Source organism: Tursiops truncatus, chromosome 19, assembly GCF_011762595.2.
Source record: "Tursiops truncatus isolate mTurTru1 chromosome 19, mTurTru1.mat.Y, whole genome shotgun sequence".
Classification (NCBI taxonomy): Eukaryota; Metazoa; Chordata; class Mammalia; order Artiodactyla; family Delphinidae; genus Tursiops; species Tursiops truncatus.
The window spans coordinates 54,437,796-54,509,274 of NC_047052.1; the positions used below are offsets into that span (position 1 = coordinate 54,437,796).

The 71,479-nt window shown below is 44.3% G+C and overlaps 1 protein-coding gene and 1 long non-coding RNA gene across 5 annotated transcripts in view; both read right to left on the bottom strand.

The window, feature by feature from the left end:
• Positions 1 to 21,778: 21,778 nt before the first annotated feature.
• Positions 21,779 to 40,038, bottom strand: VSTM1 (V-set and transmembrane domain containing 1). Of its 3 annotated transcripts, XM_019927382.3 has the most exons (8): positions 39,847 to 40,035; positions 33,344 to 33,379; positions 28,743 to 28,781; positions 23,427 to 23,519; positions 23,300 to 23,327; positions 23,103 to 23,140; positions 22,966 to 22,997; positions 21,779 to 22,023 (listed from the first exon to the last, which is right to left on the bottom strand). In XM_019927382.3, the coding sequence occupies exons 1-8, from the start codon at positions 39,878 to 39,880 to the stop codon at positions 21,904 to 21,906; spliced, it is 420 nt and encodes a 139-aa protein (XP_019782941.2). In that variant the 5' UTR covers positions 39,881 to 40,035; the 3' UTR covers positions 21,779 to 21,903. The 3 variants fall into 3 exon arrangements, with proteins under 3 accessions (XP_019782941.2, XP_033701773.1, XP_033701774.1); XM_033845882.2 differs by lacking the exon at positions 28,743 to 28,781 and having other exon boundaries at positions 39,847 to 40,038; XM_033845883.2 differs by lacking the exons at positions 28,743 to 28,781; positions 33,344 to 33,379 and having other exon boundaries at positions 39,847 to 40,037.
• A 29,278-nt stretch (positions 40,039 to 69,316) lies between these two features.
• LOC141277169 (uncharacterized) overlaps positions 69,317 to 71,479 on the bottom strand; it is a 3,283-nt gene continuing 1,120 nt past the window's right edge. For both annotated transcript variants that reach the window (XR_012328072.1, XR_012328071.1), the window contains exon 2: positions 69,317 to 71,479. This exon is cut by the window's right edge. This is a non-coding gene — a long non-coding RNA (uncharacterized lncRNA).

The following is a 71,479-nucleotide window of genomic DNA, read 5'->3' on the forward strand; positions in this document are numbered from 1 at the left end:
TATTCTGTCTGCTGCAGCGCCTAGGAATTTTCTGGTTAATCCATATGCATTAGAATTTTTTTTACCACGATAATCATTTTAAGGGTACATTTCAGTGGCTTTAAATCCATTCACGTTGTCATCAGTCTCCAGAACTTTTCTCATCTTCCCAAACTGAAACTCTGTATCTACTAAACAATAACTCCCATTCCCCTCTGCCTCAAGCCCCTGGCAACTATTTTCTGTATAAATTTGACTACTCTGGGTACTTCGTATAAGTGGAATCATTATAAAGTACTTGTCTCTCTGTGACTGGCCTCTTTCACTTAGCATAATGTCTTCAAGTTTCATCCATGTTGTAGCGTGCATCAGAATTTCCTTCCTTTTTAAGACTGAATAATAGTTCATTGTATGGTGTTATGGACAGAATGGAATCTCCCCAAAATTCATATGTTGAAGCCCTAACCTCCAATGTGACTATATTTGGAGATAGGGCCTTTAAGGAGGTAAATAAGATTTAATGAGGTCCTAAGGATGGACCCTAATTCCATAGGACTGGTGTCCTTATAAGAAGAGAAACCAGAGACTGATCTCTTTCCCTCTCTCTCTCCCTCCCTCCCTCCCTTTGTCTCTTTCTCTCTCTCTTTCTCCCTCCACCACCACCCCCCCCCCCCCCACAGAGAAAAGGCCACGTGAGGACACAGTGAGAAAGCACTCATCTGCAAACCAGAAAGCGAGCTCTCACGAGAAACCAACCTACCAGCACCTTGATCTTGGATTTCTAGCTTCCAGAATTATGGGAAATACATTTCTGTTGTTTAAGCTACCTTTTGGTTATCGTGAGTAACGCTGCTATGAACACAGGTATACAGATATCTGATGCAAATATACATATCCGAGTCCCTGCTTCCAATTCTTCTGGGTATATACCCAGAAGTGGAATTGCTGAATCGTACGGTAATTCTATTTTATGACTTAGAATCTGATAGTGAATTTTTATTGTGTCAGTGGAGGACTCATGCCAAGAGAAGCTCAGTAGGGGATGGCTTTTAAGAGTACGATGTAGAAATAAACCACATCTCATTTCCTGTAGGGTCAGCAAAAGACAAACCAAACCGTGGGGCAGAAGACAGAAGCTGGGGAGAGGGAGTGACCTCCCCAGCTTTGCTCCCTTTCTCAAACTGCCGAACTGAGCAAGGGTCTTTGGAACAGGACAAAGGGACCCCATGTGTCCAAACCCTTCTCTGCTTTGGGGAGTCTTACGGGGTTGGGCAAGCGGCTTGAGGCTGGAAATGAGAGTACATCACCCCTTGGTATCTGTGGGGGATTGGTTCCAGGATCCCCACAGATACCAAAATCCCACGGATGCTCAAGTCGTCTATATAAAATGGTGTAGTACGGCCGGCCCTTCCCGCTGGCACATTCTGCATTTGCAGTTGGCTGAATCCGCAGACGCAGAACCCATGGATACGGAGGTCCGAGTGTATTTCATGCAGGATGAGGTTGAGTTTCTGTAAGGAGATGTTAATTACAGTTCTAAGTGTTATCGTATTAGACGCTAGGCTTAGGGCAAGAGCGGCTGGTGAGTCTTGCCGCCCCGTCTGCATCCCGCTTGGGCTGAAGACAATCACTGGCTTCCTCCTAGTGACAAAAAATGGCAGCAGGGCTTCCCTGGCGGCACAGTGGTTGAGCGTCCGCCTGCCGATGTAGGGGACACGGGTTCGTGCCCCGGTCCGGGAAGATCCCCCATGCCGCGGAGTGACTGGGCCCGTGAGCCATGGCCACTGAGCCTGTGCATCCGGAGCCTGTGCTCTGCAATGGGAGAGGCCACAGCAGTGAGAGGCCCGCGTACCGCAAAAAAAAAAAAAAAAAAAAAAAAGGCAGCAATGACCTACAGCAGGGGCCACAGGACAAAAGGCTTTCACCACTTCATCCCTTCAAATTGGGACCCTTGACTCTTCCCAATGCTGCTTCTCTGCTCTGGGTATCTATTGATTTATACCAAACCATCCGAAACTTAGTGACATAAAACAACCTTCGCTGCATCATGCTCACAGATGCTACGGGTCAGGCGTTTGGACAGAGCATAGAGATGATGGCTGTGTCTGCTGCACCGTATCTGCAGCTCCAGCTGGGAAGACTTGACCAGCTGAGGGTGGCATGAGGGGTGGGGTACTGGGATGAACCAGAATCACCTGGAAGCTTCTTTACTTACATATCTGGTGCCAGGCTGGGGTGACTCCGAGGTTGGGCTCGGCTAGGGGACAGGTGGCTGGAGTGTGTACACATGGCCTCTCTGTGTGTCTTAGGCTTCCTCATGGCATGGTGACATCAGGGTAGTTGGACTCCTTGCATGGCGGCTCAGTAAACAAGGCAGAAGTTGGATCACGTCTTATGACCTAGATATGGAAGTTGCCTGGGGTCAGATCTGCCAGAGTATTGACCAGAGCAACCACAGACTCACTAATATTGGAGGGGACAGGGTCACAGACCCCACCTCTTGAAGGAAGGAGTGTCAAATAACGTACAGCTGTGTCATAAAACTGTCACATTCTCCCCATGGGGTTGACTATAAAGCTCTGTCCCTAAAGAGTTGATTGGTGGGGTGAAGCCATGATTATTGGGGGAGGGGCGTTAGGTGGACCAAGAATTTAAATAAGTATAAGAAATATACCACAAACAGGGACTTCCCGAGTGGTCCAGTGGGTAAGACTTCCCACTCCCAGTGCAGGGGGCCCCGGTTCGATCCCTGGTCGGAGAACTAGATGCCGCAACTAAGAGTTTGCATGCTGCAACTAAAAGATCCCACATGCCACAACTAAGACCAGTCGCAGCCTAAATAAATAAATAGTTTTAAAAGATGTTTTTTAAAAAAGAAATATACGGCAAAGAGATAAGGAAACATGTTAGCAATGTGAAAAAAAGAACGATAATCTATAAAGCAAGGGTTTTGTGGAAATACTAGGCATGAAAACATATGACGGTAAATAGAGTTTAATATTAGCCTATAACAGGATAAACAGTAGAATGGATGCAGCTGAAGACCAAATTACTGAGAAGATCTGATTGAGGAATTTTTCCAAAGAGCCAGTGTGATGATACTAATAGAAGGGGGGGAAATGATGAAAGCCATTGTAACATACAGGAGACAGCCACTCCTCACAAGCTGCTTTGCTAAGAGAATTCTGATCTTGTTCAGGTATCGAGTAACCATCCTTAAGTCTTGGTGATATTTGGCCTTTTCTGGTCCCAGATGTGAATCTTGATTAGTCTAAGGCTTAGCAAGCCAGTGGTTCTCAAAGTGTGGTCTCCAGGGCGGCGACAACGGCATTGCCTGGGAAGTGGTCAGAAACACAAATAATTGGGTCCTAAACGGACCTACTGAATCAGAAACTCCGAGGGTGAGCTTCAGCAATCTATGATCTAACAATTGCTCCAGGTGATTCTGTTGCATGTGAAACTATACACGCTCTTAGCTCATCATGGTAATCCCATACCCTCTGCTAATGGTTAATTGAGGAACAGGCTGGGTGTGATTGTGCTTTATGAGATATGAGCAGACATCTCATGAAGACGTCGTCATGTTAGAAAGGGTTGCAATGTACTGCTCATAGGCTTCTTTGTCTCATCCTTTAAATTTTTAAAAAACTTTTATTTATTTACTTATTTATGGCCACACCGCGCAGCTTGTGGGATCTTAGTTCCCTGACCAGGGATGGAACCCGGGCCCTCCGCAGTGGAAGCGCTGAGTCTAAGCACTGGACTGCCAGGGAATTCCCTAAAATTTTAAAAAAATTTTAGAATAATTTTAGATTGACAGAAAATTGCAAAGATAGTGCAGAGATTCCTATTTACTTTATTACCTATTACCAGTTTCCCCTATTAATATCTTACTCTTTTTTTTCAATATCTTACTCTTAGTATGATACATTTGTCACAAATAACGAACCAGTATAGATACGTTATTGTTAAGTAATGCCCATAATTTATTCAGATTTCCTTAGTTTTTACTTAATGTCCTTTGTTCCTTTCCAGGATATATTACATTTATACAATGTGTCTCCTCTCGACTGCAACAATTTCTCAGACCCTCCTTGTTTTGAATGACCTTGACCATGTTGAGGATTACCGGTCAGGTCCCTCAGTTGAGTAGTCACTTTAGAGTGTGTGGGCTGAAAAAACAATGCGGGACGTGGGAACTGTGAGTCAAGTTTTATTTGGGGCAAAATGAGGACTGTAGCCCTGGAGATAGCATTTCAGAGAGCTCTGAGAAACTGCTCCGAAGAGGCGGGGGGAAGGTCAGTACATATGGATTTTGGTGAAGGGTGCGTGGGTCCATGCCATCAAGCACACATTATTGCAGAAGGTTTCTGCTAGTCACAAGGAGCAGACGTCACCATGAAGGATTTCAGTGCTTTTCTAGATATGAGGAGTTGCAAGAATTGGGCTCCTAAAATCTTCTCCTGAAAATCTCTAACTCTCTGAAGACCTGTTCTGCCAGTTTTCCCCAGAGCACAGAGCGCCTCATTCCTGGTCTCCTCCCTGAGCTCCTTTCAGGGCACGTGGAAGGTCAGCAGGGGCAGCAGCTCATGATCGAATCCTTGTAGAGGTAGCTGGCAGGTGCCAATTTGAGGTTGGCAGGTGCATCCTTTAAAAAAATGTCATCCGTCTTGTTTCAGAGCATGGGTGCCATGGGGGTTCAGCTGAAGCTTTTTAATCATCATTCTCTGGAGGCAATCTCATTCAACTGGAGGCAAGCCCTCTGGCGTTTCCTCGTGTTACCGCGTCCAAGCTTGTGCTGCTCCACGCATGACAGGCCAATAAATCGGGAGGTGTTGGAACAAGGAATAACAACTTTATTTGGTAAGACGGGAGTTCAAGAAAATGGTGGGCTAGAGTCCCAGAGAACTATCTTACCGGAGCCTGGCTGCTAGCTTTTCGCAGAACAGAGAGAGGGGCAGGTGAGGGGATAAAGTAAAAAGGCCGGAGGGTTTTGCAGATATCTCCTGGTTTGGCCAGACTGGGGAGGGGATGCGTTAATATCTTCTTTCCAGCAGCCATTCACAGGTGGGCTGGGTCAGGATATTTCCCTGGGAGCTGAACAAAGGTATTTTAGTTTAACATTCAGACAGAGGCAGCAGGGTTCCCTGCGACAGGCCATTATGTATGCTTTTAGCATAGGCAACATCCTCTTAGTGAATAACTTGTAACAAAAGCCACAGAAAGTAAAGGTTAAAGTCAAAGAAACAGATTTAATATGGAGTCAGATTTGTTCTTGCTTATGACACTCGTGGTGCAGAGGAAATGGCTCTGCAGACGCCCACGGCTCTCTCCCAGATTCCACAGCTCTAGCCTCCAACTTTCTGTTCCCTTTCCAAAAGGAATCTTCTTTAACTGTGGTTCAAGCGACGGATACAGAAAAGACTCAGCTGTTTCTGTGCCTTGCCCGGAGGCAATGAACCGACAGCTGCAAAACAACCAAAATAAAGTGACCTTCTGAGGAATGAATGGCATTCAGGCCATTTACATGCATCACCCATCAACACTTACTGCAGTACATTTTATTGTATTTTTTTTTATTTTTTTAGTACATTTTATTATACAGTTACTATTTTCATGTAAGAAATAGCACATCCACGTACTTAAAAGAAGAAATTACTCAAGTTCCCATCCCTTGTTAACGTTTTGGTGAATGTCACCTTTCTTTTTTTTTTTTTTTTCCTTTTTTGCGGTACGCGGGCCTCTCACTGCTGTAGCCTCTCCCGCTGCGGAGCACAGGCTCCGGACGCGCAGGCTCAGCGGCCATGGCTCACGGGCCCAGCCACTCCGCGGCATGTGGGATCTTCCCGGACCGGGGCACGAACCCGTGTCCCCTGCACCGGCAGGCGGACTCCCAACCACTGCGACACCAGGGAAGCCCTCACCTTTCTTTTCTTTTTCTTTTTTCTTTTTTTTTTGCGGTACGTGGGCCTCTCACTGTTGTGGCCTCTCCCGTTGCAGAGCACAGGCTCCGGACGCGCAGGCTCAGCGGCTCCGCGGCATGTGGGATCCTCACGGACCGGGGCACGAACCCGTGTCCCCTGCATCAGCAGGCGGACTCTCAACCACTGCGCCACCAGGGAAGCCCCACCTTTCATTTTTGTGTGCATCTATTCATGAATTCTTGTGGGGTTTTTTTTGTTTGTTTACTTGTTTGTGTTTGCTTTTTGGTGAAAATGGACTCCTACCATCCATTTGTCTTCAGAACTTGCCCTTGTGCGACATTTGCAAGGTGTCTGCACACATATATAACAGAACATTAAAGGAGGATCATTGTAAACTCAGTTTCTGCCCAGACCCACAGACTATAGGTGCCAATGAGGCCAGACTCGAAAGTGGGACCATCCACGCGTGACTTAAGCCAGAAACCCAACTTCTCCACCCCGGGTCCGTTTTCCACCTGGTGCTGAAGAGCTGTTTTGTTTTGTCTTCATATGTTTGTTTACAAGAGCACTTGGTGCGCTGTGGGTTCCAGTCTCTCTTCAACATGGGAATGTGGTGAGGATGTTTTCACACTTCAAGCTTCAAGGGGGAAAAGCTTCAACTGAGCCACTCAGAGCACTAGTATGGGGGGAGGGGCACGACCCAGAGAAGAATGGGCTCTCGCTCACGTTTGGAACATCTCAAGGGCTCAGGACTGTGCTAACAGCTCTGAAGATGTTCTGGGACAGCCTGGAGAAGAGGGAGGGGGAGAGGGGAAGAGAGGGAGAGGGAGAGACAGAATATGAATCAGGGGTCTTATATCCTTTCCAGGAGCGCCACCTGGAGGTGGGAGATGAACCCTGCGGGGAGAAGCTGGAAATGTAACCGTGGGCTTGAGCGTTTCCTCACAGGACCTGTTGGAGGGGAAGCATCTGCCGACAACACTTGAGAAAACTGCAGCCTTGAGAGAGGGAGGAGGAGGAATAGAAGCGCCAGGTAGGAACGTAAATAAAACACTGACTATGGGCTTCCCTGGTGGCGCAGTGGTTGAGAGTCCGCCTGCCGATGCAGGGGACACGGGTCGTGCTCCGGTCCGGGAAGATCCCACATGCCGCGGAGCGGCTGGGCCCGTGAGCCATGGCCGCTGAGCCTGCGTTTCCGGAGCCTGTGCTCCGCAACGGGAGAGGCCACAACAGTAAGAGCCCCGCGTATAGCAACAAAACAAAACAAAAAAACTGACTATGACCCCTGCAGCTGCAGGCAACTTGCCAAAAGGATTGCAATTACCGAACTGACACAATTTTTTTCCTTGCGTGTGACTTAAAAAGAAAAAAAAAATTGGGACTGAAAGTCTCTATTATCTGAGATGACTATAAAAACCATGAGATTTACCTTAGATGTCCCCAAGGGCACAGGTAAAAAGCTAGACCTATGAGGTGGGTATGATAGGGGAAGGGGGATGAGAAAAAAGTTGTTCTCTGAATCTGTGTGGGACTTCCCTGGTGGCACAGTGGTTAAGAATCCGTCTGCCAAGGCAGGGGACACGGGTTCAAGCCCTGGTCTGCAACAAGGGAAGCCAGGGCAATGAGAAGCCCACGCACCGCAACGAAGAGTAGCCCCCTCTCGCCTCAACTAGAGAAAGCGCACGCGCAGCAACGAAGACCCCAACGCAGCCAAAAATAAATAAATAGAATCAATGTAATTATCACACCTACATCTTTACAATGCATATGCTTACAACTAGGGTGACCAATTCTGATTTGCCTGGGACTTTCTCAGTTTTAGCCCTGAAATTTTCATGTCCTGGGAAACTCCTCATTCCCATATCCTGAGAACCGTCCCACCCCAACCTCAGTCCCAGGAAAACTAGGATAGTTGGTTCTGCTGCTTACACCCCTGGTTAGATATGTCTCTTTATGATGAGGACACAGAGCCCGGGAGATTTCTTTTTTTTAAATTCTGACTCAGCTTTTTAAAAAAATTGAAGTATAGTTGATTTACAGTACTGTGTTAGTTTCAGGTGTACAGCAAAGTGATTCAGTTATTTTATTCAGATTATATTCCATTATAGTTTATTACAAGTATTGAATATAATTCCCTGTGCTAAACAGTAATCGTTGTTGCTGATCTATTTTATGTAAAGTAGTTTTTATCCATGAATCCCATATTCCTAATTATTCCCTCACTCCCTTGCTCTCCACTTTGGTAACCATAAGTTTGTTTTCTATGTCTGGGATTCTGTTCCTGTTTTATATATAGATTCATTTGTATTCTTTTTAAGATTCTACATATAAGTAATATCATATAGTATATGCCTTTCTCCGTTTGATTTACTTTACTAAGTATAATATTCTCTGTGTCCATCCATGTTGCTACAAATGGCAATATTTCATTCTTTTTTGTGACTAATACTCCACTATATAAATATATAAATATGTATATATCTTCTTAAGCCAGTCATCTGTTGATGGGCAATTGGGTTGTTTCCAAATCTTGGCTATTATAAATAGTGCTGCTGTGAGCATTGGGGTACATGTATCTTTTTGAATGAGAGTTTTCCTTTTTTCCAGATATTTACCCAGGTTGGGATTGCTGGATCATATGGTACGTCTATTTTTAGTTTCTTAAGGAACTTCCATATTGTTTTCCATAGTGGCTGCACCAATTTATGCATTTCCACCAAGAGTGTACTTGGGTTCCCTTTTCTCCACATCCACTCCAGTATTTATTATTTGTAGACTTTTTTTTTTTTTTTTTTTTTTTTGCGGTACGTGGGCCTTTCACTGTTGTGGCCTCTCCCATTGCGGAGCACAGGCTCCGGACACGCAGGCTCAGCGGCCATGGCTCACGGGCCTAGCCGCTCCGCGGCATGTGGGATCTTCCCGGACCGGGGCATGAACCCCTGTCCCCTGCATTGGCAGGCGGATTCTCAACCACTGCGCCACCAGGAAAGCCCCTATTTGTAGACTTTTTGATGATAGCCATTCTGACTGGTGTGAGGTAATATCTTGTTGTGGTTTATATTTGTATTTCTCTAATAATTAGCCATGTTGAGCATCTTTCCGCATGCCTGTTGCCCATCTGTATATCTTCTTTGGAAAAATATCTGTATAGGTCTTCTGCCCATTTTTTGATCAGGTTGTTTTTTTGTTTTTTGTTTTTTTGTTTTAATTGAGTTGCATGAGCTATTTGTTTATTTTGAATATTAACCCCTTGTTGGTCTCATTGTTTGCAAATATTTTCTCCCAATCTGCAGGTTGTCTTTTTGCTTTGTTGGTGATTTCCTTTGATGTGCAAAAGCTTTTAAGTTTCATTAGGTCCCATTTGTTAATTTTTGCTTTTATTTCTTTTGCCTTGGGAGACTGATCTAAGAAAATATTGCTGTAATTTATGTCAGAAAATGTTTTGCCTATGTTCTCTTCTAAGAGTTTTATGGTATATTTATGGAATATTTATATTCTTATATTTATGTCTTTAAGCCATTTTGAGTTTATTTTTGTGTATGGTATGCGGGAGTGTTCTAACTTCATTGCTTTTCCATGCAGCTGTCCAGGTTTTCCAACACAACTTGTTGAAGAGACTGTCTTTTCTCCATTGTATATTCTTGCCTCCTTGTTAAAGATTAATTGACTGTAGGTATGTGGGGTTCTTTCTGGGCTCTCTATTTTGTTCCATTGATCTATGTGTTTGTTTTTGTGCCAGTACCATGCTATTTTGATTACTGTAGCTTTGTAGTATAGTCTGAAGTCTGGAAGGGTTATGCCTCCAGCACTGTTCTTTTTCCTCAGGATTGCTTTGGCAATTCTGGACCTTTTGTGGTTCCATATAAATTTTAGAATTATTTGTTCTAGTTCTGTGAAAAATGCCATTAGTATTTTGATAGAGATCACATTAAATCTGTAGATTGCTTTGGGGAGTATGGCCATTTTAGCAATATTAATCCTTCCAATCCAAGAGCATGGACTATCTTTTCATTGCTTTGAATCGTCTTCATTTTCCTTTATCAATATTTTATAGTTTTCAGCATTATATGTCTTCCACCTCCTTGGTTAAGTGTATTTTTAGGTATTTTAACTTTTTTGACATGATTTTAAATGGGATTTTTTTTTATTTTCTCTTTCTGGTATCTCATTATTAGTGTAAAGAAATACAACAGATTTCTATAAGTTAACTTTGTATCCTGCTACCTTGCTAAATTCATTTATCAGTTCTAATAGTTTTTGTGTGAAGTCTTTAGGGTGTTCTATATAGAGTACCATCTGCATATAATGACAATTTTACCTCTTCCCTTCCAATTTGGATACCTTTTGTTTCTTGATCAGAGCATGTAGTCCATTGACATTTAAAGTAATTATTGATAGGTATACAGGTATGTACTTATTGCCATTGTAATCCTTGTTTTCCAGTTGTTCTTGTAGTTCTTTGATCCTTCTTTTTTGTTTCTTTTTTTAAAGTGAGTGAGTTTTTGGGTTTTTTTTTAATTAATTAATTAATTTATTTTTGGCTGTGTTGGGTCTTTGTTTCTGTGCAAGGGCTTTCTCTAGTTGTGGTGAGCAGGGGCCACTCTTCATCGCGGTACGTGGGCCTCTCACTGTTGCCGCCTCTCTTGTTGCGGAGCATAGGCTCCAGACGCGCAGGCTCAGTAGTTGTGGCTCATGGGCCCAGTTGCTCCGCAGCCTGTGGGATCCTCCCAGACCAGGGCTCGAACCCGTGTCCCCTGCATTAGCAGGCAGACTATCAACCACTGCGCCACCAGGGAAGCCCCCCTTTCTTCTTTTTGTTTTTTCTTTCATGGTTTGATGGTTTTCTTTTGTAGTATGCTTGAGTTTCTTTCTTTTTGATTTTTGTAGATCTGTTCTATACTTTTAATATTTTTGTTTGGGGGGCCGTACCACGAAGCTTGTGGGATCTTAGTTCCCCAACCAGGAATTGAACCCGGGCCTCATCAGTGAAAGCCCCGAGTCCTAACCACTGGGCCACCAGGAAATTCCCAAGTGTATTTTTCTGATTTGCGGTTCCCATGGAGTTCAAGTATGCTGACCCATAACTATATCTACTGGTTTTAAAGTGATAGTCATTCAAGTTCAAATACATTCTAAAAGACCTACATTTTTATACTCCCCTCCCTGACATTGTGTGATTTTTGATGTCCTATTTTCCATCTTCATGTTTATCCTTTTGCTGTTCATTGTAGTTATAATCGCTTTCGCAGAATTTTTGGATTTTTAAAAATATATATACTGGCTTATTTAAGTGATCTTCAATCTTTTTATATATTTGCCTTTCTTTTTGTGATTTTCCCTTTCCTGTATGTTCTTGCTTCTTTTCTATTTAGAGAAGATCCTCCAATATTTCTTTCAGGGTAGGTTTAGTATTGCTGAATCCTTTTAGTTTTTCTTGTCTGAGAAGTTTTTTTTTTTTTTATCTCTCCATCTATTCTAAGTGATTATGCTGCTGGGTAGAGTATTCTAGGTTGCAGGTTTTTCCCTTTCAGGACTTTGAATATATCATGCCACTCCCTTCTGGCCTGCGAAGTTTCTGCAGAGAATTCAGCTGATAGCCTCCTGGGGGTTCCCTTGTAACGGACTCTTTGTTTTTCTCTTGCTGTCTTTAGAATCCTCTCTTTATCTCTAACTTTGGCATCTTAATTATGATATGTCTTGGTATGGGTCCATTTGGGTTCATCTTCTTTGGGACCCTCTGTGCTTCCTGCACTTGGATATCTGTTTCCTTCTTTAGGTTTGGGAACTTTTCAGCCATAATTTCTTCGAATACATTTTCGATCCCTTTCTCTCTCACTACTCCTTCTGAAACCCCTATTATGTGTGCGTGGGCACGTTTTATATTATCCCATAGACCTCATATGTTGCTTTCTTTTTTTTTTTTTCATTTGTCTTTCTGTCTGCTTTTCTGATTGGGTGACTTCCATTATTCTATCTTCCATATTACTTATTCATTCTGTCATTTAGTCCGCCATTCATTGCTTCCAGATTGGTTTTCATCTGGGCAATTGAATTGTCTATTTTTAATTGGTTCATCTTTATAGTTTCTATTGGGTTGGCCAAAAAGTTCATTCATTTTGGCCAACCCAATAGTTCCTTGTTACAATGACCTACATTTCTATCGATAATCTTGCTTAATTCAGTTAGCATTTTTATTATCTTTTTTTGAACTCAGGGTCTAGTAGACTGGTATTTCATTATTTGTTCTTTCAGATTTCTCTTGTTGTTATAATTGGGAATAGTTCCTATGCCTTTTCATTTTACTTAACTTTCTCTGTCTCTATGAATTTAGGAGAAACAGTTATCTACCGTGGCTTTGAAGGGATGTTTTTATTGGGAATGTCCCTGTGTGGACTGCGTGCATCCAATATTTTGCTGCGCGGGCTGGCTTTGGTATGGGCACCAGCCACACCTTTCCTCAGGACGTGCTGGCCATTATCCCCTTGATAGGGGGTGTTGTTGGTGTTATAGTATCTAGAGTTTGTGCTGGATGTGAGGCGGGGCCTCCTCTTTGCTCTGTGGTTGTCACAGCCCTGTCGGGGGCCGGGTCTGCTCCCCAGTTGTTGGAGTAGCAGCTCTGAGGGTCGGTTTCAGTCAGGCTCTGTTGCCCTTGAGTGGGTGCCCTGCCCCAGGGGAGGTGATTGGTGAAGCAAGTGAGTCATGTGTGGTCACAGAGGACCTATGCACCACCTGTGTAGATGTTCATGTCTCTGCTCAGAGGCAGCCCAAGGTTGCACCCCTTTCTCTCTTGTGTTCATCCCAGATCTAGTGCAAAGCTCTGGTGTAGGGGCTTCCCTGGCGGTCCAGTGGTTAAGACTCTGCGCTTCCGCTGCAGGGGCCGTGGGTTTGATCCCTGGTCGGGGAGCTAAGATCGTGCATGCCACGTGGTGAGGTCAAATAAATGAATACATAAATAAGGCTGTGATGTAGGGTAGGCTGGGGCTGCTCGTCAGGGCACTGTGGCTACAGGAACGGAAGTGGCTGCGCTGCTGCCTGGGATCTGGGCTGCCTCTGGGGCAGACTTCTCCCAGGACCTGCCCACCCCTGGTCTAGTGCTAAGCTGCACTGTGGAGCAGACGGAGCTGCTGGGAGACAGACGGCTGTGTACTGCTCAGCACACCCGACAGACCATGGCTCTCCCACCTGGATCAACCCCAGGGCCTCTGGGCTGTCTCTGCGCAGCTATGTGAATCCTCTCCCGGGGCCTTTCTGCCTGAGCTTCAGTGCTTAGCTGCTGCGTGCTCCTGTGGTGATAACCTGCACACGCTGACGACGTCCGCTCAGCTGCACCTGCCACCCTGTGTGCGCGCTGACAGTGGCCTTTGCAGCTCTGTCTGGCTCACATCCCAGGTGCCCTTGTCTGTCTCTGCAGAGTTAGACCGAGTCTCTGCCCAGATCTCACGCGTGGCTGTGGCGTGGAGGGAGCAGGGCCAGAGTGTCGGCCCCTTTGGATTGGGAAGTGCAGCTAGGCGACAGCTACCAGAGCAGGGCTCTCTCTGCCCTGGCTGTCAGCGAGCCAGCACACAGGCACTCCTCGTGAGTAGAGTCCAGGCTTCTCCAGCCCTTCTATCTGTTTCTGTAGATTTCCTGGTAGGCCAGGGGGCTTGTCTCCTCCCTGCAGGACCCCAGGACTGGTATGCCCAGGTTGAGGCTCAACCTCTCACTTCCCAGGGTGAGGGTCCTCCTGTGGTGGACCTTCTCCTCCTTATAGATCCCTCCCAGGGGCACAGATGCTAACCGAAGGCCTTCTTGTCCATCCTACCCGGTTACCTGGAGATCTTTCTAGCAGCTTTGGTTGTATAGGAGATCTTCTGCCAGTTTCCAGTTAGTTTTCCATGAGAATTGTTCCACATGTAGATGTATTTTTTTTTCTTTTTTTGGCTGCCCCCCGCATGGCTTGCAGGATCTCAGTTCCCTGACCAGGGACAGAACCTGGGCCCCCTACAGTAGAAGCGCAGAGTCCTAACCACTGGACCGCCGGGGGAGTCCCTTTAAATGTATATTTGATGTGTTTGTGGCAGGGAGGTGAGCTTCACGTCCTCTTACTCTGCCATCTTCAACCACCTCCCGAGCCCTGGAGATTTTAAAGAAATCTTCCCAAGTTCACATAACCCCAAGCTTGTATCCAACCCTGTCTGAAAACAAAGGACTGTGCTGTTTCCACAGTTCTTAGCTTCTTCTCCGGCATGTCCCACGTGGAAGACATAAGTTAAGAAAACAAAACTAGACTACACTTGCAACCGCATTTGTGATTTTAGAAAATAAAAGCTCAGGAATCACTCCATTAAAATTAAAGACTTACTATAGTAATTTAAGGAGGATAAATACCGGAGCGGATGTCCATAAAAGATAGCTCTTAGGGTCATTGATTTTAATAATATTCGTCAAGATGCTTTGATCAGAACAAAATCCCTTCTCAGACTAGCTTAGACGCAAAGGAATTTCTGGGTCGTTTGGGGGTTTTTTGTTTTGGCTTTGGCTCAGAAGGTTCCCAGAATGACTGAACAAGAAAGCTGTAAGAAGGGAAGAAATGCTGAGTTTTGGAAGCAATCAGAAACCAAAAATCAGAGCTGAAGACACGATCTCCCCGTCTCCTTTTTCCGATGCTCTGAGTCATCTTCGTGTTTCTCAGTAAAGACGAGTTTCCTCCACATGGTGAGACAGATGGTCCCTGAGAGCTCCCAAGTTTTAAAGAGAATGACTTCTAGGGCAAGAGGAACACAGAGACACTCCCCCGCCTCCCCATCCTGACAAGATGCTGTGACTTAAGCACCTTGTCAACCAGGCTGGGTGGCTCGGTGGGGAGGGGAGCAAAGTGAATTCTCCTTCAGATGCACCATCGCTAGAGAATATGATCTCGGATGGCCTTGGCCTGCAGAGGCTTGAAGCAGGATTTCAGTTCCCGGCCAGAGATTGAGGTCAGACCGCAGCAGTGAGGGCGCTGAATCCTAACCACTAGACCAGTGGCCAGTGACAAGGCCCCTGGCCCTTTGGCTTTGTAGAAATGAATTCCCACAAAGACAGAAAGTAGTGAAGCAAGTAAAGTGTTTATTAGGAGGAAAAAGAGTATGTGTGGATAGGCACACACAGGTGGGCTCAGAGAGAGAGTCTCGCCCTCGTGGTAGTTTTTTTTTTTTTTTTTTTTTTTTTGCGGTACGCGGGCTTCTCACTGCTGTGGCCCCTCCCGTTGCGGAGCACAGGCTCCGGACGCGCAGGCTCAGCGGCCATGGCTCTCGGGCCCAGCTGCTCCGCGGCATGTGGGATCTTCCCAGACCCGGGCACGATCCCGTGTCCCCTGCATCGGCAGGCGGACTCTCAACCACTGCGCCACCAGGGGAGCCCCCTCGTGGTAGTTTGAATCACTTATATGGGGCATTTCTTCCGGGTTTCCTCTGGCCAGTCATCTTGCTTTGCCTGGTTCTGAGTCCAGTACTTGGTTTATCTCAGGGTCCTCCCCTGCGTGCGCGTGCATCTCTCAGCCGAGGTGGATTCTTGCGAAGAGGCCTATGGGTAGGCTGACATCACCCCCTTTTTGACCTCGAAGGAGCCTTTCTGTGCATGTGTATTCGGGAAGGTCTCCTTGACCTTGAGAATGAGAAATATGTGGTGTGTTACCTGGGCAGGGCTCAGCTTCTCCTCCCTCCTGTTACTGTCTTTATCTTGGAGTATCTGTCCACAGGGGACAAACTCCAGCTGTTCCTCCTGGGGCCCATCTATCTCCTGCCTCAGCTTCTGGTTGAAGCTGGGATGAAGACAGGGCCAGCTTCAAGGGCAGGCAACCCGGGCAAAGGGGACCTCACATTCAGAAGGAGACCCACGCTTGGGTTCTAACGCTCTGAGGTCTGCGGTCACCATCGTGAAGTTCTTTTTTTTTTTTTTTTTTTTTTTTTTGCGGTACGCGGGCCTCTCACTGTTGTGGCCTCTCCCGTTGCGGAGCACAGGCTCCGGACGCGCAGGCTCAGCGGCCATGGCTCACGGGCCCAGCCGCTCTGCGGCACGTGGGATCTTCCCAGACCGGGGCACGAACCCGTGTCCCCTGCATCGGCAGGCGGACTCTCAACCACTGCGCCACCAGGGAAGCCCCATCGTAAAGTTCTTAATCGTGCATCTTTGCGTTTTGTTGGTGAATTCCGATGGGACAATGGAGCATATGCTGAGAGCTTGGAGGCGAGGTTCCTGCTTCTCCTGCTGCTTCTTCCTGCTGCCTCCCTACTTTCCTGTATTAATCTGTTCAGGCTGCTTTAACAAAATACCACAGACTGGGTGGCTGAAACAACCAAAATCTGTTCTCTCACAGCTCTGGAGGACAGAAGTCCAAAGCCAAGCTGTGCTCGGGGTTGGTTCCTTGTGTTCCATACCGCTCTCCTGGTGTCTGGTGGGTCTCTGGGGAAGCTTTGGTGTTTCTTGGCTTGTAGACATATCATCCCGACCCCTGCTTTCATCTTCACGTGATGCTCTCCCTGGGTCCAAATTTCCCCTTTTGACAAGGATACAGTCGTATTGGTTGCGGGCTCACCCTATTCCAGTATGACCTCATCCTTTTAATTAATCTGCAATGACCCCTCTGCAAATAAGGCAACATTCTGAGGTACTGGAGGTTTGGGACTTAAAGATGTGGATTTCGGGGTAGACAAAATTCAGCCCCTAAGAGTGTGTGCTGGTGTGTGACTGTGTATGTGTAGAGGCTCTGCGTAGCTTGCTCTGTGGATGTCTGTATAGAACTGTGTGTGTGTGTGTGTGTGTGTGTGTGTGTGTGTCTTATGGACCAAATGTTTGTGCCCCCCCTCCCCCGTGAAATTCATTGTGTTGAATCTCTAAACTCCAGTCCCGTTGAATTTGGAAATGGGGCGTCTAAGGAAGTAATTAAAGGCTGAATGAGGTCATAAGGGTGGGGCCTTCATCAATAGGATTAGTATCAAGGGGAGGAAAGGTCACATGAGGACACAGTGAGAAGGTGTCCGTCTGCAAGCCAGGAAGAGGGCTCTCAACAGAAACTGAATTGACCGACACCTTGATCTTGGTCTTCCAGCCTCCAGAACTGAGAAAACAAATGTCTGCTGTTTAAATCATCCAATCTATGGTATTTTATTGTGGCAGCTGGAGGAGACTGGTATAGTCTGTGTGTGCATGTGTGTGCATGTGTGTGTGTGTGTGTGAGAGCGAGAGAGAGCGAGAGAGAGCGAGAGAGAGAGAGAGAGAGAGAGGCAGAGAGAGAGAGTCTGTACAGCAGAGCCCCCCACCCCTACGTATTGTTTGCCTTCCAAGTAAATCCAGAGTATGTCTTCTCTTTTCTTGCCTCCAAGCATCCTGACCCCTCACTCTCCTCCACCTTCTGTCTTCTCCTTGAGTCTCCCCCAACACATACACACATACACGTGTGCACGCACACGTAAACATACATACATATATGGACACATAAACCCACACACGGCATGAGCGCAAAGAGACAGACACACCCTAGGGAGCAACAAAGGAGGTGGGGGAATCAGGGACCTGAGAGTCAGGAGACCTCTCTACTCTTGGCCCCCTTGCCCCCGTGCTACACCCACTTTTCTTCACTGTATTTTACAGTCAGCAATGGCAAAGGCGCAAACGACAAAGCTTCCTAGGAAACCGGCCCCGTCCAAGTTGCAGAACAGCTGGGACTCTTTTCCAAAGAGATGCTGGCTGGGCCCCCTCCCTTGGACAAACCCACGGCCACTGTAGGACATATGGCCCCAGAGACTTAGCACATCAAAGATGGAAAGGACTGCAGAAACCATCCTATCCTGCTGGTCTCTCACTTTTAAAGATCTGAAAACTGAGAAAGGGGTTTAAAAAATGTCTTTCCTTGCACGTTAGAACACGCCTTTCCTGGCTTAATTCAGTTCTTCTTCTGGTGATTCACTCAGATTTCAGAAAGCATGGGTCTAGGACAGGGGTTGGCAAACTATGGCCCACAACTTGTGTTTATAAATAAAGGTTTATTAGAACACAGCTGTCCCTGTTTGTGTATCATCTGTGGCTGCCTTCATGCTGCAACAGCAGAGAAGCATAGTCTCAACAGAGGTCCTGTGGCCCACAGATGCTGAAAATATTGCCCTCTGGTCCTTTTCAGAAAGTTTGCTGACCTCTGGCCTGGATTTTAGATGAGATCTGCCACTTCTTTTGGTACTTCTTTGAAAAAAATAAATCCCTTTGATTCTGACCATCTGAGGTCCCTTCTGCTTTGTCTCTGGATGTTCTATCATGTACATACAGTTTCTGGAGGAAAAGACACTAACCAGACCCTCTGTTATTATTCCCGATAACGTGGGCATGCATTAACCAAAGATAAGACTTGGAGGTTTTCTTCTTTGCCTATTAGTTGTAGCACTTGTATGAGTAGAAACTTGGCTTATTCATTTATTTGGTTGTCCTGAGGTACAGGTTATAAATGAAAGGCAGGAGAAACACTTGATTTCTTTCCTCTGCGTTTTAAAATTTTGTGAGTTGTGTTTCTAGCATCTTCCAAAGGTAGCCAATAATATCTTTTTCTAAATTGATCCAGTAAGTAGGAGGCCCCCCTTACCTCTTTGGATGAAAGTCTGTGAGGCTGTGAGCCTAGACTTGTCACTATCAGTTCCAGACTCATAGGGACAGCTGGTCTGAATAATAATGACGACACAGAAATAGAAATAGGCGAGAGACATAAAGAAAAAAAGGCATTTGAGTATGTGGATGTATTGACTGTTGTCTGAGGCTATCTCTAGCTGTCTTTTTCCTTTGTCTGGTTACATGATTGAGTTTCTTCCTCCCTCCCTTCCTTCCTTCTTTCCTTCTTTCTTTATTGTTTTTTTGTTTTGTTTTCTCTGGCTGCGTTGGTCTTCCTTGCTGCGTGCGGGCTTTCTGTAGTTGTGGCAAGCGGGGGGCTACTCTTTGTTGCGGTGCGTGGGCTTCTCATTGCAGTGGCTTCTCTTGCTGTGGAGTACGGGCTCTAGGTGCGCGGGCTTCAGTAGCCGTGACACGCGGGCTCAGTAGTTGTGGTACACGGGCTAAGTGGTTCTGCGGCATGTGCGATCTTCCCGGACCAGGGATCGAACCCGTGACCGCTGCGTTGGCAGGCGGATTCTTAACCACTGTGCCATCAGGGAAGTCCCTCTTTATTCTTTTAAAGTCTTTTCAAGTTAGGTTTTTCCTTTTGTCATTTCCATCCAAGTGTCTGAACTATGCTGGCAATGGAAGGTGGTGCAGATGAAAATAGAAATGATCATATTTCATCAAATTGAAGGCATTTCATCAAATGAAAAACAACAAGCTTTTCAATAAGGGGTACTGGGACAATTGATTATCCAAATGGAAAAATTAGATCTTTACCTCACTCCTTGACAAAAATTAATTTCAGATGGATTAAATATGAAAACCAAATTAAAACTTTTTTTTTAAAAAACAAAATTTTTAAGATGTTAAGTTTCAGAGAACATAGAGGAGAGACTATTTCTCATGTTAAGTTTCCAGACACGAAGAAATCTCTCCAAATAGAAACAAAAAGATGAATTACTTAGAGTAGCCAATATTAAAAGATACAAAGAAGAATGAAAATACAAGTCATAGATTTACTGGAGGTGTTTGCAGCATATAGCTTACAAAGGAAAGGTGTGCCCACCATATAATTATGCCCTTTAAATCAGTACAGAAAATACCAACAATTCACAGAAAAGAAACCCCGACTGGTCAATATTCCTCATTCATAACCAGGAAAATGCAAATTAAAGCAGCAATGAGGTATCTTTATATAAGCAGCTTAAAACAGGCTATGGGTTCACATATTTCGTCAGCAAACATTCCAAAGTTTAATACACTTATGAATTGGTAAGGATGCAGGGAATTGGAAACATACATCCTTGGGGGAAGAATAAATAGGGGAAACTACCTTCGTTATCCATTTGCCTCTTCTGGTGGGTTAAAAGGTGTGGACATCATAGAAGACAGATTTTACTTCTAAATGTAAACCCTCGGGAGATCACACAGGTGAGCGAGAAGGCAGCTCCAAGGATGTTTATTGCAGCATTTTGCTGACAGCATAGCATTGGAAACAACCCAAACATCTAGCAGTCCGGGAAAGAACGAAGAGAAACCACGGTTTGTGCATACAACCAAGTCCTTTTAAAAATTTTCTTTTATTGAGATATAATTCACATACCATAAAATCTATGCTTCTGAAGTGTACGATTCAATGGTCTTTAGTTTATTCACAAGGTTGTGCAACCATCACCACTGTCTAATTCTACATCATCGTCATCACCCCAAAAAGATACCCCATGCCTGTTTGCACTCACTCCAAATTCCTCCCCTCCCCTAGCCCCCGGCAACCAGTAATCTGCGTTCCATCTCTAAGGATTTTTCCTTTCTGGATGTTTCATATACATGGAACCCTACATATGAAGCGTTTTGTCCCAGGCTCCTTTCACTTAGCATAATGTTCCCAGGGTTCATCCAGGTTGTGGCATGTAAAAGTGCTTCATTCTTTTTTGTGGCTGAATAATATTCCATGGTGTGGTTAACAACTGAATTCTGTACGGCAGGCAATGAGATAGAGACACAAAAGTCACCTGGATGAATTTCAAAAGCATAATGTCGATGGCAATAAAAAAGGTGACAGAACTGTAATAATGATTCCATATATGTGTATAATGTTGTAATAACACACAAAATATTACCATAGATTGACTATTGATAGATGCTTGAGGAGTAAAAGTATGAAAAAAATGCATCGGTATCATATATACTCCTTTGGGTAATGTCGACCTCTTAGGAAGAGAGGAAGGAAAATGGATTGGGAGAGCTAGAATGAAAACACAGCAAAGTGTTAATGTTTTGAAAATAAGGTCAGTGCATATTTCCACTTATATTATTGGGTGTTTTTCTTTATCATAGAATTGTTTCATAATTAAAAACTTTAATAAGGTTATCCAGGGAATTCCCTGGTGGTCCAGTGATTAGGACTCCCTGCTCTCACTGCCGAGGGTCTGGGTTCAATCCCAGGTCGGGGAACTGAGATCCTACAAGCTGCACGGCACGGCCAAAAAGTAAAAAAGTTATCCAGCATATGCTACTGAGTTAAGAATATTTATATATATGTTCCAAATATTTACAGTTCATTCATATATTTTAAGATGGCTTTGAAACCTGATTGAGTGACATAACTTTGGAAGCAAAGCTCATATATTTGTACTTGTATCCATCTATAAGTGGTCAGTACCACTGTCACATACACAAAAAAGCCCAGACTCAGAAAAATCCTTACAATGCTGTATTAACGTGAGTTAAGTTATGGGCACCAAGTGACAAAACCCACATAGATTTTGTAAGTCTAACTTTATTGCAGCCTTTGATTTTAATAATAAGAAAGAAAGAATATAAACAGGAATACGATGGCAGTAAGAAAACCCTTTCATTCATGTCAAAGAGGAAACTGGTCTTGACTTGAGGGCTGCCCAGCACGGCCTGAACGAATCATGTCCCCAATACTTTTAGCCTTTTAGCTGCTTACCTTGGTGCATGGTAATTTGGAATTAGGAATTAGGAATTTGTTAATTCACAACTGAGTGTCTCCCTTCATGGCTTGTAGTTTTGTGCTCCTTTTTGAAATCTCTGTGTCTGTGGGATGGCTCACCAGAGAGCAATCACGTAGTCTTCTCTGAGGAACCATTTTCTCTTTACATGGTACCGTCCTGAACTCCCTAAGTGAGTATTATGAGTACCACCAGCCCATAGATACCATACGTATTCTTAGCCCATGTTTTAAGTCGAACCATACAAAGGTTACGCTCCAGTTTTGTGAAAACCCACCCAGTAATTGTTGAGAGGAGGGGAAGTGAGAAGGGAAAATATTTTATTATTATGGATAATGAACCAAAGACACAGAGTCACCTGGGCTTTCATAAGTTCCGCCATCTTAATCCATTCTCTCCTTCCCAGGGAAGAAGCTCTTCCTTCAGTTCTATACCTTCAGTGTTGCGTAGTCACACGACCCTGGGGGCTCCATGGTGGGGACAGAAGCCGCCTCAGACAGTGCGTTGGCGTTTAGCTTTACATAGATCACTCCCTGGGATTCTTCAGGCTTTGAGGAAAAGAGACGTGCATGTAGAGCTGAGATGCCAAATAACAGTAGCCACGAGCCACGCGCGGTGACTTATATTCAAACGAATTTAAATTAAATTAAAAATTGAGGTCCTCCGTCTCACCAGATGCATTTCAGATGTGCAACTGCTCTTAGGTATTATAATGCTCATTAATGTTAAATCACAAATAAGCAGTCTTTTAAGTAGAAAAACTGGATGGATGTAAATTGGTTAATATTTGTTAAATGATGCTTTCCTGCCATCCATCTGACCCTTAAAATTTGCCAGAAACTCCAATAAACCCTTTATGTTTATGACATCACTAGACTCTCACAAGCCTTTTAGATTCCCCTTAGATATGGAAGGAAAGGAAGGGTCCAAATCATGGGGGTTTTGTGATTTGGCTCAGACCACACTGGTGATAAATAGTGGACATTGGGAGCTGGAATCCAGCTACTCCGGAATTCAAAGCGTGTGGGGTTTTTTGTTTGTTTGAGAGATAATTGACATAACATTGTGCAAGTTTAAGGTGTCCACATGTCGATGTGCTACATTGATATATTGCACTGTGGCTATCACATTGCTAACACCTCCATCCTGTCACATAATTATCACTTCTTTTTGTGGTGAGAACAATTATGATTTAGCCTCCTGGCAACTCCAAAGTGTATGATACAGTGTTGTTGACTGTGATCCCCGTGCTGTGCGTTAGATTCCCACGACTTATTCCTGAACAAGTTGCAAGTTCGTTCCCTTAAATGTCATATCCCCCCCCCAGCCCCTCGTAACCACCATTCTGATCTCTTGTTACGAGTTCCATTAAAGTACATGTTTTTTAACTCAATATTAATTGGCCTTATCTATATAACCAGCGTATGAGCTAGACAGACCCGCCTGTGGTGGAAGTGAGCTCTTGGGTTATTCCAAAGGGGAGAACTCACCGATTCAGATGTTCCTTCCAGTTTGGATACACCTGCATGTGAGTAAAAGAAAAAAAAAATCAGTTCTCAGATTGCAAGAGTCAGATCTTCGTCTTTCTAACCCAAGATTCCTTATGGTTTCTTCCCTGATCACTTACCTGCAGCTCCCTGCTCGGGAAGTTTGGAATGGCTGGTTCTGAGAGAGAGAAACATATTAAAGTATGGGATCTGAAGATTTGGGGGAGAAGATAGGGCTGCAAGTAGCGGGGCTGGGCATACGAGTCACCGATGGACCAGTGGGGTCTCTGAAGAATGGAGTGGGAGTTAGGGCATGAGATCTGTCAAGTATATCTACCTCTTGGCGGATTCTTCATGTGATGAATCTATTAAAAAAAAAACACAGGGAGGAATTTATCTCCTGAGAGAATCCTTCACTTTACTCCCTTCCTCAGAGTTTTAAACGTGTGCTTCTCTGCACTTACCGTGCCGAGTGCATCTGTAGATGAAGAAGACGACGATGAAGAGGAGAAGGACACAGAGGCAGCAGAAGGTGGCGACAAAGGTGACGTTGGTGTCTGGTGGGAGAAGGGTGGGTTAGAGAGCGAGACTGGCTCCAGAAGCACACTGATCGGCCTTAGCTGAACGGTCTCTAGGAGCCAGACAGCCTGGCTTCAAAACTCGGAGCGACCACCTCAGAGCAGGAATGTCCAATTATGCTTTAGGGAAATTCTTCATCTCCCCGAGCTTTTGTTTTCCCATTCAAAGTGAGGATAGCGGGACTTCCCTGGTGGCGCAGTGGTTAGGAATCCGCCTGCCAATGCAGGGGACACAGGTTCGAGCCCTGGTCTGGGAAGATCCCACATGCCGCGGAGCAACTAAGCCCGTGCGCCACAACTACTGAGCCTGCGCTCTAGAGCCCGCGAGCCACAACTACTGAGCCCGCGAGCCACAACTGCTGAGCCTGCGAGCCACGACTACTGAGCCCGCACGCCTAGACCTGATGCTCCACAACCGGAGATGCCACCGCAATGAGAAGCCTGCGCACCGCAACAAAGAGTAGCCCCTCGTGGGGGCAGCCAAAAATAAATAAATAAATAAATTTATACAAAGTGAGGATAGCAATCGTGGCTACTTTACTGGGTGGTAGGGAGATTGACTGGTCAGTACATACAGAGAGGGCTAGCCCAGTGCCTTGCAGATGGGAAATACCCAGTAAATGTTTCATCCCCAGGAATAATATTTATTTACTGTGAGCCACTTAGCATTCACGTGCATTCTTTCTCATCTTTTTTTTTTTTTTTTGCCACTCGGCTTGCAGGATCTTGGTTCCCCAACCAGCGTTTGAACCTGGGCCCTCGGCAGTGAAAGCCCAGAGTCCTAACCACTGGACCGCCAGGGGATTCCCTGTTTTTTATCATCTTGACAATAAGCACACAAGATAGGTTTACAGTCCCCATTTCGTTCATACATAAATCAAGTACCAGAAAGTAAATCGAGTTCCCCAAAGTCACACGGACAGGATGGGCTTTGGACTCTGGTATGTCTAACCCTTTTAGGCCAGTCTGCCACAAGGTCAGGATTGTTCTGTGCTGACCACTGGGTGTGGACATTCAAGACAAGCGATATTCTGAACCTGTTCCAGAGAATTCAAAATCTGGTGAGAACCACATTTTCCCAAACTAACTGTGTTGCTATAGAAGTGATGACAAGTCTAACAGCAGACAAACCAAAGTCCAAGAATCATTTTCTAAAGATATTGAAGCAACCTGTGTCCATCGATAGATGAATAGATAAAGAAGGGAATACTACTCACCGTAAAAAAGGATGGAAAATTGCCATTTGCAACAATGTGGATGGACCTAGAGGGTATTATGCTTAGTGAAATAAGTCAGACAGAGAAAGACAAATACCATATGCTTTTACTTATATGTGGAATCTGAAAAACAAGACAAATGAACAAACAAACCGAAAACAGACTCATAGATACAGAGAGCAAACTGGTGGTTGCCAGAGGAGAGGGGTTGGGGGGAAGGATGAAATAGGTGAAGGGGATTAATAGGTACAAACTCCCAGTCGCAAAATAAATACGTCATGGGGAATGTGATATACACATAAGGAATATAATCAACAGTCTTCTAGTCACTTTGTACGGTGACAGATGGTTACGAGACTTATTGTGGTGACCATTTTGTAATGTATAAAAAATATCGAGTCACTGTGTTGTACACCTGAAATTCATATTGTATGTCAACTCTATTTCAATTAAAAAATACCCCCCGAAAAAGGATGGTGAATAAATCTTAGAGCATTCTAAACAAAAAAGAAAGAGAAGAAGAATTTTCCGTGTGGTGTATATATACAACGGAATGTTATACAGCCAAGAGAAAGAAGGACATCCTGCCGTGTGCAATAATGTGGATGAACCTTGAGGGTATTATGCAAGTGAGATAAGCCAGACAAAGACAGATACTGCATAGTATCTGTCATAAGCTCATAGAAACAGAGAGTAGAATGGTGGTTGCTAGGGGCTTGGGGGCGGGGGAAATGGGGAGAGGTTGGTCAAAGAGTACAAACTGTCAGTTTCAGATGAATAGGGTCTGAGGATCTAACGGACCGCATGAACCCTCGTTTATGGCTCTGTATCATATAATGGAAATTTACTAAGAGAGTAGATCTTAAGCATTCTCAACCAAAAAAAAAACAAAAGTAAATCTATGAGATGAGTTGAGGGGCATGTGAATTGACTCTATGGGGAGAATCTTTCTGCAATGTACACATGTATCAAATCATCAGCGTGTTGTACACTTTCAATATCTTACTGCTTTATTGGTCAATTATACCTCCAGGAAACGGTGGGAAAGGAGGTGGGGGAAAAGGAGGTAAGAATACCTCACTTGGGACTTCCCTGGAGGTCCAGTGGTGAAGGCTCTGTGCTCCCACTGCAGGGGGCTCGGGTTTGACCCCTGGTTGGGGAAGATCCCACATGCCTTCTGGCATGCCCCCACCCTCCAAAAAAAAACACGAATACCTCACTTGAAGAGAGAGGTGGTGATGAAAAATACTGGCTCTAAAGCATTCAGTCTAGAATCTGACTCAATGTGTAAGATAATGAGATCGCAGTGATCATGATTATATTCTCACCCAATATTCTACCCACACCCATCTCCGTCTGTAACAGATGCTGTCAACGTTCCTCCACCCGTGTTCCCCCAGATTCCTTTGCCATTTTGATGCATGCTAGATCATGGCTTTTTCCCCTTTCCAGCGTGAGCACTTTGATGTCTTCGTTGGGGGGTTGCCTGGAAGGATGCCTTGGGATTTATGTGGCCCAGAGCACCCCTTTACCAACTGCTGCCATTTGTGGGAGCAGTGCATCCCCATGGACATGTAAAAATGGGACAGGAACAGCTGTTCCTGGATGGAGGCATAGAAACATCTGCCTTGCCTTATGCTTTCAATCCTCCCCTTGACTACCCTACAGTTTCTCTCACATAGCAGTTCCCTAGAAAGGAGAAGTAAATTATTGCAAAACTGTCCACCGCCCACTAAACTGGGTTTACCCTGAGATGTCCACATATCCTGGTTAGACTTTGCATCACTATTTACAAATTACAAAGATAAATTTGCAGAAGGTCTATGCTATTGGTCTAAGGCATCTGACAGAGCAAAGGGATACAGCTTGACACAGGGCATAAATGAAGTCACAGGCACCAGAAAGAAAGCCCGGATTTGTGGCAAAGTTAGGTGATGACATTGATCATTGGTCTCTGCACAGAACTGGAGTAGAGGGTCCCTTTGGAGGCATGTGTGTACAGGCTGGGGACAGCATATCTGTGTTTACAGATATTTTACTCTGTTTAGAATTGTGGTGGTGTAAATGTGAACTCTGGGACTTCCCTTGTGGCATAGTGGTTAAGAATCCACCTGCCAATTCAGGGGACATGGGTTCGAGCCCTGGTCTGGAAAGATCCCCCATGTCGTGGAGCAACTAAGCCCGTGTGCCACAACTACTGAGCCCCCACGCCTAGAGCCTGTGCTCCACAACAAGAGAAGCCCGCGCACCACAGTGAAGAGTAGCCCCTGCTTGCCTCAACTAGAGAAAGCCTGCATGCAGCAGCAAAGACCCAATGCAGCCAAAAATAAATAAATTAAAAAAAAAAGTGAACTCTGAAAGTACTTTTTTTTTTTTTTTTTTTTTTTTTTGCGGTACGCGGGCCTCTCACTGTTGTGGCCTCTCCCGTTGCAGAGCACAGGCTCCGGACGCGCAGGCTCAGCGGCCATGGCTCACGGGCCCAGCCGCTCCACGGCATGTGGGATCTTCCCGGACCGGGGCACGAACCCGTGTCCCCTGCATCGGCAGGCGGACTCTCAACCACTGTGCCACCAGGGAAGCCCCATATGATGGAATATTATTCAGCCAATGAAAAGGAATGAAGTACTGATACATGCTACAACATAGATGAACCTTGAAGATGTTATGCTAAGTGAAAGAAGCCAGGCTCACACATTTTGTGAATGCATGTACATGAAATGTCCAGAAAAGGCAAAACCATAGAGTCAGAAGCAGATTAATGGTTGGCAGGGCCTGTCAGGAGAGGGGGGATGAAGAGTGACTGCTTAATGGGACTTCATTTGGGGAATGATAGTGGTGATGACTGCACCACCTTGTGAATATACCAAATGCCACTGCCTTGTCCACTTTAAAAGGGTGAATTTATGGAATGGGAGTGATATATCATTAAAATAAAGAAAGAAAATAAATGATAGAAGAGCTAAAAATAGGAAAGCTTTGACTTTCCCTCTCACTTCTGATACTTCCAAGTTCTTTGACTCTACTGGATAGAGTAGCAGTCATTTTGGATGGTGCTGCAGTCATTTTCCCAAGCCTGTTAATACTGAATAAAAACATTTTCAAAGAGGAAATACAGTGGAGGATATCTTTTTTTTTCTCTTTTTTCTTGGCCGCGCCGGGGATGTGTGGGGTGGGGTGGCATGTGGGATCTTAGTTCCCCTACCAGGGATCCAACCCATGATCCCTGCAGTAGAAGCACAGAACCCTAACCACTGGACCACCAGGGAAGTCCCGAGGATATCTTTTAAAAAAAATTCTATTATACTAATGGCAACCTTGAACAATTTTGGCTCATTGGAGTAGATTACAGGAAGGTTATGAGTTGCTGAAAGAAAAAACCATTAAGCATCTATGTCAATTCCCCTGTGGTCCCCATGGTTAGGACTCCTTGCTCCCACTGCCAGGGGCCCAGGTTTGATCCCTGGTCAGGGAACTAAGATCCCACAAGCCGCAGGGCATGGCAAAAATAAATCCTTTTATGGATAAGCCCATTTCAGTCTAAACCTGAAGAAAGCCCTAGTTTTTACAAATCTCTGAGGGTAGAATCCTAGTCAATTCTTCACGGAAAAGCAATATCAGAAAAAAAATCTAATATTCACCATTTTTTGAGAACTTTAAAGTTTTAACAAGTCTTTGATCATATATATTCCCAAAGTACCTGGACTCCACAGGTTCCAGTCCCATTCCCCAAACCAGTCACACAAACTCACCCTCATTCTTCACGAAGCTCCACTGTAGTTTTTCATTATGTAAAATGGCAGATTATATACCTTGTGCTGTTTTTTTCACCAGTGTTTTCAGAACCTGGGAGTGCCTTAGAGAGCATCTTCCCAACATGGAGAGAGGGGGCATTAAGATTCTCCTTGTGCCTTTTAATCAGAAGGGGATCCTCTGCCTCATGAGGTGGATACAACTGGGAAAAACAGGTCCTCTCTAATTATATTACCTGTTTTTTCAGGGTCAGGTCCACTTTCATCATCTTTATCTAGAAAACAGGATGCAAGAAAAGGAATCACAATGTTTATATGGGAACCTTGGGGACGTAAATCCTCAAGTTCTGTCTATGGACTCCATGCCTTCTTTGGGGAGCAGGGAAGAGAATGTCTTTTCCATTCTCCAGGTGCTCACTAGGTTCCCAAACCAGGGCCAGAGCACTAGACTACTACTCTTAATACTGCTGAAGTTTGCTATTATTTTAAGAACAAAAATATTTATGAATGACACTACTTCCAATCCTAACCCCACCTTCCAATCCTATCCCAGGAAAGAGCACCAACAGTTTTCAAGTATTTTCTCCCATTTGGTAGGTTGCCTTTTCATTTCATTGATTGTTTCTTTTGCTGTGCAGAAGCTTTTTTAGTTTGATGTAGTCCCACTTATTTATTTTTGCTTTTGTTTCTTGTACGTTTGGTGTCATATCCAAAAAAATTGTTGCCAAGAACAGTGTCAAGGATCTTCTTCCCTTTGTGTTCTTCTAGGAGTTTTATTGTTTGTAGTCTTATGTTTAAGTCTTTTATCCATTTCAAGTTAAATTTTTGTAAGTGGTTGAAGGTAGAGGTCCCATTTCATTCTTGTGCAAGTGGTTGTCTAGTTTTTCCAACACAATTTATTGAAGAGGCTATCTTTTCCCCACTGAGCATTCTTGGCTTCCCTGTCAAATTTAGTTGATTGTATATACAAGGGTTTATTTCTGGGTTCCCAGTTCTGTTCCATTGATCTGTGTGTCTATTTTTATTCCAGGATCATACTGTTTTGATTACTATAGCTTTGCAGTATAGTTTGAAATCAAGAAGTGTGATGCCTATGGCTTTGTTCTTCTTTCTCAGGATTGTTTTGGCTATTTGGAGTCTTTTGTGGTTACCTACAAATTTTAGGATCGTTTGTTCTATTTCTGTGAAAAATGCCATTGGAATTTTGATAAAGATTTGCATCAAATCTATGTAAGGTTTTGGGTAATATGGACAGTTTAACAATATTAATTCTTCTGATCTGTGAACATGGGATAGCTTTCCATTTCCATTGTCTTCTTCAATTTCTTTCATCAGAGTCCTGTAGTTTTCAGTGTACAGATCTTTCACCTCCTTGGTTATAGTTATTCCTAAGTATTGATATTTTATTGGTTTTGATGCTATCATGAATAAGATTTTTCCTTTATTCTTTTCAAGATATTGTGTTGTTAGTATATAGAAACAGAACTTATTTTTGTGTGTTGATTTTATATCCTGCAACTTTACTGAATTTGTTGATTAGTTTAATAGTTTTGGGTTGAGTCTTTAGGGTTTTCTATATATAAGATCATATCATCTGCAGATGAAGACAATTTTTCTTCTTCCGTTCCAATTTGGGTGCTTTTTTTTTTTTTTTTGTCTTGTCTGATTGCTCTAGCTAGGACTTCCAGTATTATGTTGAATTGAAGTGGTGAGAGTGTGTATCCTTGTTCCTGATATTAGAGGAAAAGCTTTCAACCTTTCATCATTGAGTATGACCTTGGTTGTGGGCCTGTTGTATTGGCCTTTATTGTGTTGAAGTTTGTTCCTTCTACACCCAGTTTATTAAGAGTTTTTATCTTGATGTTGTACTTTGTCAAAGGTTTTTCCTGCATCTATTGAGATAATCGTATGATTTTTATCCTTCTTTCTATTAACGTATGTATCACATTTATTGATTTGTCTATGTTAAACCATCCTTGCGTTCCAGGGATAAATCTTGCTTAATCATGGTATATGAGGTTTTAATGCACTTTTTAAAAAATTAATTAATTAATTTTTTGCTGTGTTGGGTCTTCGTTTCTCTGCGAGGGCTTTCTCTAGTTGTGGCAAGCGGGGGCCACTCTTCATCGCGGTGCGCGGGCCTCTCACTATCGCGGCCTCTCTTGTTGCGGAGCACAGGCTCCAGACGCGCAGGCTCAGTACTTGTGGCTCACGGGCCTAGTTGCTCCGCGGCATGTGGGATCCTCCCAGACCAGGGCTCGAACCCGTGTCCCCTGCATTAACAGGCAGATTCTCAACCACTGCGCCACCAGGGAAGCCCTTAATGCACTTTAAAAATTGGTTTGCTAACATTTTTGCGTCTATATTCTTCAGGGATATTGGTCTGTAGTTTTCTCTTCTTTTAGTGTCCTTATCTGGTTTCGATATCAAGGTAATGCAGGCCTTGTAAAATGAGCATGGGAGTGTTCCTTCCTCTGCAATTTTTTGGAAGAGTTTGGGAATGATTGGTGTTATTTCCTCTTTAAATGTTTGGTAGAATTCACCAGTGAAACTATCTGGTCCTGGGCTTTTCTTCATTGGGAGGTTTTTGATTACTGATTCAATCTGTTTGTCCATTATTGGTCTGTTCCAGTTTTCTATTTCTTCATTATTCAGTCTTGGTTTGTAAACCTCACAAAGGTTCTCTCGTCCATAGGTAACTACCCATGTCCATGTTCTCCCAGACCATGATCAAGAGGGGCTGGAACCAGGTCACAGTCTCCTGCAGGTTCCACAGCTGGTACTGAGAGGTGTGTCTGCCTATTACCCAATGCACACGTGGGTGAGATTCCTCCTGGTATATGGTGCTGGGTCCCACAACTCCCACAGAGGCACTTTTGTTCATGGATGGATGCTATATTTTTGTTGTTGAAATGGAGATACAAAAACAAGGGATGCCTTATGCTGCCATGATGCTCAGTTTGGTCTTTTCCTACTTTCTCAACTTGTAAGCATTCTCAGAGCCCCAGTTTCATCAGAGTAAAGAATACTACATTCCATTCTGTTGTGAGGAATCAGACGGAAGAGTGTCATACTGTGACCTGGAGTCATCTCAGGGCCTATGTTGACTGAGAGGGAAGGTTTTAGGACTGATCCTGAAGAAGACAAGGCAATGGGGGTGAAGGGAAGGACCAGGGTTTCCCCTTTTCCACTGCACCTGGGGGCATTCTCACCCATCTCTCTGTATTAACCATGTCTTTTATTTTCTACATTTGATGCTGTGACATCTTGGGACCTTGCTGACCCTAGAGGGATTCTCCTCCCATGGTTATCCAATTTCTAGGGATAGGAAAAAACTTTCCCTCAAGCACACCTCTCAAATGCAAACCAGTCTATCCAGAGCCCACACTTCCAGCCACATCCCTTATTGTTCTCTTATACTCAGGGACACTTCCTCTGCCCTAATCACCCCAGGCCCAGGTCCCAGACAACCAGGGACAGCCTCTATACCCCAGATCCAATCCTCAGACTGTTATTTCCCACAGAAACCACAGTAAAGGCTCTTGCCAACACTCCTCCCCTTGTCTCTATGTCCTGACTGGGTGCTTCCCCATGTGGTCCTGCACGGCGTGGCATGACATGTCCCCTTTTCTTAGGAACTGTTAACAAACTATCTTTTCAATGACCATCGTATCCTTATCTTTGGCCTTACTGTACCTCAAAGTTTCTATTAATACCTTGTTAAAAAGCAAACCACAGGGCTTCCCTGGTGGCGCAGTGGTTGATAGTCCGCCTGCCGATGCAGGGGACACGGGTTTGTGCCCCGGTCCGGGAAGACCCCACATGCCGCGGAGCGGCTGGGCCCGTGAGCCATGGCCGCTGAGCCTGCGCGTCCGGAGCCTGTGCTCCACAACAGGAGAGGCCACAACAGTGAGAGGCCCACGTACCGCAAAAAAAAAAAAAAGCAAACCACAGGCCCAAAATGGAATCATTTATGTAGACCATGATGGGGCTCACTACCTAACCTAACTGAAGCTTCAAACCCGCATCCCTCCCACCCCGCCCCCCAAAATGTTGTCTTAGGTGGTCAGTCGGGAATTTTCTGGTCACACCAATGAGGTCATCACAGGGGCCTCCTCCATCCCCAGAGGACCATGAGGTAATCTGCCACATAGATCCCTTCCGTACTCCATAGGTAGGTTAACCTAAAAACGAAATGATCTTTTTTATTTATGACTTCTTTGTCTGGTTTTAAAAAACCTCTCCTTTTCTGTAGCCCTGTGGAACTCCTCTCTACTTGCTAGAAGGGATGCTTCCTCCTTCATGAATTATTTGAGAAAGCCAATTAGATCTTTAAAATGTACTCAGTTGAATTTTGTTTTTTTAACAAACTCTATTCTAAAACACTCGCCCACGTTCACATCCTTGAGACCCATTCAGAATCCCGGATAAGAGCCTTATTCTCACACTGAGTTCCCATTTCTCTACAGCCACTGTCTTGTAGGTACAAAAGTACTGTCCAGCATCCTTAGGCTTCAGGTCAGTGAGGAGGAATTTAGTATCCTGTCCTGTTGAGTTGCATTCTTGCTTGTACCCAGAGTCCTGCAACTTCCCCAGCACGAATGTCACATTCTGGACGTCAGACTGGCACTTGAGGGTCACATTGCTGCTGTGTTCAACCTCTGAGCTGGGCAAGGCATGGAGGAGGGATTTGGAAAATTTCTCTGGAAAGAATTTGGAGTTAGTTTGACTCTTCATCTTGGTGACCACCAAAACCCTCCTAGAATTCAGAGGATGAAAGGGAAAAGGTCATGAAACTTGGGGCACAGGAACAGAGTCTAAGTGGGAGACAACTTACCATGAGTTTTCTCATCTTCATTGCCCAGACAAAGCCCTGGAAGAGAAACTCTCATGAGAGATGAATTATATGTTTGTCTTTTTTTTTTTAATTGAAGTAGAGTTTCGATTTACAATGTTGTGTTAGTTTCAGGTGTACAGCAAAGTGATTCAGTTATATAATATTCTTTTTCAGATTCTTTTCCCTTGTAGGTCATTACAAAATATTGAGTATAGTTCTCTGTGCTATATGATAGGTCCTTGTTGGTTATCTATTTTGTACATAGTAGTGTGTATATGTTAATCCCAAACTCCTAATTTATCCCTCCCCGCCCTTTCCCCTTTGGTAACCATAAGTTTTTTTTCTATGTCTGTAATTCTATTTCTTTTCTTTCTTTTTTTTTTTTTTTTGCGGTACGCGGGTCTCTCACTGCTGTGGCCTCTCCCGTTGCGGAGCACAGGCTCCAGATGCGCAGGCTCAGCGGCCATGGCTCACGGGCCCAGCTGCTCCGCGGCATGTGGGATCCTCCCAGACCAGGGCACGAACCCGTGTCCCCTGCATCGGCAGGCGGACTCTCAACCACTGCGCCACCAGGGAAGCCCCTATTTCTGTTTTGTAGATAATTTCTTTCATATCTTTTTTTAGATTCCATATATAAGTGATATCATATGATATTTGTCTTTCTCTGACTTACTTCACTAAGTATGATAATCTCTCTATGCTTGTCTTTGAGTAAAAATCAGGCAGAGACTGTGTGACTCATCTGTTAAAGATCTGCCTTATTCCTTGCAGGTGCTTCCCTGGGTTTATTTTTTCACCTTTTACTTTTGTCCCATTGTTTGTCATTCGGAAGTTATGTTTACAACGGTGATCGTTGTGTAACGTATAAAAATACCGAGTCACTATGTTGTACACCTGAAACTAATACAACATTGTAAGTCAATTATACCTCAATTAAAAATAAATAAGTACATAAAAGTTATTTCCCAGGCACCATCTCAAAAAATAAAATAATGTTATGTTTATGTAAAAAATGCCAGCAACTTTTTCTGATATATTGCATTCCTTTCGTAATTAGTCCTTCTTCTTCCATCCGGAAATCACTGAACATTTACCTACATTTTCTGTGACTGCAATTTTTATGCTTTCCACTGAAAGAATGCAACAGTTGTTTACTGTGGAGTGTCCATGTGGGTTTCCACCCACATTCAAACAGGGAGGATTTGCTCTCCACGACGGGGTCGTTCTTTTCACCAAGAATTGAAGATGTTTTCTGGTCCCAGATGCTCCCCGCACTTGCAGCTTTGATCCTTACGTACTTTAGCCCCTACCTCTTCTGTGCTCTATTCTTTATATTTCATTCTGGGATGGGGACGTTAACCCACGGACGGAAATAAGGGACCCCAGTCCCATATTGTGGGGGAAATGGATGCCAGTCTCAGGCCTCTGTTAATGGGTGAAGCTAGAATTTCTGTAGACATGAGAGTGACTCAGGACATCTGGCCCTTGTTTCCACTCAGGGATGGACTCAAAACACAAGCCCCCAAGCTTCACCAGGAAGCAGGGAGGTGGGGGAGTGACAGTGGACCGAGGCTGCATTAGCAGTGAGAATGGTACACTGACTGGTAGGAAATCAGTTTCTGGGTGGTCAAGGGGGTCCCAGGTCTCATGGTCTCTTTTTAGGCCCTCCGCGTATTCTGCTTTTAGTCTCACGTCACCTCAGCTGTGTTATCAGCCAGTCTTCTGCTCAAAGGGTGATTCCTATTCTTCCTTTTTTATTTTTAATAAGCACATAATTGCCTTAGGTTCACTTTACATCAAGAAACCCTACTAAGGAGTAGGTAAACATTGGGAGAGGGGTTCTCTGTTTTTGACAAATAAAACTGTAATGTATTCAGAGTGTACAACGTGATGATTTGATGTATGTATACATTGTAAAATGATCACCATATTGAAGCTAGTTAACACATCTCTCACCTCAGAAAATTACCTTTTCTGTGTGTGTGAGAATGTTTATGATCCATTCTCTGAGCCAATTTCGATATTATTAACTATAGTCACTGTGCTGTTCATTAGATCCTCAGAACCTATTTTTTTCTTTATTTTTGTCTGTGTTGGGTCTTTGTTGCTGGCTTTCTCTAGTTGCGCCGAGCGGGGGCTACTCTTTATTGTGGTGCATGGGCTTCTCATTGCGGTGGCTTCTCTTGTTGTGGAGCACAGGCTCGAGGTGCATGGGCTCAGTAGTTGTGGCCCATGGGCTCTAGAGTGCGCGGGCTTCAGTAGTTGTGGCGCATGGGCTTAGTTGCTCCATGGCATGTGGGATATTCGCGGACCAGGGATCGAACCCGTGTCCCCTGCATTGGCAGGCGGATTCTCAACCACTGCGCCACCAGGGAAGCCCTTATTTCTTTCTTAATAAAGGACCACAGTTGACTTAGGCAGAGAACTGGCTGCAATGAAGACACTTGTTACTGAGGGGAAGAGACCCACTGGCATGTAGGGTAGCTTGAAAAAGCAAAGAATAAAGGGATAGCTCCTTGGAGTTTAGTAGAATTCTGAGGTCGGGAGCAGTGGGCAACATAAGTAAGCACACTTCACTGGAAATAATTACAATAAATAGCTACCAATCGGCGAGTATTTATCATTTGGTAGTCTCTTTACATACGTCAGCCATTTACATACTTACGTTATTTAGCAGGTCCTTCACAGATAACTGTCTTCTACCATACAGCCACCCTCTCTGCCTGACTCAGCCACGCATCACACATTTAACATTTAGTATGGTCTTCACATACACCACATGGAGAGCTGTACAATTCCCATGCTAGAAAGGGAGGAGTGGGTGACACTAGAAACCATAGCTCTCTAGAGAAGGGGAAAATTACTATGATGTTGTGACTTATAACAAGAAACATAGGGACTTCCCTGGTGGTCCAGTGATAAAGAATCTGCCTTCCAATGCAGGGGACGCGGGTTCGATCCCTGGTCGGGGAACTAAGATCCCGCGTGGTGCGGGCAACATTCCGGCAACCTGGAGCCCGCGCGCCACAACTAGAGAGAGAAAACCCGCACGCCACAACTAGAGAGAAGCCCGCGTGCCTCAACGAATGATCCCACATGCCTCAACGAATATCCCGCCTGCCGCAACTAAGACCCGACACAGCCAAAAACAGAAACAAAACAAAAAAAAAATGAAAGAAAAAGAAACATGTATTGGGTCTTTGTCCCTGGTCCTGGCACAGAGCTCCTAAAACCCTTGGAATTCCCTAAGTGTTGAGAGATGTAAAGGTGTCTTTTCCTATGTTAATGTAACTTTTGGAAAGTCTCTCTGTAACCTAAGGATGGGGGCGCTGGTTACCACAGAAACAACCACGTGATTGAAGGGTTGGAACTGTCAGTCTCACCCTCCCCCACCCCCTGACCTCTGGGGAGGCCATCAATTGCCAAGGATTTAATCAATCATGCCTATGTAGTGAAGCCTTCATAAAAACCCAGAAGGATGGGGTTCAGAGAGCTTCTTTGTTGGACATGTGGAGATTTTTTGAGTGTGACGCGCTCAGAAGGTCTTTCCTCATACCTTGCCCTGTGCATCTCTTCCATCTGGCCATTCCTGAGTTCAATTCTTCTACAGTAAATCAGTAATCTAGTGAGTCAAATGTTTCTCTGAGTTCTGTGTTCTAGCAAATTTGAGTTCTAGCAAACTAGTGGAACCCAAGGAGGGGATTTTTGGAACCTTCAATCTATAGCCAGTTGGACAGAAACACACGTGGCCACCAGGGCTTCTGACTAGCATCTTAAGTGGGAGGGAGGCCGTCTTTTAGGACAGAGCCCTTAATCTGTGGGATTGGACAGTATCTCCAGGTAGATAGTGTCACAATGGAGTCGAATTGTGGGACACCCAGCTGGTGTCAGAGAGTTGCTCGGTCCTTGGGGAGACAAAGCCCACAACACACACACACACACTGGAATTGGATGCAGAATCCTAACTGAATTCTGAGAAATAAAATATTGCCTGCCATATCAGTAAACAAAGGATGTCACAGTCATCAGCGATGAGAGCCCCCAGTGAGCTGGTGAGCCCTGAGGGAACTCAGGAAGGAAACAAAGAATACCCGCCATCTAGCAGCCATCAGACTGCAGCCACTCCCCGCGGTGAGCCCTGAGGGAACTCAGGAAGGAAACAAAGGATACCCGCCATCTAGCAACCATCAGACTGCAGCCACTCCCCACGGTGAGCCCTGAGGGAACTCAGGAAGGAAACAAAGGGTACCCGCCGGGCTTCCCTGGTGGCGCAGTGGTTGAGAGTCCGCCTGCCGATGCAGGGGACACGGGTTCGTGCCCTGGTCTGGGAGGATCCCACATGCCGCGGAGCAGCTGGGCCCGTGAGCCATGGCCGCTGAGCCTGCGCATCTGGAGCCTGTGCTCCGCAACGGGAGAGGCCACAGCAGTGAGAGGCCCGCGTACCGCAAAAAAAAAAAAAAAAAAAAAAAAAAAAGAATACCCGCCATCTAGCAGCCATCAGACTGCAGCCAGTCCCCACGGTGAGCCCTGAGGGAACTCAGGATGAGAAAACGCAGGATACTGACCCCAGATAGCCGAGATGTGTGTCAAAGGAATGGTTTCAGTAAGCCTAGTCTCTTGCATCTTCCCATATACAGAAAGGCGCTAAATGCCTTAACTTGAGATATCTGGTTTTCTTTCATTAACAATAATCTTTTGACATTCAAAGTACCTGCCCTTTGTTGCAAAACTCCTATATATCCTGCAGGGTTACTTGAGATGCTGTCTCCTGGGCTTGAAGTCCTAAGAATATCCACCGAATGAAACGTAACTCTCAACTTCTAAGTTGTGCGATTCATTTTTCAGTCGACAGTTCACATGAGGTCATGCTGGAGTAGGCGGGGAGCCTAACCCAGCAGGAGACAGAACACAGGGAGGGAGGATGGCCACGTGACCGTGTGAGGCTTTGTAGTAATGCGTCTACACACCAAGGGATGCCAAGGGTTGCCAGCCATCTCCCAACCAGAATCGAGGAGAGAGGCATGGAATAGACTCTCCCTCAGAGCACCCCCCTCCCCCCCAGAAGGAATCAACCCTGCTGACACCTGGATTTTGGACGTCTGGCCTCCAGAACGGTGGGAGAATAGATGTCTCCTGTTTTAAGCCGCCCGATTTGCGGTGATTCGTTACGGCAGCCCCAGGAAATAAAGGTGAGGAGGACGAGGTCGGTGACCGCCCCGTTTATTCTGCCCTGCAGCTGGAGGTTTGGGGTATGGTGACCGGCCTCTCACGCTCAAATGTGTGCGTGGGAGAAGCATGACCTCAAAGGGAAGGGCTGAACCCAGAAGAAGGAAGAAGGAACTAGGGCAGATGTTGAGTCCTAATGTCCTCCACACCACCCCTTCCCCCACCCCACCCCACTCACGCAGGAGGAACTCGCGACTCAGTCTGGTGGGACTCCTGTTTCAAATTCTGGGGCTCCCGTGAGACCAAGCCAAGATTCTATTCCAGGTCTTCCATCCTAGAAGCTGAGGTCTGTTTGATCACCTTATGTTCCAGTTAAGGATGGTTGAAATCAGGCTAAGGATGGGGCTGGTCAGAAAATGTTCTTCGTATCCACTGTTCGCTGCCTTAGGGTCACAGGGGAGAGCAAATCTGACTCCACATTGGATCTGTTTCTTTTCCTTTAACCTTTGTATTCTATTGCTTTTGCTACAAGTTAATCACTAAAGGGATGTTGCCTATAAACTGAAAGTAGACATAATGGCCTATTTCTAGGAACCTTGGCTCCCATGCCTGAGCCTTAAGCTAAAATACCTTTGTTCAGCTCACAGGAAACATCCTGACCAGACCCACCAGTGAATGGCTGCAGGAAAGAAGAAGTTAATGTACCCTCTCCGAAGTCTCGTGGGAACAGGAAATATTTGTAACAACTTGTTGCCTTTTTTTTACTTTACCTCCTCACCTCTCCCTCTTGGTTCTAGAAAAGAAACTCGCATCCAGACCCCCGGCAAGATGGTTTTTTGGGGACACTAGTCCACCATCTTCTTGATCTGCTGGCACTATTCCTTGCCCCAACAACTTGTCTCTCTTGAATTATTGGTCCGTCATGCTGCACGCAGTACAAGTTTGGACTCGGTAACAGTAGGTCTTTTCTGTATTCCTCGTTCATAACCAAACTCACAGCTTTTCACACCCTGTAGACCCTGCCCTCCTATATGCCAGTGGAACATTCAAGGCGAGACGGTGGTATGTAGATGGTACACACGTGGAGGTCCCATCGGAGCTGTGCATATCTCAGCCAGTTAAACCAAGGGTATTACCACACGTCTCTGCACCTCTGCTCCCTCATCCCTTTTGTGTGAGCACCAAAACGAGAGCATGTGGGTACCACAGCCAGTACATTGTACCCAACACACAGAAGCCATAATTTCTGTACTTGTCACATCCCCCGTGTTAACCCCCACTCCACCGTGAATGTTCTCACCCATCCAAACCCATCTGTCCCCGTCCTGGAGACTCACCGAGGTAAAGCAGGGACAGGAATTCTGTGATCATAGCGTCCCTTCTGCCTGGACCAAGATGCCGTGTTCAGTCTTACAGTTCAAAGGAAGAAACTGCACTGGGCAATTGGAACTCCCTCCTGCTCTCTCTGTCCAGAGGAGGTGGGGCGAGAGGTTTTGCTCTGACACTTTGCTTCTCCACTACTTCATGTACAGCTTCCTTCTCACAACTGACTCAGGAAACCAGAAGTCACCAATGATAACATCTTCCTCCACCCACCCTGAGATCTCTCCTGTCTCATCTGAAGTCCTGCCCAAGATATTTTCTTTAAAAATAATTTGTCTTTTCAATAGTTTATTTTTATTTTTTTAATATTTATTTATTTATGGCTGCGTTTGGTCTTCGTTGCTGCATGTGGGTTTCCTCTAGTTGGGATGAGCAGGGGCTACTCTTCATTGTGGTGCGTGGGCTTCTTATTGTGGTGGCTTCTCTTGTTGCGGAGCATGGGCTCTAGGCACGCAGGCTTCAGGAGTTGTGGCACGCTGGCTCAGTAGTTGTGGCTCAAGGGCTCTAGAGAGCAGGCTCGGTAGTTGTTTAAAATGTGTTAATTTCTGCTGTACAACAAATAGAATCGGCTGTACGTATACATATATCCCCATATCCTCTCCCTCTTGCGCCTCCTTCCCACCCTCCATATCCCACCCCTCTATGTCGTCACAACGCACCGAGCTGATCTCCCTGTGCTATGTGGTGGCTTCCCACTAGCCATCCATTTTACATTGGTAGTGTATATATGTCAATGCTACTCTCTCACTTCATCCCAGCTTCCCCTTCCCCCCTGTGTCCTCAGGTCCGTTCTCTACGTCTGCATCTTTATTCCTGCCCTGCCACTAGGTTCATCAGTACCGCTTTTTTAGATTCCATATATATGCGTTAGCATATGGTATTTGCTTTTCTCTTTCTGACTTACTTCACTCTGTATGACATACTCTAAGTCCATCCACATCACTACAAATAACTCAATTTCATTCCTCTTTATGGCTGAGTAATATTCCATTGTATAAATGTGCCACATCTTCTTTATCCATTCATCTGTTGATGGACATTTAGATTGCTTCCATGTCCTAGCTATTGTAAATAGAACTGCAACGAACATTGTGGTACATGACTCTTTTTGAATTATGGTTTTCTCAGGGTATATGCCCAGTAGTGGGATTGCTGGGTCATATGCTAGTTCTATAAATAGTTTTTTAAGGAACCTCCATACTGTTCTCCATAGTGGCTGTATCAATTTACATTCCCACCAACAGTGCAGGAGGGTTCCCTTTTCTTCACACCCTCTCCAGGATTCATTGTTTCTAGATTTTTTGATGATGGCCATTCTGACCAGTGTGAGGTGATACCTCATTGTGGTTTTGATTTGCATGTCTCTGATAATTAGTGATGGTGAGCATCTTCATGTTTTTGTTGGCAATCTGAATGTCTTCTTTGGAGAAATGTCTATTTAGGTCTTCTGCCCATTTTTGGATTGGGTTGTTTGGGTTTTTTTGATATTGAGCTGCATGAACTGCTTGTACATCTTGGAGATTAATCCTTTGTCAGTTTCTTCGTTTGCAAATATTTTCTCCCATTCTGAGTGTTGTCTTTTTGTCTCAATTTTGGTTTCCTTTGCTGTGCAAAAGCTTTTAAGTTTCATTAGGTCCCATTAGTTTATTTTTTTAATTTCCGTTTCTCTAGGAGGTGGGTCAAAAAGGATCTTGCTGTGATTCATGTCATAGAGTGTTCTGCCTATGTTTTCCTCTAAGAGTTTTATAGTATCTGGCCTTACATTTAGGTCTTTAATCCATTTTGAGTTTATATTTGTGTGTGGTGTTAGGGAGTGTTCTAATTTCATTCTTTTACATGCAGTTGTCCAGTTTTCCCAGCACCACTTATTGAAGAGGTTGTCTTTTCTCCATTGTATATTCTTGCCTCGTTTGTCAAAGATAAGGTGACCATATGTGTGTCGGTTTATCTCTGGGCTTTCTATCCTGTTTCATTGATCTATATTTCTGTTTTTGTGCCAGTACCATACTGCCTTGATTACTGTAGCTTTGTAATATAGTCTGAAGCCAGGGAGCCTGAGTCCTCCAGCTCCGTTTTTCTTTCTCAAGATTGCTTTGGCTATTCGGGGTCTTTTGTGTTTCCCTACAGATTGCAAAATTTCTTGTTCTAGTTCTGTGGAAAATGCCATTGGTAATTTGATAGCGATTGCATTGAACCTGTAGATTGCTTTGGGTAGAATAGTCATTTTCACAATATTGATTCTTCCAATCCAAGAGCATGGTGTATCTATCGATCTGTTTATGTCATCTTTGATTTCTTTCATTGGTGTTTTATAGTTTTCTGAGTACAGGTCCTTTACTTCCTTAGGTAGGTTTATTCCTAGGTATTTTATTCTTTTTGTTGCGATGGTAAATCGGATTGTTTCCTTAATTTCTCTTTCTGATCTTTTGTTGTTAGTGTACAGGAATGCAAGAGATTTCTATGCATTAATTTTGTATCCTGCAAACTTAAAAAATTCATTAATTAGTTCTAGTAGTTTTCTGGTGGCATCTCTAGGATTTTCTATGTATAGTATCATGTCATCAGCAAACAGTGACAGTTTTACTTCTTCTTTTCCAATTTGTATTCCTTTTATTTCTTTTTCTTCTCTGATTGCCGTAGCTAGGACTTCCAATACTACGTTGAATAATAGTGGTGAGAGTGGACATCCTTGTCTTGTTCCTGATCTTAGAAGAAATGCTTTCAGTTTCTCACCATTGAGAATGATGTTTTCTGTGGGTTTGTCATATGTGGCTTTTATTATGTTGAGGTAGGTTCCCTCTATGCCCACTTTCTGTAGAGTTTTTATCATAAATGGGTGTTGAATTTTGTCAAAAGCTTTTTCTGCATCTATTGAGATGATCATATGGTTTTTATTCTTCAATTTGTTAATATGGTGTATCACATTGATTGTTTTTTGTATATTGAAGAATCCTTGCGTCCCTGGGATGAATCCCACTTGATCATGGTGTATGATCTTTTTAATGTGTTGTTGGATTGTGCTTGCTAGTATTTTGTTGACGATTTTTACGTCTATGTTCATCAGTGATATTGGTCTGTAATTTTCTTTTCGTGTGATATCTTTGTCTGGTTTTGGTATCAGGATGATGGTGGCTTCATAGAACGGGTTTGGGAGTGTTCTTCCCTCTGCAATGTTTTGGAAGAGTTTGAGAAGGATAGGTGTTAACTCTTCTCTAAATATCTGATAGAATTCACCTGTGAAGCCATCTCGTCCTGGACTTTTGTTTGTTGGAAGATTTTTTTTAACATCTTTATTGGAGTATAATTGCTTTACAGTGGTGTGTTAGTTTCTGCTTTATAACAAAGTGAATCAGCTGTACATATACATATATCCCCATATCCCTTCCCTTTTGCACCTCCCTATCCCACTCCTCTAGGTGGTCACAAAGCACCGAGCTGATCTCCCTGTGCTATGCAGCTGCTTCCCACTAGCTATCGATTTTACAGTTGATAGTGTATATATGTACATGCCAGTCTCTCACTTTGTCCCAGCTTACCCTTCCCCCTTCCGTTAGAAGATTTTTTGTGTGTGTGTGGTACGCGGGCCTCTCACTGTTGTGGCCTCTCCCGTTGCCGAGCACAGGCTCCGGACGCGCAGGCTCAGCGGCCATGGCTCACGGGCCCAGCCGCTCCGCGGCATGTGGGATCTTCCCAGACCGGGGCACGAACCCATGTCCCCTGCATCAGCAGGCGGACTCTCAACCACTGCGCCACCAGGGAAGCCCCTGGCAGGTAGATTCTTAACCACTGGGCCACCAGAGAAGTCCTGCTTATCTTTTTAAAAATAATAAATGTATTTATTCATTTATTTTTGGCTGAGTTGGGTCTTTGTTGCTGCACGCAGGCTTTCTCTGGTTGTGGTGAGCAGGGGCTACTACTCGTTGCGGTGCATGGGCTTCTCACTGCAGTGGCTTCTCTTGTTGCAGAGCACGGGCTCTAGGCATGCGGGCTTCAGTAGTTGTGGCACATGGGCTCAGTAGTTGTGGCTTACGGGCTCTAGAGCACAGGCTCAGTAGTTGTGGCGCACGGGCTTAGTTGCTCCGCAGCATGTGTGATCTTCCCGGACCAGGGCTTGAACCTGTGTCCCCTGCATTGGCAGACGGATTCTTAACCACTGCACCACCAGGGAAGCCCTATCTATTTTAGACACAGTAGTTTGTATCTGTTAATTCCCCACCCCGATGTTGCTCCTCCCACCTTCCCTCTCCCCACTGGTAACCACTAGTTTGTTTTCTCTATCGGTGAGTCTGTTTCTGTTTTGCTGTACACATTCGTTTGTATTATTTTTCGGACTCCACATATAAGTGATATCATACAGTATTAGTCTTTCTCTGTCTTAAATATTGATAGCTTTAGAGTCACAAAAAAATAGTACAGAGTTCTCAGTACCCCACCAGTCAGCTTCTCTGATGGTGATATAACTACAGTACATTATCAAAACCGGGAAATCGGCATTAACACAATACACTGGCTGGGCAAGCACATACTACCACCTAAAATGTAGTGATCTCTGATAAGAGCTGGACACTCACTGGCCCTGAGAGCAGGTAGGTCAACAAGAGAACAGAAATGGATGTTTCTGCCTTTGAGACAGAGTAAACTTGTTCCCTAGTAAGCCTTGACAACTGGGTCGTGCAACAGTCAGGTTTTTAGTTTATTAAAGTATAGTTGATTTTCAGTATCGTGTTAGTTTCAGGTGTACAGCAAAGTGATTCAGATATATATGTATATTATATATATATAATTTTTCATGTTGCTTTATTACAAGATACTGAATACAGTTCTCTGTGCTGTACAGTAGGACCTTATTGTTTATCTATTTTATATAGTCTGTATCTGCTAATCCCAAACTACTAATTTATCCCTCCCCCCTCCCCCCTTTGGTAACTGTAAGTTTGTTTTCTATGTCTGTGAGTCTGTTCTGTTTGGTAAATAAGTTGATTTGTATTTTTTTTTAGATTCCACATATAAGTGATATCATAATATTTGTCTTTGTCTGACTTACTTCACTTAGTATGATCATCTCTAGGTCCATCCATGTTGCTGCAAATGGCATGATTTCATTCTTTTTTATGGCCGAGTAGTATTCCATTGTATATATGTACCACATCTTCTTTATCCATTCATCTGTCGATGGACATTTAGATTGCTTCCGTGTCTTGGTTATTGTAAATAGGGCTGCTATGAACATTGGGGTGCATGTATCTTTTTGACTTAGAGTTTTTTCTAGATATATGCCAACGAGTGGGATTGCTGGAAACAGTTAGGTTTTTTTGTTTGTTTGTTTTGTTTTTTTGCAGTATGTGGGTCTCTCACTGTTGCAGCCTCTCCCGTTGCAGAGCACACGCTCCGGATGCACAGGCTCAGCGGCCATGGCTCACGGGCCCAGCCGGTCCGCGGCATGTGGGATCTTCCCAGACCGGGGCATGAACCCGTGTCCCCTGCATCGGCAGGCGGACTCTCAACCACTGCACCACCAGGGAAGCCCAACAGTTAGGTTTTTAATGTGCTTTCTTTTAGAGAAAGAGAAAGTAATCAAGGGAAATTGGAAAGTGTCCATTCAATTATTTTCCCAAATGGGAAGAGCATAATCCCATTGCCTAGGAGCTAAGGAGGAAACATTAATGAATTAAAGGAGTTGATTCCTCTCTAAAACTATATCCATTTATCTTTCCTCCCAGCTATTCACTGCTTCCACAAAAGTCATGAGTGGTCAATGTAGATTTTTGACCGCTATGTGACAGAGGAGATAGAGGAGTTTCATATCACCCACCCACTGCTGATTTCCCTTCTCTTTTTCCCAGTGCAGTGCACATGTTTCTGGTTTCCTTGATGTCATTCATCTAGGTTCTTTTTTTTAAAATCCCCACCCTAAATTTCTTAACTCATTTTTATGCAGAGCAATTCAGATTATCTAGCAATTGACTCCTTAACGTTTACACCCAAGCCCACCACTGTGCTCAGCAAAACAAAGGGTCTTCATTTTAAAAGACTCACCGTTGGACTTCCCTAGTGGCTCAGTGGTTAAGAATCCGCCTGCCAGGGCTTCCCTGGTGGCGCAGTGGTTAAGAATCCACCTGCCAATGCAGGAGACATGGGTTTGAGACCTGGTCTGGGAAGATCCCACATGCTGCGGAGTAACTAAGCCCGTGCGCCACAACTACTGAGCCTGCACTCTAGAGCCCACGGGCCACAACTACTGAGTCCGTGGGCCACAATTACTGAAGCCCACATGCCTAAAAGCCCATGCCCTGCAACAAGAGAAGCCACCTCAGTGAGAAGCCCGCGAAGAGTAGCCCCTGCTCGCCATAACTAGAGAAAGCCCGCACGCAGCAACGAAGACCCAACACAGCCAAAAAAAAAAAAAAAAGCTCACCTTTTTTAGAAATATTTGAGAGTGATAAGAAAAAATTCCCAAGAAATATCTATATCTATATTTCCTAAACTGTTACCTTATTTTGTCATAAACCTATAAAACTTAAAGTGTTTCATGCCAACGAATGCTTCCCCACACACGGTTATAAGTTGCTTCCACAACATGATTTAATTTTTTATTTTGGTTCTTTTATTAGTTTATACATTATCATATCTTCTTGGAACATGGAAATTTTATTTTTATGTTCCATAACATGATTTAAATTGCTGAATCGTCCTCCACTCTATAAAAGTGAAAACTTGTAACTAACCAACCTCCTACTCTTGTACATTTATATTACTTCCAACTCATTTGCTACTATAATCATAATAAAAAATAACAACTTGTAATTCTTTTGGACAGCCTTAATTATTCCTTAGGGTAAACTACTGGGATTTAAATTCTCAGGCGGAAGGCTATAAATGTTGGGGGGCAGGGATGAGCTTCATAACCCCGTTGCCCTTAGTAACTAGTATTGATTTATCCTTCGAAAAACTGATGATGTATCATTTTTCCAAATTCTATTTAACATTAGATTTTAGCATTAAAAACTGTCAAATTAATAATGCAAAATGACATTTTATTTACTTTTCCGGGTTTGATTTCTTGGAATAGCAAATGTCTTTCTTTTCTTTTTCTTTTTTTTTGTGGACTTTTTCATGTGCAACGCAGTTAATGAGAGAGGCATGTCAAAATACAAAATATGATTATAGGCTTAGCTTCTTTAATACTGTCAACAATTCTTTTATAGATTTTGTATCTATATTATTGGATTTTGTATCTATGAGGTGCCTACAGAGTTGGGGTTATTACATATTTTTCTTGACCTATTTTATCATTAGGAAACGTTCCCCTTCATATCTGAATACTATTTCTTGCCTTAAAATCTACTTTATGTGATGTTAATATAGTCATACCACCTTTGTTTTGATGGTGTTTGCATCGTATATCTTTTTGTATCTTTTTGCTTTCCAGGCACCTCTGTATATACCAATACTCAAAGTGTTCTCTTGAAAAACATTCTCTGGCATTTATTTAGGTCTTTTTTTAAACATCCATTAGATCTTTTCATTGAATTTCAGGGCCAATTGATGTTCTATGTAATTACTTATTTATAGGATGAAAGTTTATAATCTTCTAATCTTTCTATTTGCCCATCTGTTTTATGTTTCCTCATTTCCAATTTCTTTGTTTTAAAAATTATTTTTTACTGTGCTATTTTAATTTTTTTTAGCTTCACCAATAATATGCATTTTAAATCTTCAACTTTCTTTACCTCTACCTTACTTTTTTTTTTTTCAGGGCGTTGCGTGTCTCTTTATTTTATTTTATTTTTAACGTTTCTATCTACATTACTTTTTGTGCAATTCTTTTCGAGATTACCCTATTGATCACAACAACATACGCTTGACTTACTAATGGCTGTCACATTTTCCCACTTAAAACTTGACACGAGTGTAACTTAAGACTAAATTTTAATCAATTAATTAATTAATTAATTATTGGCTGCATTGGGTCTTCGTTGCTGTGTGCAGGCTTTCTCTAGTTGTGGCAAGCAGGGGGTACTCTTCGTTGCAGTGAGCGGGCTTCTTATTGCAGTGGCTTCTCTTGTTGCGGGGCATGGGCTCTAGGCGCACGGGCTTCAGTAGTTGTGGCACGGGGGCTCAGTAGTTGTGGCCCGTGGGCTCTAGAGCACAGGCTCAGTCGTTGTGGCGCACAGGCTCAGTTGCTCCGCGGCATGTGGGATCTTCCCAGACCAGGGCTCGAACACGTGTCCCTGCCTTGGCAGGCGGATTCCTAACCGCTGCGCCACCAGGGAAGCCCTGGATTTGTTTTTAAATGCATGAACCATGGTCTTGCTCCTTCTCTGCACATGGACCTCAAATCACAGTCATTCAATGTTCACTAACATTGACCCCTTCACTCTCTTCTAAGGTCCAGCATCTTTCCTATTGGCCAGGAAATTCTCTACTTCTCTGTATCAACTTTTTCCATCTCCCCAACAGCATCCCGGCTTTCAGCATTCCTGGCTTATCTAGGTGCGTTAGAATTTGAGGTCTGAATTTGACTATGTTCAGACATAGATTTTGCACCAAGAGTGGTTTAGGTAGAAAGAGAAAATAAGAGGATTGGTGGCATTTTTGTGGAAATGAGAAAGGCCCTGGAGCCTTGGGAGGTGACAGCAGCACAGGGGAACCTTCATGGGACATGTGGAGGAGCTGAGAGCAGAGCAGGAGCCAGAGTCCAGCGTGGGGAAGTGAGAGCTCCCACACGTATGAGCCCTGAGACGGCCCCTCAGGGACCAGGAGGTGAGGACGCAGGTGCCTGTGTCTCAAGGACGATTCTTTGCAGGGCTGTGTGTTGGCCAAGGAGACATAAGAAGAGATGGTGAGTGTTTCTTCATAAACCCTCCTTGACCCTTCACCCCACCAAAGGTCCCACTTTCCCCTCTCCCTTCTTTAAATGGGCTTCCTGAGAGCAGGTGAGTGGATCACTTCCAGTCCTGAGATCTGTTTCCTTCCAGGCACTTCTGAAGCCCTCCCTCAGTGCCTGGCCCAGCTCGGTGGTACCTGCCCAGAGGAACGTGACCCTGCGATGCTGGACTCCCACCAAGGATGTAAACTTTGCTCTCAGAAAGGAAGGAGATATCTTGTAGTTCTTGCAATCACCTGACTCTACAGAGGGCCTGGCTGAACTTCAGCTGACTCATCTAAAACCCAGTCATGCTGGAGAGTACACCGTGAATGCTACAGAAAAGGCCACCCCCCACATAGGTTCATAGCTCAGTGGTGTCCTGCTTCTACTGGTGACAGATGAGGAGGGGGTGCCTCAGAATGACAAATGGTCTCCCTAGGGACAGGGAATGAGGGAGGAACCAGAGGAAGGAGGGGAGGGGAGTTCCTCTCCAGTGGTTGCGGAGGGGGAGATGGAGAAAGACAGGGCCAGAATTGAGACCTTGGTTTTATCCAGGGCTTGTAGGAGGCAAAATCTCCTTCCTGGAATCAGAGAAGAAAGCGGGTGAGATCAGGTATCTGTCATTCCCACACCCCATGAGAACCCCCTGCCAGGAGAACAGGGGGAGTGGGGGACCCAAGGCTTCTCCCTGTGGCCTCAAATCCCTCCCTTCTCTTACAGGAGATTTACCTAAACAGGAGCCCCGAAGTCCGGAAACACACAAGTAAATCCTGTGATGGTGTCTTTATTTAAGCCTATAAGTGCCTGTAGTTATGTCTCCACTGCAGAGGAACTCAAAATGGAGGCCCTTTTTGAAAGCGTCCACTTGCCCAACTGAGCCCGGCTCACCACTCTCCCCTTTAAGCCTTCCAGATGACCAGATCAAACTCTCCTTTATACTCCCTGCCACCTCCATCCTCTGGTTTTTGCAATTTCTGCCTAACCTAGATCGGTACAGGTTTCAAAGGCTGATTGCAACCCCACATCTTCCAGGAAGTTCTTTCTGACTCTGGCCCTTCCGTGACCTCCAACAGCACTATAATTCGTAATTTTTCTTCATTACATTGTACTTCGCAAATTCACATTTTTGCTTAACCTAGAGCTGGGGCTTGGACGAGAGCTGGGGCATGAACTCATCTGCTTCCCACCAATCCTAGCAAGGTGTTCAGTACACAGTAGGCCCTCGTTAAATCATAGGGACCCGGATTTGATGCATATCAAGCGCGGCTAATTCCCAAAGGAGTTGCACAGTGGGTGGGCCAGGCCCTGAGGACTACAAGTCCCAGTGACCCGTGTGGGTCTGGCCCTGGTTACCGGGAGCTGGGGTGGGGGGGGGTGGGGGAGGGACACGGAGCTGGGTTTTTCCATTGAGCAGAGCTCCCACCAGACAAATACTGGAGGATTTAATAGGGATGGTCGGCGGAAGGGTGGGGCTGGCTCTAACGGGCAGTATGACATTCATCTGGATGGACAGTGCACTTTTGCTCTCTCTGGGCAGCGAATGCAGGACGCACCATCTACCGCGGTCTAGGAGAGGTCACCAACCCATCCTCACCGCTCCCTACGCGCCCACCCAACACGCGCAGCCTCACGCCCTCAGCTTCGCGCTTGCTCTCCAGGGCGCGCCAGGCAAGGCGGCCTTGGAGCATGCGCTGTGCGCCCCTCCGCCGCCTGGTCCGAGCGCGCGCAACGCGTGCGCCTTCGGTAACCTGTGAGCACCGTCTGCTCACCAGCCTCCCGTGTGTGCACGCCCGCGGCCGCAGCTGATCCGCTGTATGTTCTAGAAGAAGCCTAAGAGTGGGATTCCTGGGGAGTAGGAGCCTCACGCCTCTCGCATCATGGTGAGGAAGAACAGTATCCCCGACGGGTGAGTATCCGCCGCGAGCTCTCTGGTGACAACCGGAGTCGCTAGATGAGCGGCCGTTCCCGGGGAGGCGGGGAGATGCTCTCGAGCCCCGCCGTCGGAAGCGGCCGCGCGCGCCCTCGAGGTGCACCCCGTCGCCTCTGTCGGGCCTGGGCGCGGAGGGGCGAGCAGGTGGCATTGGGGGGGCGGCGGGGGGCCCAGCAGGTGGGGCTGGCGGCGCTCCTCACGGCGCTGGGGGTGGGGGAGGGCCAGGAGACCTGCCTGCCCTCTCCCGCTGCCTCAGGCTTGCCCGGAGGAGAGGGGGTTCTTTGATTCCAGGTGCTTTGGGTGTGGCATCCCAAAGAGCTCCCTAAATATGCAAGGGATTCTTTTTCTCTCGAGAGTTCATTGTTACTGTAGACAATCTGATACTTTTAAAAGTCTTAAAATAGGACGTGCTAGGCGTGCTCACTCTGTCATGTCAATTTTTCTAATTGAATAAATTTCGCATGTAATATTGTGTAAACTTAAGGTGTACAGCTGTTCCTTTGATACATCATATATGTTGTAACAATATCACATTACATCATTATACGATAGCGTTACTGTTTATGTTCGTTTTACTGTGCATTAGATCTCTATGGCTTATTTACTCCTCCTTACAAATACGTACCCTTAAACACTATCAACCTTAGCCCCCAGCCCCTGGTAACACAGTTTTACTCTCTCTTTTCTACAGGTTTGACTTTTTTAGATTCCACTTCTAAGTGAGTGATTTCATAGAGTACTTACTTTCTCTGTCTGACTTATCTCACTTAGCTTAATGAGTTCATGGTCCACCCACGTCGTCGCAAATGGCAGTATGTCCTCCTTTCTCATGGCTGCATAATATTCCATTGTGTATATATACCACATCTTTTTACCCATTCATCTGTTGTTGATCAATTTGGGTTGTTTCCATTATGTTGGCTATTGTGACTAGTGCTGTGATAAACATGGGAGTGCAGATATCTCCTCAAAATCCTGTTTTTGTTTCCTTTCGGTATATACCCAGGAGTGGAATTGCTGGATCATATGGTAGGTCTATTTTTAATTTGGGAGGAAACCTCCATATTGTTTTCCATAGTGGTTGGACCAATTTAGATCCCCTCCAACACTGTATAGGGTTCCCTTTTCACCACATCCTCACCAGCACCTGTTGTCTCCTGTCTTCTTGAGGATAGCACTTGTAACAGGTGTGAGGTGATAGTTCATTGTGGTTTGAAAGTGCATTTCCCTAATAGTGATGTTGAGCATCTTTTCATGTGCCCGTTGGCCATTTGGATGTCCTCTTTGGAAAAATGTATTTCTGTGGTATCCATTGTCATTTCTCTTCTTTCGTTTCTGATTTTATTTACGAGCCCTCTCTCTTTTTTTCCTTAGTGAGTCTGGCTAAAGGTTTGTCAGTTTTGTGTATCTTTTTAAAGAACCAGCTTTGGGCTTCCCTAGTGGCGCAGTGGTTGAGCGTCCGCCTGCCGATGCAGGGGACACGGGTTCGTGCCCCTGTCTGGGAAGATCCCACATGCTGCGGAGCCGCTGGGCCCGTGAGCCATGGCCGCTGAGCCTGCTCGTCCGGAGCCTGTGCTCCGCAACGGGAGAGGCCACAACAGTGAGAGGCCCGCGTACCGCAAAAAAAAAAAAAAAAAGAACCAGCTCTTAGTTTCACTGATCTTTTCTATTGTCTTTTTAGTTTCTATTTAATTTCTTTCTGTTCTTTTCTTTATTATTTCCTTCCTTCTACTGACTTTGGGCTTTGTTCGTTCTTTTTTTAAATTACTTTAAGTGTAAAGTTAGATTGTTTTTTGAGATTTTTCTTGTTTCTTGAGGTAATCCTGTATTGCTATAAATTTCACTTTTAGAAGTTTAGCTTTTGCTGCATCTCATAGATTTTTGTATCTTATATTTTCATTTTCATTTATCTTCAGGTATTTTAAAATTTCTCCTTTGGTTTCTTTACTGACCCAATAGTTGTTCAGTAGCATGTTGTTCAGTCTCCATATGTTTGTGATTTTTCCAGCTTTCTTCTTTAGTTGATTCCTAGCTGCATACCACTGTGGTCAGAAAAGATGCTTGATATGATTTCAGTCTTCTTAAATTTATTGAGACTTGTTTTGTGTCCCAACCTATGGTCTATGCTTGAGAATGTTCCATGTTCACTTGAGAAGAATGTGTATTCTGCTGCATTTGAATGGAATGTTCTGTACAGATCTGTCAGATTCATTTGTTCTAATATTTTGTTTAAGGCTATAGTTTCCTTGTTGACTTTCTGTCTGGATGATCTATCCATTGATGTAAGTGGGGTGTTAACGTCCCCTACTATTAATGTGTTGCTGTCATTTACTCCCTTTAGGTCTGTTAATAATTGCTTTATTAAAAAAAAATAATTGGGACTTCCTTGGTGGCGCAGTAGTTAAGCATCCGCCTGCCAATGCAGGGGACATGGGTTCGAGCCCTGGTCCGGGAAGATCCCACATGCCGCGGAGCAACTAAGCCCCGTGCGCCACAACTACCAAGCTTGCACTCTAGAGTCCGCAAGCCACAACTATTGAGCTCACGTGCCACCACTACTGAGCCTGTGCACCTAGAGCCCGTGCTCCGCAACAAGAGAAACCACCGCAATGAGAAGCCCGTGCACCGCAACGAAGAGTAGCCCCTGATCGCCGCAACTAGAGAAAGCCCACGCGCAGCAACAAAGACCCAACACAGCCAAAAATAAATAAAAGTAAATAAATAAATTTATTTAAAAAAATAATTGCTTTATATATTTTGGTCCTCCTATGTTAGGTACATTTGTATTGGTAACTGTTATGTGTTCTTGATGAATTGTTCCCTTTGTGATTATATAATGTCCATTATTGTCTCTTGTTACCTTTTTTGGCTTGAAGTCTATTTTGTCTGATACGAGTATGGCTACACCCACTTTCTTCTGGCTGACATTTGCTTGGAGTATCATCTTTCATCCCTTACTTTGAGCCAGCATTTGGTTTTAGAAACCCAGAGATGAGTCTCTTGGAGAAAGCATATCGTTGGGCCTTGGGCTTTTGCTTAACACATCCAGCCACTCTGTGTCTTTTGACTGGTGAATTCATTTACATTCAGGGTAATTATTGATAGAGGAGGACTTAGTCCTGCCACTTTATCTTTTGTTTCCTGGTTGCTCTGTAGCTCTGTTGTTTATTTTTCTGTGGGTTTCTGTCTGCCATTTTAGTTTAGTGCTTTTCTATGATATTTTTCTTAGTTTCCTCTTTTTTTATATTTCGTGTCTCTGCTCTAGGTTTGTGTGCTGTGGTTCCCATGAGATCTGTATGAAACATCCCATAGATGAAATAGTCCTTTTCCTGCTGATACCATCTTATCTTCATTTGCCTATGTGGGTTCTATCCTTTTTCTCTTCCCTTTTCTGTTTTTGTTGTCTCAAATTATCCCTTTTTATGTTGTGAGCTTGTTGCCAAATTGAAGTGGCTATAGTTATTTGTACTACTTTTTCCTTTTTAACCTTTATGCTGTAATTAAGTGTTTAAAAACCTATTGTGATATGGAGTTGCAATTTTCTGATATATCCATCTGTTTATCACCTTCCTCAACATTTTGTGTACTTTTGCCTTTTTGTTTCAGGTAGAAGAGCTCCTTTCAGCATTTTTTGTAAGGAAGGTCTGGTGTTGAACTCTGTCAGCTTTTTTCTGTCTGAGAAAGGCTTATTTCTTTTCTTTTCTTTTTTTTTTTTTTTTTGCGGTACGCGGTCCTCTCAGTGTTGTGGCCTCTCCCATTGCGGAGCACAGGCTCCAGACGCGCAGGCTCAGCGGCCATGGCTCACGGGCCCAGCCGCTCCGCGGCATGTGGGATCTTCCCGGATCGGGGCACGAACCCATGTGCCCTGCATCGGCAGGCGGACTCTCAACCACTGCGCCACCAGGGAAGCCCTCTCTTTTTTTTTGACAGGAAGAATAGCTTTATTGCTTTGCCGAGCAAAGGGGGCCACAGTGGGCTAATGTCCTCAAAACTCTGTGTCCCCCTTTATTTCTAATTCATATTGGAAAGATAACTCTGCTGGATAGAGTATCCTTGGGCACATTTGACATATTTTTAATTTATTTTTTTATTTTATTTTATTTTATTTTTGCGGTATGCGGGCCTCTCACTGCTGTGGCCTCTCCCGTGTGGAGCACAGGCTCCAGACACGCAGGCTCAGCAGCCATAGCTCACGGGCCCAGCCGCTCCGCAGCATGTGGGATCTTCCCAGACCGGGGCATGAACCCGTGTCCCCTGCATTGGCAGGAGGACTCTCAACCACTGCGCCACCAGGGAAGCCCTTGACACATTTTTTAATCTTTCAGTATTTTGAGACTGTCATTCCACTGTCTCCTGGCCTGTAGCTTCTGCTACAGATAGCCTAGTTCCTTTGTAGATTACCATCCTTATTCCCTGACTGCCTTTAAAATTCTTTGTCATTGACTTTTGACAGTTTTAATATAATAGAGAAGGTCTTTTTTTTTTTAATTTTTGGCTGCATTGGGTCTTCATTGCTGCATGCAGGCTTTTCTCTAGTTGCGGCGAGCCAGGGCTACTCTTCATTGAGGTGCTTGGGCTGCTCGTTGTGGTGGCTTCTCTTGTTGTGGAGCACAGGCTCTAGGTGCACGGGCTTCAGTAGTTGTGGCACGTGGGCTCTAGAGCACAGGCTCAGTAGTTGTGGTGCATGGCCTTAGTTGCTCCGTGGCATGTGGGATCTTCCCAGACCAGGGCTCGAACCCCTGTCCCCTGCATTGGCAGGCAGATTCTTAACCACTGCGCCACCAGGGAAGCCCCCTTGGAGAAGGTCTTTTTGTGTTGAGTTAATAAGGTGTTCTCTTAGCTTCAAGGACATACAGTTCCTTCCCCAAATCTGGGAAGTTCTCGGCTATTATTTCTTTAAATAAACTCTCTGCTCCCTTACTCCCTCTCTTCTTCTGGGATACCCATTATCCTAATGTCGCCCTTCATAATGAAGTCAGATAGCTCTTGTAGAATTTCCTCATTTTTTAAGATCTTAGTTCTTTCTCCTCTTCTACCTGTATCATTTCTAGATTTTTTTTTTTTTTTTTGCGGTACGCGGGCCTCTCACTGTTGTGGCCTCTCCCGCCACGGAGCACAGGCTCCGGACGTGCAGACTCAGCGGCCATGGCTTACGGGCCCAGCCGCTCCGCGGCATGTGGAATCTTCCTGGACTGGGGCACGAACCCGTGTCCCCTGCATCAGCAGGCGGACTCTCAACCACTGCGCCACCAGGGAAGCCCTCTAGATTTCTTTGATCTTGCTAATTCTGTCTTCCACATGGTCTGATCAATTTCTAGTGCTTTCTAATGCATTTTTCATCTCATTTATTGAGTTTCTCAGCTCCAGAATTTGTTTGGTTCTTTTTAGTGTTTTAATCTCTTTGAAAAAGTATTCCTTCTGTTCATTATTTTTATTTTTTTGCCAGCACTTAGTACTTCGTCGTTTTTCTTTTATTGTTATTGGAGTATAGATGATTTACAATGTTGTGTTAGTTTCATGTGTACAACAAAGCAATGGAGTTATACATATACATGTATCTATTCTTCAGATTCTTTTCCCATATAGGTCATTACAGAGTATTGAGTAGAGTTCCCTGTGCTATACAGTAGGTCCTTGTTGATTACCTGTTTTATATACAGTAGTATGTATATGTTAATCCCAAACTCCTAATTTATCCCTCCCCCCTTACCCCTTTGGTAACCATGAGTTTATTTTCTAAGTCTGTGAGTCTGTTTCTGTTTTGTAAATAAGTTCATTTGTATCATTTTTTTAGATTCCACATATAAGTGATATCACATGATATGTGTCTTTCTCTGTCTGACTCACTTCACTTGGTAGGGCAATCTCTAAGTCCATCCATTGTTCATTAATTTTATTCCTGAGCTCATTGAACTGCCTTTCTGAGTTTTCTTGTAGCTTGTTTAGTTTCTTCATGACAGCTATTTTGAATTCTCTATCCGTTAGATCACAATATTCCATGACTTTAAGTTTGTTTCTGGAGAACTGTCATTTTCTTTTTGTGATACTGTTTTGCTGTGGTTTTTCATGGCGCTTGATGAGTTGGTCCTCTGCTGGTGCATTTGAAGTAGCAAACAGCTTTCTTTTTTAGATAAATCCTTTTTTTTTTTTTTTTACTTGATTCTAACGATTCAACAGGTTCGTAATTAGTGGACTTTCTTTTTTCGGTAGGTGGCGCTATAGCGCAAGATTTTTGTTTGTCTTACTTGAGCTGCCTCTGGCTATATTTGAGAATCGCCCCCCAACAGCCTTTGCCAGAGGTGTTGCCTGGTGTCCTTGTTGTCACTGCTTGTGCCTATGTGGTCACTGGTGCCTTGCTGCTGCTGATGTCACTGCTGTCACTGGCATCACACCCTGGGATGTTGGGATAGCAGGTGCCTCTGCTGTGTCCAGGGTCCCCTGGATTGTGGGCATCACCTCCACTGTTCACCTGTTTTCACCTCTTCTACGTTTTCCATTCCCCCCACCTTTAGATATACAGATGTGTGAAACTCTCCAGCATCCTGGTGTGTTAAGCAGAGGAACCCTTATTGAGTTACGGATGTTCTACTGGTTGAGGTTGAAGGGGAGAGACAAAGGGAGCATCTCACACCACCATGATGCTGACGTCACCTCCAAGGCTTTGTTTACTTTGATTCTAACAGTTCAAGAGATTGATATTTGGGAGCCTTTCTTTCATGTTCCAGAAGGTGGCACTGTAGCACAAGTTTTTGGTTTCTCTTAGCAGAGCTGACCTGCTGCTAAGGTTGGGAGCGTGTGCATTAAAAAAAAGTTGGCAGAGAAAAAAAGGTGGGGGGATGGCAGCAGAGTGGGGTAGGAGTATGCTTAGCACTTGAGCCTTTGGGGGTTCCCACAGCCCAGTAAGGGGAATCCTCAAGTGGGGATCCACTTTAATTTTTTTAAAAAATCCAATGGAAAAGGGAAAACACACATTCCTCCCCTGTCGCATGTACAGCTGCATTTGTATGTGTCTTTGTCAGCTCAGGTTGCTCTAAAAGAATACCATAGACAGGGTGGCTTAACCAACAAATACTTATTTCTCACAGTTAAAAACTCCAGTGCACAGAATTGACAAATCCAGCCCCAAGGATTTCTTTTTACAGAGTCTTTTTTTTTAAAAAATAAATTTATTTATTTATTTTTGGCTACGTTGGGTCTTCATTGCTGCAGGCAGGCTTTTCTCTAGGTGCGGTGAGCGGGCTTCTCATCGTGGTGCCTTCTCTTGTTGCGGAGCACGGGCTCTAGGCACACAGACTTAAGTAGTTGTGACTCATGGGCTCAGTAGTTGTGGCTCGCAGGCTCTAGAGTGCAGGCTCAGTAGTTGTGGTGCATGGGCTTAGTTGCTGTGTGGCATGTGGGATCTTCCTGGACCAGGACTCAAACCCGTGTCCCCTGCATTGGCAGGCGGATTCTTATCCACTGTGTCACTGGGGAAGTCCCTATTGAAGTCTAGTTGGTTTACAATGTTATGCCAATCTCTGCTGTGCAGGCAAGTGACTCAGTTATATACCTATATACATTTTTTTAATATTCTTTTCCATTATGGCTTATCACAGGATGTGGAATATAGCTCCCTAGAAATGTTCTAATCTCATTATTTTACATGTAGCTGTCCATTTTTCCCAGCACCACTTATTGAAGAAACTGTCTTTTCTCCATTGTATATGGCCTCCTTTGTCATAAATTAATTGACCATAAATGTGCAGGTTTATTTCTGGGCTCTCTATTCTGTTACATTAATCTATGTGGCTGTTTTTGTGCTGGTACCATGCTCTTTTGATTACTGTAGCTTTGTCGTATAGTCTGAAGTCTGCAAGGGTTTGTTCTTTTTTCTCCAGCTTTATTCTTTTCTCCTCCAGCTTAGTTCTTTTTTCTCAAGCTTGCTTTACAAATTTGGGGTCTTTTGAGGTTCCATATGAATTTTAGGAGTGTTTGTTCTAGATCCTGAGAAATGTCATGGGTATTTTGATAGGGATTGCATTAAATCTGTAGATTGCTTTGGGTAGTATGGCCATTTTGACTATTAATACTTCTAATCCAAGAGCATGTGATATCTTTCCATCCTTTCAAAGCATCTTCAGTTTCCTTCATCAGCGTTTTATAGTTTTCAGAGTATAGGTCTTTCACCTCTTTGGCTAATTCATTGATTCTTTCACCTCTTTGGTGAATTCATTTATTAGTTCTAATAGTTTTTGTGTGGAGTCTTTAGGGTTTTCTATATAGAGTATCATGTCATCTGCCTAACGTCAACTTCTTGGATTTTTTATTGTTACGGGTGAATAATGGATCATTAAGTATCTGAACTATTTTTCCAGCTTCCTGTGAATCTATAATGATTTCAAATACATGTTAAAAGGGGGATATAATTGAAGAGAAAAAATGCAATCTAAAATAGACATGGGGGGACTTCCCTGATGGCTCAGTGGTTAAGAATCCGCCTGCCAATGCAGGGGACATGGGTTCGAGCCCTGCTCCAGGAAGATCCCACATGCCGTGGAGTAACTAAGCTCGTGCGCCACAACTACTGAGCCTGCGCTCTAGAGCCCGCGAGCCACAACTACTGAACCCGTGCGCCTACAGCCCGTGCTCCACAACAAGAGAAGCCACCGCAGTGAGAAGCCTGTGCACGGCAACGAAGAGTAGCCCCTGCTCACTGCAACTAGAGAAAGCCTGTGCACAGCAACAAAGACCCAATGCAGCCAAAAATAAATAAAATAAATAAATTTATATCAAAAAAAAGCAAAGGAGTAAGAAGTTAAGAAAGCAAAGATGTTAAAAAGAGGAGATAGTGCAAGTGATGTAGAAATGAGAGTCAGGGGATGACTAGTCAATCACATAAATTAAAAAAAAAAAAGTCCTCAAATCATGCAAAACCTTACCCGCCACCCAAATCTCAAGGTGATCACTGGGTTGTGAGGCCAAGAAGGGGGCTCTTGTCTGGTAGTACACACAGCACAATGCCCCTGGATGTTGAATGGTCCTGCCATTTTGCCCCAGAACCCACCCATTTCTCCCCACCACCCATCTTTATCCATCTTATTCTTCTATACTATCCTGTGATGTCATCTCTAGATTTCATGGTCGGGGAGAGGACAAGAGGCACTAGACTTCACTCCTGATCTTCTTTGTCACCCAAGTGTGTCACCCATGGTGTGTCCTGAGTGTGTCAACACTGTAGAAAGTATAGTACCCCTCCCCTCCCCTGGTGCCTGGCTTCTAGAGACATCAGTGATGACAAAAACCACTTGGTTGGGGAAGAAGCACTTAGGGTTTGATGACACCTATTATTCCTGATGCTCTTGAAATCATAAGATATCTAGAGCCACTCCTGGGCACACACCCAGAGAAAACCAGAATTCCAAAAGACGCATCACCCCAGCGTTCACTGCAGCACTATTTACAGTAGCCAGGACATGGAAGCAACCTAAGTGTCCATCAACAGATGAATGGATAAAGAAGATGTGGTACATATATACAATGGAATATTACTCAGCCATAAGAAGGAATGAAATCATGCCATTTGCAGAGACATGGATGGACCTAGAGACTGTCATACAGAGTGAAGTAAGTCAGAAAGAGAAAAACAAATATATTGACACATATAGGTGGAATCTAGAAAAATGGTACACATGAACCTATTTGCAAAGTAAAAATAGAGACACAGACCTAGAGAACAAACGTATGGACACCAAGGGGAGAAGGGGGTGATGGGATGAATTGGGAGATTGGGATTCACATGTATACGCTACTATGTATAAAATAGATAACTAATGAGAAACTACTGTATAGCACAGGGAACTCTACTCAATACTCTGTGGTGACCTAAATGGGAAGGAAATCCAAAAAGGAGGGGATATGTACACATACAGCTGATTCACTTTGCTGAACAGCAGAAACTAACAACGTTATAAAGCAACTCTTCTCCAATTAAAAAAAAAAGGTATCTGGAGTCTAGAAATTAAGCCCCTTGAGGGCAGGGACTACATCCTCAGTGTTTAGAAAGTGCCTAGATTTTGGCAAATGTTCAGTAAATACGTGTTGACTGACTGAGTTGAAGCCGTATGTGAAGAGAGTCGTTTGCAAAGATTATTGAAGCTCCAGGAATCACAGTGATTCCCCCAATTCCTTGCCATGTGTTGCAGTCTCCTTCCAAGACCATAACTACCCACATCAACTGAAGAGTGGGGAAAAGAGGTGGGGAGACCCTCACCCTGTGAAAGGACATCTAGCTGCTGTAAACACAGTCTTCTGCCCTGAGATATTTCTTTCTGCTCTCATAGAATAGTCTAAATGTATCTCTGACATTACAACTGGCCAGGAGTAATCTCCTTCGTGCCCCAAAGTAAGTCTCAAAAATCTAAAATTGAAATTCCTATTTACAATAGCCAGGACATGGAGGCAACCTAAACTTCCATCAACAGAGGAATGGATAAAGAAGGTGTGGTACATACATACAATGGAATATTACTCAGCCATAAAAGGAACAAAACTGGGTTATTTGTAGAGACGTGGATGGACCTAGAGAGTGTCATACAGAGAAAGAGAAAAACAAATATCATATATTAACACATGTATATGGAATCTAGAAAAATGGTATAGATGACTTTATTTGCAAAGCAGACATAGAGACGCAGACGTAGAGAACAAATGTATGGATACCAAGGGGGAAAGGTGTGGGGTGGGAGGAACTGGGAGACTAGGATTGACACATATACACTATTGAAGCCAGAAGTAGGGTTGACACATATACACTATTGAAGCCAGAAGTAGGGTTGCTGGATCCTATGGTGGTTCTAGTTTTCATTTTTTTAGGAACCTCCATACTGTTTCTGTTAACAGTTGCCCCAGTTTACATGCCCACCAGCGGTGCATGAGGGTTCCCTTTTCTGCACCTCCACCAACACTATATCTCTTATCTTTGTTTTCTTTTACTTTTACTTTTTTTTTTTTTTTCCACACTGCTTGGCTTGAGGGATCTTAGTTCCCCAACCAGGGATGGAACCCATGACCCACGCCCCCTGCAGTGGAAGCTCGGAGCCCTAACCACTGGACCACCAGGGAATTCCCCTCTCTTGTCTTTTTGATGCCCCCCCCACCTCACCCCCCCTCCCAATTCTAACAGGCGTTGAGAAGTTGCAACAGAGACCCTGTGGCCCACTGAGCCTCCCTGACTTTCTGGCCCTTTACATAAAGAGATTGCCAACACCTACGAAGGTCACTGGATTCACTGTTCACTTATCTTCTTGAGCTTTTCCCAACCCCTACACCTTTCATTCACACTCCACAGTTTTCTACCCCAAACTAAGACCTTTTAAATTTCCTAGTATGGCTCAGTGGAAAATCAGGGTCTTGGGAACTGCACAGACCAGAATTTGAATTCCGCTTCTCCACTGAGTAGCTGAGTGCGCTTGGCACGTCACGTCAGCTGTCCATCTCAGGCTCCTCAAATGCAGAACAAGGACAAGTACTGCTTCTGCAGGATTTTTCTAAGAGATGGAAAATGACTTTAGGTTCGTACAGTGACATGAGATTCAAAACCTTGAATCTGTGTGAGAAAGTCATTCTCTTCTCAGTTCTCTGTCTTGATCACATAGAAGAAGAGCACAGCTGGGTACTAGTGTCCAATCCATACCTTTTAAAAAAACTTTTTTTAAATTGAAGTATAGTTGATTTACAATGTTGTGTTACTTTCGGGTATACAGCAAAGTGATTCAGTTATACATACATACATACATATATATATATATATACACACACACACACATTTTTTCATATTCTTTTCCATTATAGTTTTAAAAAATTTTTTATTGGAGTATAGTTGATTTACAATGTTGTGTTAGTTTCAGGTGTACAGCAAAGTGAATCAGTTATACATATACATGTATCCACCCTTTTTTAGATTCTTTTCCCATATAGGTCATTACAGAGTATTGAGTAGAGTTCCCTGTGTTATACAACAGGTTCTTATGAATTATTCTTTTCCATTATAAGTTATTACAAGATACTGAATATAGTTCCCTGTGCTATACAGTATGACTTTGTTGTTTATTTTATATATAATAGTGTTATGTTGGGACTTCCCTGGCAGTCCAGTGGATAAGGCGCCATGCTCCCAATGCTGAGGGCCCGGGGTTGATCCCTGGCCAGGGAATTAGATCCCACATGCGTGCCGCAACTAAGAGTTCACATGCCACAACTAAGGAGCCCAAGTGCCTCAACTAAGGAGCCAGCGAGCCATGTTAAGGAGCCCTGGAGCCGCAACTAAGAAGCCCACCTGTGGGACTTCCCTGGTGGCGCAGGGGTTAAGAGTCTGTGCTCCCAATGCAGGGGACACAGGTTCGATCCCTGGTCTGGGAATATTCCACATGCCGCGGAGCAGATAAGCCTGTGCACCACAACTACTGAGCCTATGTGCCACAACTACTGAAGCCCATGTGCCTAGAGCCCGTGCTCCGCAACAAGAGAAGGCACTGCCGTGAGAAGCCCATGCACTGCACCAAAGAGTAGCCCCCGCGTTGCAGTGCGTGGGCTTCTCATTGCGTTGGCTTCTTTTGTTGTGGAGCATGGGCTCTAGGGCACGCAGGCTTCAGTAGTTGTGGCGCACAGGCTTAGTTGCTCTATGGCATGTGGGATCTTCCTAGACCAGGGCTCGAACCCGTGTCCCCTGCATTGGCAGACGGATTCTCAACCACTGCACCACCAGGGAAGCCCCTGACTAGTGTTTTATTGCTTCCTTCTTTACCATAAGTTGACAACCATAGATCTCCTGATAATGGAGAAAAGACAGGGAATGATTTGGGGACCTCAAACTAAAACCCCAAAAGTGTCTGGGAAAATGATCCCAGATCCAGTTTTGCACCTTTATGTTCAGAAATGGACCAAGCTATGGTTGCCTTCGAGGGTGGAGGGACGTGGACCAGAATTGTGCTTATGCCTGATATGCTATAATTATAATAGTAGTTATTAAAGTAATAGGTAAATTGTATTGAGTGATTTTTCTTGTGAACTTATCCTTTTTTTTTCCTCCAGTGGAAGAGCTTTTAGTTTTTAAATTCATCTTTTTAATCCCAAAATATTTTAGTACACAGATGTCTTTATTAGATGAGAATCTTTTTAAAAAAATATATAACCAGCACAGCAGTATCACACTAGGAAAACCAACAGTACTTCCTTGATACTATCTGATATTCAGATAGTATTCAAATTTCCCCAATGATCTCAGAAATCTCCAGTTTTTTTTTAAAAAAAATCAGGATCCAAATCTTTAAACTACAAGTCTACAAACTGCATTTGATAGATATGCTAATTTAAATAAAAAGAAATTCTCAATCTTTCGTTAAAATGAGAAACCAAGCAAATCACAGGTTTTTATTGTTTTTTCCATCCTTCTTTTGGAAGAAGAGCAAAAATAGTCCTGAGGCTCTGTTGTCTTGATAGGTCTTGTCTTACCATTTAGGAACATAGAAAAATCAACAAGGCAACAAATTATCAAGGAGGAAAACCAATTATAATTACAGGTGTTTCTTGGAAAGTTATTTTCAAAAGATGTGGCAGTGATTTTTTTAAATCTTGAGATTCTTATGAGACCCTTTTGTTCAAATACCACTTCTTGTGTGTGAACTTATTTCAACAGAGAAGAGAACAATTCGGTAAGAGTTATGAATACTCATGTAATTCTCCACATTCCACCAGAAAACGAGATTGATGTTCTTGGGAATGCTTTCAACTCGGCACTTTATCTAACCAGATTCCTTAAATCAGTTTTATGACTCAGAAAGATCTTCATCCTTTGTTTAGGGGTTTTTATGAAGGTTCCGTTACATAGACATGATTGATTAAACTATTGGCCATTGGTGATTAACTCAATCTCCAGCCCCTCTCCCCTCTCTGGAAGTTGGGGGTGGTGATGAAAGTTCCACGCTTCTAATCAAGACTTGGTCTTTCTGATGACCAGCCCCTAGAGACCCGCCGAGAGTGGCCTCATTAGAACACAAGGCACTCCCACCACCCTCACTCAGGAAATTATGAGGGTTGTGGGAGCTCTGTGCCAGCAGCCAGGAGCAAAGGCCACATACCTTTTTAGTCTAGTATAAGAGTCAACTCTAGACTACAGCTAAGCATTTTTATATTCTGCAGCTCCAATCTGAGGGGCACTGGGCAGAAAGACATCTCATCAGAACCCAGGAAGCGATGAGAAACTGTCTCATGAAAGCCTCCAGGGAAGATAAAAAGGTGAGTAGGAGGGAGTTCCCGGTGGCCTAGTGATTAGGATTCTGGGCTTTCACTGCTGTGGCCTGTGTTCAATCCCTGGTTGGGGAGCTGAGCCACGCGGTGCAGCCAAAAAAAAAAAAAAAAGAAGTGAGTGGGAGATGGGAGATAGCAGCTGCTCACAAGCCTCTCATTTTCTCATGTTCCAGGAGGATCATAAGCTTTTTTTTTTTTTTTTTAAGCTTTCTGCCAAGACTCAGATTGGCTACAGTTCAAGCCTCTGACTAAATGAATATGTGAAAAGTTTCCAGGATGCCATAGAAGAACCACCCCCTTACCATGGCATGAACTTTCCATACTTCTTTAGATATAAGCAATGGATACAAGATCTCCAGACGCAAGCTGTCATGAGGCTGTCTGTGTCTCCCCCGAATTCTTATGTCGAAGCCCTAGCTCTAGATGTGCTGGTATTATGGGGCCTTTAGGAGGTAATTAGGATGAGGTCATGAGGGTGGAGCCCCCATGATGGGATTAGTGCCCTTGTAATGAGAGAGGTGAGATCTCTCTCTCCCTCCCTCTCTCTCTCTCTCTTTCTCTCTCTTCCTCTCCCCCTCTCTGCAGCTCTCTGCAAGCCAGGGGAGGGCTGTCACCAAAACCATTCTTTGCACTCTGGTCTCAGACTTCATAGCCTCCAGACTGTGAGTAATAAGTTTCTGTTGTTCAAGCCACCCAGTCTAGGGTATTTTGTTATAAAAGTCCTAATTGACTGAAACAGGTGCACAAAAAGACGGTAACATTGGGAATTCCCTAGCGGTCCAGTGCTTAGGACTCGGGGATTTCACTGCCATGGTCCGGGTTCAATCCCTAGCCACGCAGCAAGGCAAAAAAAAAAAAAAGACGGTAACGTTGATTGGCTCTTAGAGGTGCCTGGAGCCAGGCGGGGCAGGTAGCCCATAGTGGAGACAGCCGGCAGGGGTCGCTGTTCCTTCTCTCGCTCAGGTACCCAGACTGATGGAGAGGCCAGAATCTCTTCTCAAGCATTGCTGGTCACTGTGTCAGGTGGAACAGAGAGCTGGGAACAGAGTGACGCTCGCCACTGCCATCCACGACTCATCGTCCAGGACAGACAACAAAGCCCGCGAATGCCGTCGTATTGGCCCCCTAATGAGGTCAGGGATTTTGGCGCCGAGCAAGGAAAAATATATGACCACAAGGGGGCAGTAGCACACAAGGAATTTTCTTTTGGAGGCTGTTTGGACAGGTTTGCACGTGAGAAGGGTCCTCGCTGCTTGAAACCTGCCAAAGGCAAAGGGCTGGGGGCTGCTACCCAGAAGGGGAGGTGGGCTAGGGAACAAGAGGGCTATTGAAGAGGAGGCTTCTGGGTCTAGGCGCTGTTGTTCCCCTGCAGAGGCAGGGAGCCTCGGGTCAGAGAGCTCCAGCCCACAGCAGCAGTTTGGGGTCTTGTGGTGGTGCAGGGTTTACCTATGGCTAGCAGACGCTGGCTGCAATTTCTTGGGGTATGCAAAGCAGGCAGGCTCCAACTAGTTAAAAATCTGCTTCTTGGGTCTATATTTTAAACAATTGCATGTGTAAAACTTTGAGTTTGGCGCCAATGGGCTTTTGAGCTAACGGATCTCAGCCTGCTGTGAAGAAGTACACGCATATACAGAGGCCTTCTTTGGCTCATTTATATACTAGTGTCCCAAATGGGGATCATTTGGAGATCCTTGGTGTTCGGTCAAAAGGCAGGCCACCCCAAAATGTGCTTCAATGGCATATTGATGGTTTTGAATTAAAGTTACTACCCAAGCCCAAACTTTGCATTAAATTCCTTACTAATTAAGCATCCACATCTAAGTTTTTTGTCCTGTCAAATCCTCACAAATTTATTGTGTAAAAAAATATAAAAGCCGCCTGCTTTTGTTCACTCTCTGAGCATCATTTTATTTTAATTTTTAAAATTTATTTATTTGGCTACACCGGGTCTTAGTCGCAGCACGCGGGATCTTCGTTGTGGCATGCATGTGGGATCTAGTTCCCTGACCAGGGATCGAACCCGGGCTCCCTGCATTGGGATCGAGGGGTCTTAACCACTGGACCACCAGGGAAGTCCTTGGGTTGTTTTTTGTTTTTAAGTATAGTTGATTTACAATGTTGTGTTAGTTTCAGGTATACAGCAAAGTGATTCAGTTATACGTATACATATATCCATTCTTTTTCCGATTCTTTTCCCATATATGTTATTACAGAATATTGAGTAGAGTTCCCTGTGCTGTGCGGTAGGTCCTGGTTGGTTACCTGTCTTACTGTTAGTCTGTCTTGTGTCAATGTTATTACTAGTCCAGCCACAAGAACTCAAGGGGTAGAGGGGGAAATTTCCCCCTCCCCAACACTGGCAAACAACAGAAGTGACTACCATGTTGTCTTTCTAAGAAAGGGGCATGCTGATTTTTTTAAATTGAAGTAGAGTTGATTTATCATGTCTTGTTAATTTCTTCCGTACAGCAAAGTGACTCAGTTATACATATAGATACATTCTTTGTCATATTCTTTTCCATTATGCTTTATCATAGGGTATTGAATATAGTTCCCTGTGCTACACAGTAGAACCCTGTTGTTTATCTATCCTATATATAATAGTTTGCATCTGCTAATCCCAAACTCCCAGTCCATCCCTCCCCCATCCCCTTCCCCTTGGCAACCACAAGTCTGTTCTCTATGTCTGTGAATCTGTTTCTGTTTTGTAAATAAGTTCATTTGTATCATATTTTAGATTCCATATAAGTGATATCATAAGGTATTTGTCTTTCTCTTTCTAACTTACTTCACTTAGCATGATAATCTCTAGGTCCATTCATGTTGCTGAAAATGGCAGTATTTCATTTTTTTAATGGCTGAGTAATCTTCCATTGTATATATACACCACATCTTCTTTACCCATTCATCTGTTGATGGACATTTAGGTTGCTTCCATGTCTTGGCTACTGTAAATAGTGCTGCTGTGAACATAAGGGAGGGGCATGCTGATTTTAATGGGACTTATTTGGGAAGTGTTCACACTGTTTTATTCCCATATTTCCCTTGGAGAGAAGGAAAATAAATAAATATTTAATGCATGATAAGGAAGATGCAGGCTTAGAAAGAGAAGTTCATCTAAGAACTTTTCTAGAAAATCCTTCCTAGATTCTAATCTCCATGACAGCCAGGGCCATGTTTGTCAGATCTCCCTTTGAAAAACAAACATCATTATAACTTACAAAGTTGAGCATAGGTCAGCTTGACACTCCAGCTTTACCTCTACTGCATTTTCTCTCACCTTATGCTATCTGTTTCAGCCACATTGACCATCTTTCAGGTGCAGCCCTATTATGTGCCTGTAGTGAGTTCAGGGATTTCAGTGCCGATCAAGGAAAAAGATGCGACCACAAGGTGGCAGTAGGACAGGACTTTCAGTCCCTTACCACACCTTGCTTCCTCCACAGGACCTTTGCACATGCTGTTCCCTCTGCTTAGAACACCCTTCCAGACCCCTAGTTAACATCTGCTCGTCTTTCAGATCTCACATCACTTCTTCAGAGATCTCAAGGATGAGATCAAATCTTCCTTGCGAAACTCCCTCTTCTTTTTGCTATAGTTGTAATGGTGAAGACGGCTAACGGTTTCCCAGCAGCCAAATTTCCCTTCTTCCTTTAAGTAACAGAAAACCCCTCCCATTTTTAGAAGGGCGCTCTCTAGAGCCTGTATGCCCCCACCTCCCCAGACACTTTTGCAGCTAGACCTGGCCTGTAAGTTCTGGTCAGAGACATGTTCAAAATCTGGGTGCTGCTCTTAAAAATAATTGTATGAGCCCTCTCTCTCTCTCTCTCTCTCTCTCTCTGTCTCTCTCTCTCTCTCTGTCTCTCTGTCTCTCTGTCTCTCTCTCCCTCTGTCTCTCTCTCCCTCTCTCCTTCCCTCCCTCCTTTTCCTTTCTTGCTGGCTCTGAACTACATATGAAAGCTACATGTTGATAAAAGCAAAAATGTTGATAAACAGCTCTAGACTGTTCGATTATGTACTGTTAAGTGAGAGAGAAATAAAATTATAGATAGCTTTTTCTTGGGGATTTGTCACGGCAGGTTAAAGTGCCCCCTAATCAAGACGGTGAGTATAAATTTCTCTGTGAGCTTCAAGAGAGTAGAGTTCATGTCTGCTGTTACTCCCCATGTAATTCCAGCACCTAGCACAGTACCTTGCTCGTGGTGGCCATTAGATAAATGTGCAATAAGCAGATGAATGAGACCTTGGGGGAAGCCAGCGCGGGGACAAGAGTAGACAAAAGTATCTAATAGCGTTCATGTTTCTATTGCTGTGGTAACAAACTCTCACAAACTAAGTGGCGTAAGGCAACATAAATGTTTTATTTTTCCGTGCAGGAGGTCAGAAGTCCAAAACAGGTCGGCAGGCTGTGTTGCTTCTGGAGTCTCTAGCAGAGAATCCAATTCCCTGTCTTTTCCAGCTTCTAGAGGGGCCTGCATCCCTTGGCTTGTGGTCCTGCATCACGCTGACCTCTGCTTCCATCTCCACATTGCCTTCTCAAACTCTGACCCCCTTGCCTCCCTCTTAAAATTATTATGTGGCATCCACCCAAATTATCCAGGATAATCTCCCGATATCATGATTCCTAATTAAATCACACCTGTTAAGTCCCTTTTGCCATGTATACCATAGTCACAGGTTCCGGGAACTGGGATACCAGATGTTCGAGCGACCATTATTCTGCCCACCATAAAAGGGTACACATACGGAGCCTGCTTACGTAGCCCTCAGCATGGAGAGTCATCCAGTCAGAATGTGCGTGTTTCCTGAGCCCGCCTATGTGCCAGGCCCTGGAGATGTGGAGATAAAATGACCTGGTCCCTCTTGGCAGGAGCGTGTGGTCTAGTCTGGGAGAGAGAGTTAATACAGAGCGTGATAAATAATCACGGTATGACAAGGCACTGTGGGAGCACAGATGGGTCAGGCAAGGGTCTGCAGAGGAAACAGCATCTAACCTGAGACCTGAAGGCTGAGTAGAGTGAAGCAGACAAGAGAAAACAGAAAAGAGAGGCTGTACCAGATGCATCACATCTCCATACAGACATCTTGGAAACCGAGAATTTATGGGTGACGAACAAAGGACACGCTGTGTCAAAACCCGTGAATCACTTTGCAAGTGCTCGAGGTGGTAAGATTCCCCGTTCTCTTCCTCATCTAAAAGTGATTGTGAGGGGAAAGGTTGGAAACAACCTAAATATGCATCAGGAGGACCAAGTAAACTAGAATCCAGCCGTACAATGGCAAATGCTAGACAGCAGCTTTAAAAAAGAGAGAAAAAGGTGGAGCTAGCTCTAATGACATGGAAATGTCTCCAAGAGAGATTGCAAAGTGAAAAATGTAAGATGCAGAACCATGTGAGTCACGAAATATCAGTTTTGCTTTGGGAGAAAAAGAAGTACAAAAATACATACGTGTGTTTGAAAGCATGGAAATTTTTTATAAGGATTCAGAGATTATTTAAGGAAGATGAGGAAGGGGAAGAAGGAGGTTGTTATATGTCCCTTGATAATAATTTTTAAAACCATGAATATATGTTAGCTTTAACATTTAAAAAATAATTAAAATAAATTGATAGCTAAGGTAGTAATGGTTCTCCAGGTGATTCTTATTTGAAGTTGGAGTGTAATGGAGGGAAATTGAGAGGAAGAAGAGGTCTCACCCATCAGAAACCCTGGAAAGAAACCCAGCGCTGTTTCAGGGTGGAGGACCCTACTTTCCAAAGGGGAATAATAGGCATTGCCGGAGATCCTATTTCTCGAGCCCTGCACTTCGCCAAGCTCTGAGCCAAGGGTTTTATGCATGTGATTTTATTAAATCCTCACAACAGCCCATTTTACAGAGAAATAAGCTGAGTCTCAGCATTCAGTGGTTTGTTCAAGGTCATAAATGAATACGATGGTGAAACCGGGGTTCCAGCTTAGGTCTCTTTAACTCCAAAGTTCATGATCTTCACTACTTACCTATACTGGTCACTAAAATGAATGAGGAAGGAAGGAGGGAAAGAAATAAAGGAAGGGGGAGGGAAGTAAGGAAATCTGGGGGGAGGGGAGGCACCAAAATAAAATCTGAGTCGTTGGAAGTGGGGTGTCAGCAACACACAGGAGAATGGGTGCAGAGTGTTACTCACCAGTTGGAATGATGTCTGCGTGACACACCAGCCCTATAGAAGGTCGAAGGGGTTTGGTCTTGTCAAAGCCTTCGGTTGCTCCCGGCCCCACCTCATTGAGCACCCAGGAATCTAAGTCCCCAGGCCCTCTATCCTCTGGGAAACAGAAATCTTGCCCATACTTTCTCCTCAGTAGCCATAAATTCAGACTTCCAGTCCCCACTTATTCAAGAGCCCAAAAGTCTGGACCCAAGCCCATCTTGCCTCTACACCCAAGAGTTCAGGCCCTTGGATTCCACCGTTTCGAGGAGATAATAATCTGAGCCCACAGTTTCTCCTCTCTGGGCTGCAGGAGTCTGG

Bases quoted from the DNA above. Each gene is read 5' to 3' on its own strand.
- VSTM1 (XM_019927382.3), bottom strand. From the start codon at position 39,880: ATGATCACAGAATTCCTGTCCCTGCTTTACCTCG. The intron at 33,380-39,846 runs GTGAGTCTCCAG...TTTCTCTTCCAG, and splicing joins CCTGTCCCTGCTTTACCTCG to GGCTTTGTCTGGGCAATGAA. The intron at 22,998-23,102 runs GTAAGTGATCAG...ACTCACATGCAG, and splicing joins TCCCGAGCAGGGAGCTGCAG to GTGTATCCAAACTGGAAGGA.